We start from the raw sequence: 72,089 nt of genomic DNA, 5'->3' as shown, positions 1-72,089 counted from the left end.
CGAATCTGCTGCTGGAACACCAGAGGAACAAGCAGAGAAATATCAGTGGGCCGTATGTGACAAGATTCGTAGGTCAATCATTCATTTGACCTTTTCTACCGTCGCAGAAGCTGTGAGAGCAGCAAAGAAAGTGGATATGGAAAGACAAGAATATTTGGGGGGTTCTGATGATAGTAGAAAGAAAAACAGAGACGGACACCGCATTCACTCTACCGGTGATTCATCTCAAGGGTCAAACCAGCATGCCAGAGGAACAAGCAGAGAAATATCAGTGGGCCGTATGTGACAGGATTCGTAGGTCAATCATTCATTTGACCTTTTCTACCGTCGCAGAAGCTGTGAGAGCAGCAAAGAAAGTGGATATGGAAAGACAAGAATTTTTGGGGGGTTCTGATGATAGTAGAAAGAAAAACAGAGACGGACGCCGCGTTCACTCTACCGGTGATTCGTCTCAAGGGTCAAACTAGCATGCGAGTGATCGTCACAATTCGGGAAACGGTTCAGCGGGAAAGCAAACTAAACCATGGCAGGGTAAGAATCAAAATCATGGCTAGGTCAAACCATACAAGCAGCCTATCCGTGCTCAACCAATAACCAAAGAGGAAACCCGAATACTACTCAACACCCTCTGTGTACTCAATTCGACTTACCGGAGCTTGTCTTAGTTGTGGAGAGATGGGGCATATGGTTAAAGATTGCCCAAAGGTCAGAAACCAACCTGGAGATACTACTAGGGGTGCTACTGTGCCACCTACTACCGGAGGACGAGTATTCACACTTACTGCTGGAGAAGATTCTAATACTCCAGGTATAGTTTCCAAAACCTTTCTTCTTAATAATCGTGATTGGCATGCTTTCTTGACTATAATTTCATTCAACTATTCGTGTCTTATTAGTTATCGATATGCTAGGTACTGTTTCTGGTATGATTTTTCTAGTTGAGCGTGACTTGTATGTGCTATTTGATACCGGGGCAACCCACTCTGTTGTCTCACAATTATTTGCCAAACATCTTAAAGTTGTACCTTCTCTTTTGGATACCGCATTGGTTATTACTACACCGATGGGAGAAACTACTATTATTAGTCACGTCTACCTCAATTGTCCGCTAGTAGTTGGAAATGTCGTTGGTAAAACAGATCTACTTCCCATGCAAATGGGAGACTTTGATGTTATTTTGGGCATGGATTGGTTGACCATGCATCGAGCAACTATTGATTGCCAACGAAAACGAGTCTTGTTTGGAGATGTTTTACATCCAGAATTCATTTTTCAAGGGACTTAGCCCCGAAATTCTCTTAAAATAATATCTGCTCTTAAAGCTCAAAAACTTATATCACACGGGTGTGAGGGGTTTTTAGCTGCTATAAAAGACACGTCCATTGATACGCCCCATATCGAAGACCTTCCTATTGTTCGTGAATTCTCTGATGTCTTTCCGGAAGAATTGCCAGGGATACCACCTGATCGTGAAGTAGAGTTCACTATCGATCTTATTCCTGGTGCTGAACCCATTTCAAAGGCATCCTATCATATGGCCCCGCTAGAGTTGAAAGAATTGAAAGAGCAACTACAAGAATTGTTGGAACTTGGATTTATATGACCGAGTGTTTCACCATGGGGAGCACCGGTATTATTCGTAAAGAAAAAGGATGGTAGCATGCGTTTATGCATTGACTACCGAGAACTCAATAAAATTATCATTCGTAATCGTTATCCGTTACCTCGTATTGATGATCTCTTCGATCAGCTTCAAGGAGCAAAGTTTTTCTCAAAAATCGATCTTAGGTCAGGTTACCATCAGTTGAGGGGGGTTCGAGACCAAGATGTTCCTAAGACAGCGTTTCGTACCCGGTACGGACATTATGAGTTTTTGGTCATGCCTTTCGGTTTGACGAATGCTCCTGTTGTTTTTATGGATCTTATGAATCGAGTGTTTCATGAGTACTTAGATTGATTCGTGATTGTTTTTATCGACGATATTCTGGTATTCTCTAAAAGTAAAGGAGAACATGAAGACCACCTTCGGACTGTTCTTGGAACCTTACGCCAAAAGATGTTGTATGCCAAATTTTCTAAGTGCGACTTCTGGTTGGAACAAGTGGCATTCCTAGGCCACGTTGTATCCGCCAATGGTATTACCATGGATCCAGCCAAAGTGGAAGCTATTACTAAGTGGCCTAGACCTACCTCTGTTACCGAAGTTCGAAGTTTTCTGGGTTTAGCCGGTTATTACCGACGTTTTGTAGAGGGATATCCATTGTGTTTGGGAAATACTGCTCGATGTTTAGTCAAAGTTCTACATGTGCCTTCACGCTACCAAATAGCGGATATATTTAGGGCTCGTGTGGATCCTTTTTGAAGATTTTCGTTCTAGTCTTAACATTCGTGAACTACCAGTTTTGACTGCGACATGCGGGTATAATAAATATAGACAAAATAGTATTATATCTTGATTATGATTAGGGCCGTCCAAACCGCTCGTCGCTCAAACTCGCTCGCCGCTCGCTCAGAAATTGCTCGAAAAATGCTCGTTCGTTTTTACGCTCGATTGAAAACGAGCCGCTCTGCTCGGTTCAGTTTGTAAACGAGCCAGGCAACGAGCAAAGGTCTGTTCGGTTCGGTTCGGCTCGAATATTTTTAATTTATTTTATATATAATTATATATGAACAAATATATAAATATATAGACAAAACACATAAATATAAGCTTACAATTATTTTTACCCCTTAAAATTTTTCATATTCCGTTAATTTTATAGTTTTATTTGTTCGATTCAAGTTTTTAGAATACTAGAAGTATGTTTAAATGATCATTATATCTCACTTCAAACTTATATTTTAATAAAATTTTACAATATATTACACGTTTGTCTAGAAACTACTAATTTATTTATAAAACATATTATTTACAACCTTCAAATTTGTTTTTTATTGAAAATTTTAAAGTGAAAAAGAAATAAATAATGCTCGAAATCGCTCGAGGTTCGTTCGAAAAATGCTCGATTCGATTTTGGCTCGTTTCGGTTTTCGTTCGGTTCGAATTTCAGCCGCTCGGTTCAGTTCGGTTGTAAACGAGCCAAGCAACGAGCAAGCCTACGCTCGGTTCGGCTCGGCTCGTGAACAGCCTTGATTATGATTTATCCTTTGTTTGTGAAGTATGACTCCTATTGTTAGTTAAGATCTTAGGAGATCTCATCATTATCTTACCCTTGAGAGGTTAATGAAAAGATCAAGCCCTTAATCGATATCTTTCGATTTACTTTTCATGTGTGTGCTTGTGTTGAGTTCGTGTGAGCATTTTAATCCCTAACATTTGAGATTGTCAAAGCTATAAAAGATGTCTTTCACGACACTTTGATACCTAACCAATGGGTTGACGAAAATGAAATGATATTTTATTCCATACGTAACGTAATAAATATATGTTAATCCCACACGCCACTTTTATTTCTTTTTAAGTAATATACGTATACAGGGAGAGGAGCTTAAATTAAAAACAATTTTGAATAGATGACTTTAGAAACCGTGAAAACAACGTGACTTTATATATAAAGCCTTAATAAATAAGCAAGTGTTAATAACTAAGTATTCAATATAAAGTTCGACCCAAGTTGGTGATGAAGTCAGTATAGCGATGACTCTAGTGGCGAAACTTTAACTTAACCATGTTTTGGATAGGAGAACTCAATATGTATAAAAATTTTCGAATGAAAACAAGTAACTTTACGCTACGAAATAAAAAAAATGGAGGCCATGGAACCCCCCGGATCGCTATGAAGCGTCGCCCATGGATGGCTCATTGACGAAAGTGATCGACAAAGCAAGCTTTTGGTGTGTGTAAATTCCCTAAAGTAATTGTAAGAAAGAGAGATAATATGTTCAGAAAAGTTGTGGTTTTACATTTTAACATTTACATAGAAATAAAAGATTAGTGAGAAAAAAATACATTGTAGTTCTCATTTCATATTCATACCATATATAATACATAAGACATTAGCAAATTAACACATCTATTTTTTACGTAATTTACAATTTGTAAAGCACATGTACACTTTCTATAACATGTAAGATAGGGGCAAACCTGTCCATTAGAAAATATGCATTGTGTGGTATAAACAGTAAACCGAACTGTTTGTTATGGTTTGAATATTCAGAAACCAGCTAATCAAAAGTAGTGATTGATTTAAATGTTTTCAATATTTCAAACGAACCTTGAATATTCGTAACTGTTACATGATTACTAGGATTTTTGTTTCTCATCGCATCGCGCGATCACCCGTTTTATATTATATAAATAAATGAAAGAATCATTCCCGCATTTTAATAAAACTTTTAGAGTTGTATTTTATGCGACATGTAACTAGCAGGCTATAGCCATTAAATATCTAGTCAACCCAAGGATACGTGAACCTTATAGCTATGGCCTACGGGTATGACTTCATTCAAGGAGAGAGAATTTAGAGCACCAAAAAAAATATAAGATAATTAACACATCTGATTTATGAAGTTATCCAATCACCTTAAATTTATAATGACATCTATGTAATTAAACATGAAATAGAATATTGAGTTATCCAATCGATCACCTTCAAATTATAATGACATCTATGTAATTAAACATGGAATGGAACATTGGAACATGCATGTAAGGGAACTAACGAAATAAATCATCATAATTCATTAGTCTCGTTTGGTTAGGACATATATAAGATGAAAACCGTTTTAAGTTTAGAAAACACATAAAAATCCTATGTAATTTTTTTTACATATATAAAATATGTTATTACATTTAATACAAAACATAGAGAGGAAAAAAATTTGTTTCGTATTATTTTTACATTTTTTTTAACTTTTAAACATTTTTTTCTAGAGAGAGAACATGTAAGTTTATTTTTACATTTTTTATTAACTTTAATTAAAAACATGTAGTTGAGAATTAGTTTCTACAATTTTCACAACTCAAGTGGGTTTTATTTATCCTAACCCACCTATAAGAATATAATAAATAAGTATTTTATGTTGTTTGGTAGATACAAAAAAAGGCGTGAATGAAATACAAATAACAAAAACACCCCTACTTTAGAATAAAAAAGTGTGACCAAAAAAACAAAATTTGCAATGACGGCAGCGGTGGCAGTGGTAGTGGTGGCGGTGGTTGCAACGACAACGGAGGTGATGGCTGTCAGGTGGTGAAGGAGAGGCGACGGTGGCGGGTGGCGGTGGCGCATATGGTAGGCTGGTGGTTGCGGCTGCTGTTGTGTGGTTTGTAACAGTCAGGTGGTGGCAGTGATGGTGAGGTGGTGGTAGAAGTTAGCCGGTGGTGGCAATAGTGGTGGTGGTGTTAAGAAAATAAAGTGAAACAAGATTGAAATAAAAAACGGATGGGGAATGAATGGTTTTGATAGAATAAAATAAAACCGTCATTTTATTAATGACATGTTTAATGACAAGTTTAATAACAAGCTCCCATATTAATTCATGAGAAGAAATTGTCAAAAACTCTTATTTTATGGCATATGTTTGTTAGCATATAATAAAAAAATGCAACAAATTCATACTAGGTTCACTTGACTCATAAAATATGTTAAGTCAAACGGATTGCTAGAAGTCTTTTCTAACACAATTGTTAGATATAAAATGATAACAAATCTTTTTAAGGACTCAAAAGGTTGAATCGAACCATACGATTTGTAACGGTATTCGGATTTAATATTGTACTCCAATATAAATAAATCGGATATCTTTTGTAATAATCACATTATTTCCCCATATTTATAAGATTTTATAGAAAAAATCCTATTAACATTTTAAACTTTCGTGAACCAAAAATCCTTATCAATAGGTTTTAAGATTGAACCGTCAATCTTCACGAAAGTCTGTTTTAAGATTGTAGGAAAAGTGGTTCATTTTTTAGTTAAAATAATAAAAAATATATAATAACGATACTCTCGTTAATCGTGGGAAATTCACTTAGTACAATACCGTTTACAAAAGTACATAAAAAGAATATAAAATGCAATTTTATATACCGAAATGATTCAATCCATATCTTACTAGGAGTGCTTCCATAAGCTTTCTTCTAGCATCCATGTCACAAGTCTTCATCACTTGAGTCTCCAACAAATATTTCTTCAAAACAACAATTCGTTTATTGAAATTGGGTAACGGTTTTGGTTGAGGATCGTGTTAGACACGCGGCCCTTAAAACAGATTTCGTGCCTACTCTCAAGCGCGTCTGTTTCCCAGGGTACAACAACCGAAACAATATGTGTACTGCCGAAGATGGCCACGAACCCGAGGAAGGTACCGGCTATATTGGTGTTTATCAAGATGTAGGAAAATTTGTTGAAGTTGTTTAACATAAGTATAGAGAGTGCTCCTCTCTAAATTTTGTCATGAGTGTGTGTAAGTGACTCCAAAACTTTTTAAGTCTTATAAGTGTTTATCCAACATGAACCAACAAGTTCATTATATACTTACACAAAATGAGAAATACTTAACCAAATTAATATGTCATAAACAATAAAATTAATTTAGTCATAAACAAGATAATTAATCTTGTAATAAACTTGAAATTAGTTATCGTAATTAACATGGTTAAATACTTTTAATTAGATTTAAGTGGTGAATGAAAACCATCATATTTATTCATGACATGAGTTGAAACAAACTATTTGACCAGGTCCAAACAACTGTTCGCAACAGTCCGTTATGCAGGCGCGACACTCATGCGCTCCTACGTAGCACACGATGTCAAAAATAAATCCAATTTTCTCTTTTTTGGTTATTCCAACCATACAACTTCGAGCATTGATATTCATTCATCTAAGCTCCGTTTTGGACACTCAAATCAATATTTATACAACACATATATAAATATATTATTCATGTCCAAAGTTAGTGAAAAACTCATTTTCACTAATAAATTTTTCCAACATCTTGAAGGTATATTACATAAGCACCCTATGGTTGTTTATATTGGTAAGCATGTAATTTCGTATATGGATCCGGGGCTTGGGTTTTTACTTATAAAATCGGTTTTATATTCATCTAAATAACAAGATTTAAAACAAATTAATTCGCTACATTTTTTATATAAAGGGGTTTAAATGACTTTGATAATCTTGTTAAAACCCAACAATGGCATCAAGAGCCGCTTATACGGATACATGCTTCAATAAATCTAAATAATTTTTGGGTTTTATGGTGTGGTTCACCATATGGCCGAAATTTTTTGGGGCTTTTGGTTACCCCTTGGTTTTTCAAGATTATACTTTACATTCATGTGATAATCTTGAAGAATTAAGTCATTTGGATGATTGGTTGTTTTGTTTGGAACCCGAAACTTTCAGTTTTCTTATCCTTGGCCGAAAGTTTGAAGTTCAAAAGGGGAACCATTTTTAACATGTAATACTTGCATATTTGGATGTGCATTCGGATGTTCATAACCTAGCCATGACCTTGTGTTTGGATGTGTGTTTGTGTTGTGATTTATTCAATATTCAATTTGGTCGTAATATTCTTTTATTTGAGTTTGTAATCTATTTATTCATTTCATAATGGTTTGTAATAATAATTAGATTAGTTGTATTTCTTTTACTAGAGAAAAATGTATTAGGATATATTTTTGTAAAAGAAGATGCAACAAGGTTACGGTTTTGGTTTTGGGCCTTAATGGACCTCATAGTCCAAGATGAGATTTTAGCCCAATAGCCAAAGCCCAAACTTGAAGGCCCAAGAAAGCTAGGAGCTTAAATTGGAGCCCAAAAGGAAGCCCAAATAAAGTGGAGAAGTCACAACACAAAAGTGGACACTTGAGGCATTTGGATGCAGGATCAAGTGAGAGTTCACCAACACATGCCTTTGTTCACTTGGTCATGCCTTTGTTCATTTGGACCCCTAGAAGAGACTTTTGGCACACTTGTTTCGGTTAACAAGTGTGGCCAAGATTAGGAGGCTATGGTTATGAACTTGTGGTTGTTTATTTATGCTTGCATGGTTGATTTATATTTTGTTTTATCTTATTTGGTTAAGGATAATTAACAAACTTAATATCAACAACTTGCATAAAATTGGTTCCTTTATAACATATGGTAATAAAATTGGTTTTATTAAAGGTTAATGATTTCACAATAAAATGGGTTTTATTAAAAGGAACTTTGAAAATTGGTTTTCAAACAAAGAACCATACATTTGAATGCATGAAAATGCATGGTACATAAATAGTTTTCCAATCTAGAATTTAGAAAACTTAAATCCCTTTTAAAACAAGTTTAACACCATCCTTTTATACAACACTCGAATCACTTGAGAACTCGATGTGGGATAAAGTTCACCTAACCACATTGGAGAAAACTTGTGAGTTTGAGGTGGGTTTGCCATATTTGTGGGATAAAGGTCACCTAGCCACTTGTATGTCAAATTCACATGTGTATGTAAGTAGGACGACTTGATTTGGAAACCATGTGAATAGGGTCACCGAAGCATGGCGTACAAAGGTGTTGATGGGATTAAACATGCCAACTAAGCATATGATGTTTAACCAATCCCATAAAACTAGAAATTGCATATGGTTGCAATTGTCAAACGTTGACTACCTTGTTAATTCAATAGTAGGATAAAGGTCACCTAACTACGTGAATGTAGCACTGGTTCTATATTTTAGTCATTAATTGTCTTAAAGACATAAAGGGTATTAAAGATTAAAATTAGTTTAATGATGTCGAAAATACTAAAATTGAGTTTTGTTAAAATTATGTAGATGATCGCAATATACAATCCACCTAACACAATTATCCCACTCGTGCATAACCTATCACTAAGAGCTATAACTGATAAGGATCGTCTTAACTACAAAAATTTTATGGATTGGTATCGAAACTTGAGAATGTTTCTCAAGCAAGAAAAGAAATCCTATATATTAGACAATCCTACTCCCGACGAACCAAACATTGAAGATGTAGATGCCTATTACGATTGGTTGAAACACACCGAGGATTCGGTGCAAGTTTCTTGCCTCATGTTGGGAACTATGATTCCCGAGATTCAAAAGGATTTTGAAAATCATGGGGCATATGAAATGATCACCAAACTTAAGGAAATATTCCTTACTCAAGTTAGGGTGGAACGCTTTGAAAGGGTTCAAGCGCTTCATGCCATGCCATATGGAAGAAACACAATCGGTGAAGAGGCATCACTCGTAACCTAAAGAAATGGTTGCTAGAGGTAAGGGACACGTCAAGGGTAAGGTCAAAGGGAAAGCTAAAGTGGAACCACCCAAACCAAAGGAAAAGAAGCTAAAGGTTAGCTTAGACGATCCATGCTTTGGTTGTGGTGAGATAGGACATTGGAAGAGGGATTGTCCAACCTATCTCAAAGAGTTGAAAGACAAGAGGGATGTGGGGCAAACCTCGGGTACAACTTTCATGATCCATATTGATCTTAATGTTATTTCTTCTAACAATTGGGTATTGGATACCAGATGTAGAACTCATATTTGCAATTTGTTGCAAGAGTTCAAAAGAAATAAACATTTCAAGAAATGAGATACAAGTCTCTTCATGGGCAAAGGAGAAAAGGTTGTTGTCGAAGCCCAAGGAGACTACATTTTTGTAAGGCCCCGTTACCGGTGCCCTACATTTGGTGTTGGATTTACTCATAAACACAGTTCTAAATATCAGAGTTAATTAAAAACATTCGTGGAACATAAAAACTTTCATAAAACATTTCATAACAATCCAAAACTTGTCTTAAACAAACAACTTGTCTTTCAAAAAGTAAGTAATTAAAACATAACACGTCTTGAGTCTCCCAATGCTAGCCTCTTATTCAATGCCACGTGTCCCCTCAAGCGAGCTGCCTCATTCTACTCACCTGCGTGCATACTAAAAGTCAGCTACACTGAGTGAGTTCTAGTTAATCACATAACATACAATACATTCATAACTACGTACTTTCATACTTTCGTTTATAATATACTTACTTACCTTCGCACTTTCTTTCTTTCATATACTTACCTTACGTTTTAAAGAGCATTACGCCCTAAAACCTTCGCATATATTATTAGGGTATGCAACCCTTTATCCTTCGCATATATTATTAGGGTATGCAACCCTTTATCCTTCGCATATATTATTAGGGTATGCAATTCTTTATCCTTCGCATATATTATTAGGGTATGCAACCCTTTATCCTTCGCATATATTATTAGGGTATGCAACCCTTTAACCTTCGCATATATTATTAGGGTATGCAACCCTTTAAGCTTGCCTTACCTTACCTTTCATTATCATATCCGTACAATTAATACCATACACAACATAATCGTACATACTCCCTTATTCACATACACATTTCATACATACTATACTATACTTACCTTAACAATACGTGCAATACCCGAATGTCGTTCACGTATTGTCAAGCATACATACATAACTATCACAATTGTCAATAAGACATACACTTACCATTTAAGGTAAGTGTATTAACATTCACATCGAGTATGCACACAACCCCGAAAACATAACAAGGAAGTGGGGTTAGAAACTCATCTAAACCCTGTTACGCTCTCTGTTAATCGTTATTCCCTTTCTTGAGCTGTGCACGGCTAACTGTATAATATTTACATGTATCAATTAACTACTACTACTCATATCGTATTTCTATCTTTATATAACCCACAACGAACGGGGGTCCGAGGGCAGCGCCCCTGGCAGCGGGGTTCTAAGGGCGGCAGCCCCTATCGGGGTCCAAGGGGCAGAGCCCCTGGCTGGGGTCGAGCTGGGCTTAACATCTTAACACATTTTTCATTAGAGTTTTTAAATTATTATTTTATTCTCTAAGTTGGGCTTAGCATATGGGCTTAATTAAGTCCGTCCAACTGTTCATCTGGGCCAACAGGGTCCAGGCCCAAACCAAAAAGAACCTGGGTGGCCGAGAACCTTGTTCTTGACCGAGAACTAATGGTTCTGGTCGAGAACACACTGGCCGAGAACCCTATGGTCGAGAACCTTTGGTGACCGAAAACTCATGTTGACCGAATACTCGTTTTTGACCGAGAATTCTTTTCTGGCCGAGATCTCTTTTCTAGCCGAGAACACCCAGCTCAGCTCATCTTTCCATTTTTATGTTTCTCCCATGCTCAGTTATTGTTCTAAGGTTCCATTCATGAACTTTTAACAACTTTTCTTTACCATTCATATCCGTTTTACACCCATTATCATCAATGCTTCAAGATCTAACCCGTTTTAGACATAAAGCTTAAACCTTTATAGAGTTAAAACGTTATAGGCTAGATCTAGGGTTTACCTATAAGCCGAATACTACCATAAGTCTATTAACTTCATTTTAAATCATCAAGTTTGCATTTTATGAAGCATTTAGACCCGATCTACTCTAGGATTAAGTTTCATAGCAAACCGTTCATAAAAATGTAACCTTTAAGGTTAAAGAACATACCTTTTGATGTTTCTAAGGTCACGGCTAGCTTGATACGTGATCTTGGTTTGTGTGATCGAAGATTCTATGTTTTGACGCTTGGTTTTGGGGTTTCGGATGGTGGTCGACGGCTAGGGGTATACTAGGCTTAAGTGTGGTGCTTTAGGTGTAGGGAGAATAAGATGAATAATATGGATGGAAATGGAAAAGATTAGGGTTTAAGGGGTATTTATACTCCCTTAAGCCCATGGACCTAAGGCCCATCTTTCCCTTTTGGTCCATAATTATCTCAATCTAATTAGCCTACTTATCTTTCCCTTTTTACCATTTTACTATTTATTTATTAACTCAAGTAAACTTTTCCGCCATAACGAGTCAATATTCATTATTATTATTATTCGAAATTTAGGATGTTACAAGTCTTCCCTCCTTAAAGAGGTTCCGTCCCCGAAACCTAACTATTACTTAAACAGACTAGGGTAAAACTTGCGCATCTCTTCCTCGACTTCCCAAGTGGCATCCGATCCCTTACGGTGCTTCCATATCACCTTCACTAAGGGTATAACCTTGTGGCGAAGCTGCTTCTCCTTGCGATCAACAATTTCTATTGGTTGCTCGATGTAGTTCAGCTGCTCATCAACCTCGATGTCCATCAATGGCACGTGAGACGTGCCATCGGCTAGACACTTCCTCAGATGAGAAACATGGAAGGTTGAATGAATTCCTTCTAACTCCTCGGGTAAATCTAGTTTATAAGCTACTTCACCCACACGATCTAAAATCTTAAACGGTCCAATGTACCTCGGACTCAACTTCCCTCTCTTTCTAAAACGAATGATTCCTTTCCAAGGCGAGAACTTGAGCATCACACTTTCGCCAACGTTAAACTCAATCGGTCATCTCCGTTTATCAGCATACGATTTCTGTCTGTCTTGGGCAGCCTTCATTCTTGCCTTGATCTGATCGAACTTTAAAGACGTCTCTTGGACAACTTCTAAACTTCCCATTTCTTTCTGGCCAACTTATCTTTCCTTTTTTACCATTTTACTATTTATTTATTAACTCAAGTAAACTTTTCCGCCATAACGAGTCAATATTCATTATTATTATTATTCGAAATTTGGGATGTTACAATTTTTAAGCTTCCAAATGGTTTGGAAGTTGTTTTGAAAAACATTTTGTATGCTCCTAGTTTGACTAGGAACATTATCTCCGTTTCTCTTTTAAGACAATATGGTTTGATTTGAAGTTTGTAGACAATGGTATTTGTGTATTCATGAATGATGTCTTTTATTTTAAAGCGATGTAGTCTAATGACATTTATGAATTAGTTCATGATAACACATCTTTTAATAACAAGTTGTACCAATCAAGCAACAAGAAACTAAAAGTGGATTTGAGTAAGACTTATCTTTGGCATTGTCGCCTTGGTCACATAAACAAGGATCGCATACATACACTTCAAAAGAATGGTATTTTGGAATCAAATGATGATTCATTTGATAAGTGTGAATCTTGTTTACAAGAAAAGATGACCAAGGAACCCTATAGTGGAACTAACGAAAGGGCAAAAGACTTATTAGGTATCATACATTCGGATGTATGTGGTCCTTTTAAGGCAATGACAAGGAATGGTGAAAGATACTTCATTACCTTTATCGATGATTATAGTCGTTATGGGTATGTATACTTGTTGAGACACAAAGATGAAGCTTTTAAAATGTTCAAAGTCTTTCAAAATGAAGTAGAAAATCAACTCAATAAAACCATCAAAGTACTTTGTTCGGATAGAGGAGGTGAATACCTTAGTGATGTTTTTCAAGATCATCTTAGGAATTGTGGAATTTTCTCACAACTCACTCCATCCGGAACACCACAACATAATGGTGTGTCCGAAAGGAGGAATCGAACTTTATTGGATATGGTTCGATCTATGATGGCTAGAAGCACATTGCCTCTATCATTTTGGGGTTTCGCATTGCTCTCGGCAGCCCGTATTCTAAATATGGCACCAACCAAGAAAGTGGACAAGACACCTTTTGAAATATGGCATGGAAGGGTTCCATCATTATCATATTTAAAGGTATGGAGTTGTGAGGCCTATGTTAAGCACAACACCCAAAACAAACTTGGAAGCCGATCCACTAAGTGTATCATTGTAGGATATCCCAAAGACTCTATGGGATATTATTTCTACAACCCAACCGAGCAAAAGGTGTTCATTGTTCGAAAGGCCGAGTTCTTGGAAACTAAGTTCCTTATGAAAGGAACTAGTAGAACGGTGGAAGTCGAGGAGGATCCAGCACCACAAGCCGATACAGGTTTGGGTGATACTAGCACTCAACAAGAGGTTGTTGAGAATGATCAAATGGTTGATCAAGACACACAAAACGTTCGAAAATCTGGTAGAATTAGTAATCCACACGAAAGATATGGATTTTTCATGGATGGATGTTATGTGGTAGATTCGGATAAACCCACCACATACCACGATGCAATCCATGCATGACAACCAAGTGTGGGATTTGGTTGTACCACCTCTAAACTCCAAACCGGTTGGAAGTAAGTGGGTTTTCAAGAAGAAAACTGATATGCATGGAAACTTGGATACTTATAAAGCAAGACTTGCAGCAAAAGGTTTTACTCAAACTCAAGGGGTTTATTATGATGAGACCTTTTCGCCCGTGACAATGCTAAAGTCAATTAGGATATTATTTGCCATAGCCGAATATTATGACTATGAGATTTGGCAAATGGATGTCAATACCGCTTTTCTAAATGGACATCTTGAAGAAAATATCTATATGGTTCAGCCAGAAAGTTTTGTCGATCCACAACATACTAATAAAGTATGCAAGTTAAAGAAATCAATCTATGGATTGAAACAAGCATCTAGGAGTTGGAATCACCGTTTTGATGAAGAGGTTAGGAAATTTGGATTCATCAAGAACGTTGATGAGGCTTGTGTGTATAAGAAAGCTAGTGGGAACATCATTACTTTCCTAGTATTGTATGTTGATGACATACTATTGTTTGGGAATGACATTCCAACCATGGAAGGTGTAAAAGCCTGGCTTGGGAGTTGTTTTTCCATTAAAGATCTTGGTGAAGCCACCTATATTTTAGGAATAAAGATCTATAGGGATAGATCAAGGCGGTTGATAGGTTTAAACCAAAATGCATACATTGATTAAATCTTGAAAAGCTTCAAGATGGAGAACTCTAAGAAAGGTTTGGTACATATTCAAAGAGGAACGATATTGAGTGGGACTCAATGTCCAATCTCAAAGGATGAGAAAGAGAAAATGAAAGGAATCCCATACGCTTCAGCTATAGGATCCATCATATATGTCATGATATGCACTAGACCGGATGTGTCATACGCTTTGAGCATGACAAGTTGATACTAACAAAAATCCGGGAAGTAGCCATTGTATGGCGGTTAAGAGCATATTGAAATACCTTAGAAGGACTAAGGATATGTTTCTTATATATGGCTTTGGTGAGGAGGAACACGTTGTAAAGGGTTACACGGATGCGAGTTTCCAAACTGATCGAGATGATTCTCGATCACAATCGGGATATGTTTTCGTTATAAATGGTGGGGGCATTCTCTTGGAAGAGCGCGAAACAAGATTTGGTAGCATTGTCCACCACTAAAGCGGAATACATCGCCGCCTCATTGGCAGCTTAAGAAGCTGCATAGATAAGAAAGTTCATTACCGACCTAGGGGTGGTCCATACTATTCGGGGCCCTCTAGAGATCTTTTGTGACAACGAGGGTGCGATTGCTCAAATCAAGGAACCCCGTGCACATCAAAAGACAAGGCACATTGAGTGGAGACTCAACTACATAAGGGATGAAGATGAAAAAGGAAAGATATGTATTCACAAAGATCACACCGATCAAAACATTGCGGATCCACTCACAAAGCTCCTTGAAAGGCCGAAGCATGAGGGTCATACTTGCACCTTAGGATTTCGATATTCTAGTGATTGGATTTGATCTATTTTGTATTTGGATATCTGAACAATTGTTATTTTGACTCATTCATATGATTATGGTTTACGATTATGACATTTTGAGTTATGTTCCATTTTAGCATGTTTAAATCCGTGAATAAGTTAATTATTCTAAATGTCTGTAGTCATTCATATTTGTGGGAACAAATATGAAGGTAAGACTATTATGAACTTGGATTGGTGGATATTCATAAGGTATGAATATAGAGAAGGGTTTGCTGCCAAGGTTCATAGATATTTAAGGGATATAAATATTGGACTGACCCGCCCTCAAATGTTACTACATGGAATCCTTGTGATTGGTGGTCATAAGTAAATTTGAGTAAAGACGAATATCATAGTATCCTCTAACCTGAGATACATATTGGGTCTTGATATTCACAAAATATTATGCTTTGACTTAGTTCTTCGCTACTCTGAAACATGACGGCACATAAGGCTAAGATTAGGTATGGTACGAGGTGATTGTGACAGACGTATATAGTCAATAGGGGATTTGTCCCTCTTATTCGTTGAGAGTAAAATGTCTAATGCCTGATAAGTTGAATCAACAAAGAATGATCACTCTGTGTCTTTGGATTTGACATGACATTTGTGGCAAAAGGATAAATGATTAGATTCACCTAAATCATTTCAAGTAAGGGACTTGAAGGGTATGATGTTATTGAATGGCACTTCGTCATACGTATTAGGGGTTGTAACCTGTGGTTAGGCGGTATTTGCTACTTGCATCAATCTTCTATGTATCTTGTGCAAGTGGGAGATTGTTGGAATCGGTCAGCCTAAGACACATATTAAAATTGATGTGGCTAGTACGTTATGATCCAAGTCGGGTCATACCCAATAACAAGCTAGACGAACACCATAATATTTATTGTAGATATGATCTAACAAATAAATATTAACACTTATGATATTTAGAAATGAGTTTCTAAATATTTGCACTTGAGGAATCAATAAATTATGTGGATAATTTATTTAGAGAGATTATCTTATGATATTATTTAAGTTGGTTAAATAATATATATATATATATATATATATATATATATATGATAATGATTATGATATATTGCATTAAATTTATGGCATGTTAAAAGTGTTAAATGTCATAAAGTTTTAATAGACCTGCGACTAGTACATGGAGTATTAGTCATATGACTGGTACATGGAGTATTAGTTTATTGCCAGGAAAGAAAGAGAAAATATTGAGTATTAGTCTGTTACCAGAAAAGAAAGAGAAAATATTTACTGGTAGGACCAGCCTTTTTTTTGGGGGGGGGGGGGGGGAGTTTCCACCCTTTTGTTTGAATAAATGTTCTCTTTTATAATTTTCCTTGGGACACAACACAAGTTACACCAATAACTTGGCATGCAATATTGAAGTCTCTCCACCCTCTCTCTCTCTCTCTTTTGATTTTCGGCCAAGAGGAAGAACATAAGAGAAAAGTGTTTTTCCAAGTGCAAGTGTTATCAAATCCTAGAATACAAGGGTGTTTGTTGGATGTTTATGGGTATACAAGCTTGAGACTCTTCTCTCCTTGAAGACTAGCCCCTCAAATCATCATCTCATTCATTTCTTGGAGTCTTGAAGGTATATTACATAAACACCCTATGGTTGTTTATATTGGTAAGCATGTAATTTCATTTATGGATCCGGGGCTTGGGTTTTTACTTATAAAATCGGTTTTATATTCATCTAAATAACAAGATTTAAAACAAATTAATCTGCTGCATTTTTCATATAAATAGGCTTATATGACTTTGATAATCTTGTTAAAACCCAACATTAAAGACCTTTTTTTAACAACTAATTTTTCTCCCCATGTCTCAAATGAGACTAGAACCCACAAACATTTGGTTGTAAGACATACATCTTTGCAGACCAAGTTAGTAGTTAATAACATTAAATTTTTTTATTTTTATTTATATATTTTTTTATATTTATTTTATTTTTTGCTTTTTAGAATGACGACTTTCTTGTACTTAGACTACCGCACAATCCAAATTTAGAGAGTCCCGATGCCCCTACTCTGACCGTACTATATTGTCTTAACACAGTGGGACGAAAACCGGGTAGGCTCAGGGTCTCGCTTGGGTGTTCCCTCAGAAAACCATAACGCCGACTACCCATAATTTAGAGAGTCCCGATGCCCCTACTCTGACCGTACTTTCTTGTACTTAGACTACCCACTTGCTTCAGAGTCTCGCTTGGGTGTTCCCTCAGAAAACCATATCGCCGACTGCCACTTGACAATCGTTGTGCCACCGCAAGAGCAAAACTCTCTGGCGTAACACAGTGGGACGAAAACCGGGTAGGCTCAGGGTTCTAACTGACAACCTTTGCATAAATATCTAAATTGTGTTAAACACTAATGTGAGGGATGATTAATAAATTAATTACTAATTTGAATGTTGAAATAAATAAATAAATATCTAAATTGTTTTAAACAATAATATACAATGATTGTCTCTTAATATGCATGATAAATTTATTTATTTATATGTTTGTACTTGCTTAATTATTAAATATGATTTTTTTATCAATTGTTCGTGTAATACACGGGTCTCAAGCTAGTGTATTTATAAAAAATTGTTTGGATTAGGAATTAAGATTGATCTCTATTTAAAATAAAAAGAAAAATTAATCAATTATGTATATTTTTGATACTCTTTTCTCTAAAGTACATTATTTTCATTTAAATTTTCAAAACTTAAATATGAAAGTACAGTATCTTGATGATAAGGTTGGAGTCTCCTTGTTTTTTAAGATTAATCGTACACTTTCAGTTATTTATCATCATTCCTTATCGTACGCGTCACCTCCACGCACCATCACATCATGCTTTTATATTCTCACATTATTTTAACATTATAATATTTTATTATTTTATTATTTCAATATTTAATCCCATTTATTCTACATGACCTTTCATAAATATATTTCCGTCCACAACTAACAACTACTACCCATTCACCGCCAAAACATTCTTCAAACTATACACACCCATGACACACAATATTATTATTATTATTCTCTCTTTGTTCATCACAACATCTTTGTTCATAAGATCACAATCCACTAGCCGAACCGACTTCCCGGACGGGTTCACATTCGGAACTGCTTCATCGGCTTACCAGGTTCTTGTTTTGTTTTTTTTTTTTTTTTTTTTGGTTTAGTACACTTTTAAGGCATTTGATCATTAGTTGATCAGTTTTCTTTGTTAATGATAGTTTGAAGGAGCAGTTGATGAAGGGAATAAAGGAAATAGTATTTGGGATACTTTTTCAAGGTTACCTGGTAATTAATAAATAATAATTAATATAAGTTTGTTTTTGACTTATTTTAATGTTTATTGAGATGAGATTGTAATTGATGATTGTTTGAATAGGGAGGATATTGGACTTTAGCAATGCGGATCAGGCCGTCGATCAATATCATCGCTTCAAGGTTCGGTTTTGCTTGAATTGTGTGAAAAGTGGAAACTTAATGTTCAAGATTGAGATTAGATTCCTTACTTTGTTGTGTATGCAAGCAACCTAATTTGAAATGGTTGTGATATTGGTAAGCTACCAAAAGTTTATGTATGACATTTTCTCCTGCCATATCATACGGTCCGTATGACAGTCTGAAAAAGGTTATATGAACTAGAAGACTTTTGTCAGTGTTACATTAGTCATCTTTGTAAAGTAAAAAAAAAAGTCATACAACCCATAGGACTTTTTTTCGTCCTATCATATGGCTCGTATGTCTATAGAAACGGCGCATTGAACACTTTTAACCCTATATTATTAGTCACATGATAGGGTGAAAAAGGTCATGACTTTTATCGGTCAAAAAAGTCATACGAGTTGTGTGATTTGGCCCTCATACGCTTGTAGGACCTACGTCTAACAAAAGACCCGTTTGACCACTTTTCGCCCTAAAATATGGCCATATGATAGGGAGAAAAAGGTCGCGGCTTTTGTCGGTGGTCACATCAGTCATTTCTATGTCAGCTAAGAAATCGCACGGGTCTATATGATTGGCCATCATGCGACATGTATGACATTTTTCGACCTATCATACAGCTTGCATGTCTATCAATGCAGTGTGTATGACCATAATGGCCATATGACACGTCGCCGATATCTGCTATCATTGGTATTTGAATAACGACCGCCATTAAAAGTTTTGTCTTTATTATGATCAGACGGATATCGATTTGATGAAGGATTTGGGAATGGATGCTTACAGATTCTCAATATCTTGGTCAAGAATATTTCCAAGTAAAGTTATTAATCACCTTAAAACTTTATGGTATAATGTCGATATCTTTGAAACTTGCATATGAACTAAAATGTGATATTTGATTCTAACAGATGGAACAGGCAAACCGAATCCACAAGGGATCGAATACTACAACCAACTCATTGATTCCTTACTGGAAAAAGGTCAAATCTTGCTTAAATATTAACCATATAACATACAAATACGTAGGTTAATGTATGTATATCTATCAGGAATTGAGCCTTATGCAACTTTGTATCATTGGGATCTTCCACAAACACTTGAAGATGAATATGATGGATGGTTGGACACTCGAGTAATGTAAGTAAATCAAATATTTTTTTATTTACAACTGGTTCTGTAATGATCGTGTTTACAAGATATGTTTTTGTTCTGTAGAGAGGATTTTATGCATTATGCGTTTACATGTTTTGAGGCGTTTGGAGATAGAGTGAAAAACTGGATTACATTTAATGAGCCTCATGGATTTGCAATTCAAGGATATGATTATGGAATTCAAGCACCAGGAAGATGCTCTTTTCTCTTCCATTTGTTATGTAAAAAGGGAAAATCGTCTGATGAACCGTATATTGTGGCTCACAATATTCTCTTGTCTCATGCTGCGGTTTATCGTGGATACCAAAAACATTTCAAGGTATTTCTTCTGCTCTTATGGTTCTAACAATCTTGAAAAAATTCAATACTGGTACATTATTGGTGCCAGCTTCGACCCGTTTACTTAAGAAAACAGATTAATATAAAATATAAGTTAACTAAAAATGAGACAGGTTAAAAGTGGCCCAAATTGTTAACCCAGCTCGACCCATTTTAATCAACTCGCTAAAAAGTGATCTTTTGATTTGAACTCACTTGACCCTTCAGCTGGTCGACGACCTGACTAGTGACCCCGCCCATTTTAATTCAACTCACTAAAAAGTGATATTTTGTCTTGAGTTTCCCATTTTAGTCAACTCACTAAAAAATGATATTTTGACTTTGACTCGTTTGACCCTTTGCCCGGCCTGACTCAACCCATTTTAGTCAACTCATAAAAAGAGCCCATTTGACTTTAACTCGTTTGACCCTTTACCTGGACCGACTCGTTTAAGTCAACTCTCTAAAAGTGATCTTTTTACTTGAACTTGTTTGACCTTTAGCTGACTTGTTATTCGTAAAAAGCACCCACATTTTTCCATATTTGTTAACGGTATGTCGGTATCTTATGAAGCCCAGAATTTTTTTGAGCATTTATGAAATTCCTAACTAATTTATAAATTATTTAGGAACATCAAGGAGGTATAATTGGGATATCATTAGACATAAAATGGTATGAACCGTTCTCCGACTCTGATGAAGATCAAGAAGCTGCAACTCGTGCAATGGATTTCGAACTCGGCTGGTAATATTATTAACAATATTTCAAACACAGTAGAAATGTTACTTTCAGGGTAAAAATACCAATTTCACCGTGTAACGCAGATTAAAGTGAATCAGGTTTCTTGATCCACTTTTACTTGGAAACTATCCTCTTTCTATGCAAACAAACGTAGGCGACCGCCTACCCGAAATCACCCCCGAGGTTTCAAAGTTCATCATGGGCACCTTGGACTTTGTTGGCGTCAATCATTACACCTCATTATACGCTAAAAATGACAAAACGAGTATCAGAAAGTTTATACTGCGAGACGCGTCCACAGATGCTGCTGTCATTACATCAAGTAAAACTTCATAACCAACTCATAAAATGTAAAATAATAATAATAATAATAATGGTATTTTTGGTACTAACTTAATTGTTTTCTTTGTGTAATGTAGCTTCTAGAAATGGAGAATCCATTGGTGAAACTGTAAGTCAGCAGTCTTAAGTAAATTATAGAATCTTGATGAAGAAATTATGCAGAAAAATGATATAAAATTTAATATTATTTGCAGTCGGCTTCGAGTTGGTTACACATAGTGCCATGGGGATTAAGAAAGTTAGTTGTGTACATCAAAGAAAAATACGGGAACCCGCCTGTGATCATCACCGAAAATGGTAACTATTACTTCATTGACTTGTAAACAGGTCAAAATCAGGTCATAATTTATCTCTTAACGGGTCAAATGGGTAAACTAAAAAGAAATCTGGTCAAATTAGATTATATATGATATTTAGCGGGTCAAATGTGTACACTAAATTAAAGCGGGTCAAGTTGTATTATATTTTATCTTTAACGAGTCAAATGTGTTAACTGAAAGGGAAAACGGGTCAAACGTGTAAACTAAAAAGAAAATGGGTCAAATATTTAATCGGAAAAAAACCGGGTCAAATGTATAAACTAAAAGGAAAACGGGTCGAATGTATAAACTAAAAAGAAAGCAGGTCATGTGTGTAAACTAAAGGGAAAACGGGTCAAGTTATATTATATTTTATCCTTAACGTGTCAAATGTGTAAACTGAAAAGAAAACAGGTCAAATGTGTAAACTAAAAGAAAACGGGTCAAAGTGTACACTAAAAAGAAAACGGGTCAAATGTGTAAACTAAAATAAAGCGGGTCGAATCATATTATATTTTATTTTAACGTGTCAAATGTGTAAACCAAAAAGAATGCAGGTCAAATGTTTAGACTAAAAGAAAAACGGATCAAATGTGTAAACTAAAAGGAAAACGGGTCAAATGTGTAAACTAAAAAAAGAAAGGTCAAATGCAGGTATGGATGACCCGAACAAAGCGCGTATAGAATTAGAGGAAGCACTTCAAGATGAAAAGAGGATAAACTTCCACAGGGACTATTTATCAAACCTATCAGCTGCCATTAGGTAGTCAAAGCATTAAATTTCATCTAATTAAATGTAACACATGAATTAAACAGAGTAAAACTATTATTATTGCAGGGAAGACGGGTGTGACGTGCGAGGCTATTTCGTGTGGTCGTTACTTGATAACTGGGAATGGAACTACGGGTATACAGTTCGGTTTGGACTTTATTATGTTGACTACAAGAATAACTTGACAAGGATCCCAAAGTCTTCGGTCAACTGGTTTAAAGATGTTCTGAAATCTGAGGGTTATTTAAATCCAATAGCTGTATAGATAATCTCACAATTTGCTATGTATATGTTGTATGATATCTTTATAGAACATGCTTAGAGAAAAAACTATGTTTGCAGAGGAGCAACATAGAAATGTACACGAAGAACATTAACTGTACTTTTTTTTTATTTTTTTTATTTGTAAATTTGAAAAGAATATGCTAAATGTGGATACAAAAGGCACGACAAGAGGCAGCCGTATCAACCTCACCTCATGCACGCAATCATATCAAGCGCAGTGCCTTGTGCGCCTTGCACACATAGATGCAACTTAGTTGTTACGAAGGCCTAGACGCGCCTGCCTTGCATTCAACCACACAAGCTAAATTTCGACATGATATACTTTCCGGCTACAAACGAAAACGATGATCGGAAACAGAAAATGGATAAGGAACATATAAACCAGTTAAAAACTGGACAAAAACATACCAACATAAAACCAAAAGTTATTCAACTGTCATTACAAGATTCAACCAAATTGAACACAAACAGTCATACGTTATTATTATTCGCTCCATTAGCATAATCGACAAATTAAGAGCGTTTAAGAACCACCACACTGATAACCATGATCGCAAGGCCCATAAGACTGGCCCCGATCACGGTTTGTTCCATGTTTATCCCAGCCGTCCCATCCGGATTCACTGAAACCCCATCTTTCGGTGACCACCCGAAAAACGACTGAAACGTGTCAGCCAAACTGTTCATCATATCAACAACCGTAACACTTATCTTCTGCTTAATCTTCTCCACATAATCCATAAACCCTTTTCCAGATTCAGCTTTAGATTCACCGGTTGCTTCGGTCTTCTCATCATCCGTCGCATCAGATTCATCTGAATCCATTTCTGCGAACGCAACATCTGCAACCACACGATTACTGTAATTGTCGTTTTGATGAAACATAACAAATAAAAGGTTAAAAGCTAGACAGTGGCTAACCAGTTTTGTGGGTCTGCAGAAAGTTAACGAGGTCCGGGTTTTGAAAAACGGCATTCCATACGTTTGGATCAGAAGCAATCGAGGCAACAACAGTCTTGTAAAACCAAAACATTAGATGTTAAGTAGAAAAAAAACAACAAAAAGCGGTTTTTTGTGTAACAAAATGTGTATTTGTTTGCATGGATCAGTTTAGGTCGATTTTGAGCTCAAACCAAACCAAAAACTGAAAATTCAGTTTCCACGTTTTTAAAAACAATTCACTTTCGTTTTTTCAGTTTTCAAATGGATCTGGTTTCATTTTTTCGGTTTTGTCATCTAGGCTTGAAAATTTTATGCGTAAACAAAAAGGCCCATAATAACGTATTTAGCCTTAAAGTTTTGTGCCTAAATTTTTTTGTTAATTAAAAACTAATCGAATATTTACACGACTGGAACTAAAAATTTTGAGCTACACCATTTATAAAAATCTTATAAACTACTAAAATTCAATTTCTCGTTTTTGTGTTTGGTTGATAGCAAAACTAAAACCAAACGAAAGATCGTTTTTTTTATCTCGGTTTTCTAAAATCTAAAAACCAAACCCAAAGATTAGTTATCCAAAGAAATCGATTTTTTCAGTTTAGGTTCGAACCTTTAGTTATTAAGCAAGCATACCTGAGCTTTAGGGTTTTCGTTAAGAAGCCTAAAAGCTTGAATTGCATTCTTTGATGGCAATGGAGCCACCAATGATTCACTAACAAGACAAGGTTTAGACACATATTCTGATTCTGACGTGGCACTTGGATGCAGATAAGTTCTGAACACAAAAACATGATATTATACCACATTAATCAAGTTATAGACCATTAGTTAACTTATAAAACAGAACACTAGACTTTAGTTAACTAACAAATATACACATGAATCAAGAACTATTATTATAAAAAACAAATTTTTCATCAACAAAGATTCAAGATCAACATAACCAAATTTCATATAATTAACAGAACTTTATTCAAATACACACACGAATCAAAAACTATTGTTCCAAAAAAGAAGTCTTTCTTTTAATCAAACCAAGATTCAAGATCAACTTAATCAAATTGGATGTAACTAACAGAATTCTTTTTCAAAAATATACATTAATCAAGAGCTATTATTATAAAAATCAAGTTTTTTTATCAAACAAGATTCAAGATATTCCATATAATAAACCTAAAAATTTTCAAAATATACACATAAATCAAGAACTAATGTTAAAAAAAATCAAGTCTTTTTCACAACCCAAAAACCAAAATCAAGTTAATCAATTTCCATACAACTAACACTCTGTGAACAAATCATTAAAAGTCCATACAAAACCATATAAACATTTGTGGTCCATTTAAAAAACCACAAAATCTTATAATCATGTTAAGACTTCAGTTAAATAACATATATCCAATATACACACATGAATCAAGAGAACTAATATTATAAAAATCAAGACTTTTTTAATCAAACCGAAACCAAAATCACCTTAATCAAATTCCATATAATCAACACTCATCATATGAACAAATCACTTAAAAGTCAAAAAAAATATAAAAAACAATTTGTTGGCCATTAAAAATCACAGAATCCAAATTAAACAAAACGAAAACAGAAAAAACAGAGCATAAAAACATGATATTATACACATGAAACAAGTTAAACTTAAAGTACATCAGTTAAACTTATAAAACAGTAAATCTAGATTATGATCATGTTAATCACTTTAGTTAGCCCACAAATATACAATATATACACATATATCAATAACTATTATCATAACAATCAAAGTCTTTTTGTAACCTAAGAACCAAAATCAACTTAATCAAATACCATATATTCAGATATCATCATATGAACAAATCACTTAAAAGTCAAAAAAAATTATAAAAACAATTTGTGGGTCATTAAAAATCACAAAATCTAAAATAAACAAACCGAAAACAGAAAAAAACAGAACATAAAAACATAATATTATACACATGAAACAAGTTCAAGAACATCAATTAAACACTTCAGTTAACTCACAAAAATTCAAAATATACACATATATCAATAACTATTATCATAAAAATCAAGTCTTTTTGTAAACCAAGAACCAAAATCAACTTAATCAAATACCATATATTCAACAACACTCATCATATGAACAAATCACTTAAAAGTCCAAAAAAAAATTATAAAAAATAAATTGTAGGCCACTAAAAATCACAAACTCTAAATTAAACAAAACAGAAAAAACAGAACATAAAAACATGATAATATACACATGAAACAAGTTAAAGAACATCAGTTAACTTACACATATATTCAAAATGAACACATGAATCAAGAACTATTGTTATAAAAATCAAGTTAACCAAATTCCATATAATTAACAGTTTAACCTTAACACCCCCTGTGAACAAATCACTCAAAAGTCAAAAAAAAATTATAAAAACAATTTGTGGGCCACCAAAACACACAAAACCTAAACAAACTCACTTCTCAAGAGCATAGTTCAAATCAGAAGTAGCCTGTCTGGCTTCCTGAACACTGGGCACACCACCGAACACAAGCCTCGGCATGGGCTCACCGCCTTCCATAAACAACTCATCTTCCTCCACACTCGCAAACTCCCACTCACCCTCACACACCTTCTCCACCACCGGACTCATACACCCACCATTCACACTCAGTTTCAATTCATCAGAATTCGATACAACCGACGCCACCGATCGCCTGGCAGCCGACACAACCGGGTTTTCACCGCCGCGGACGGTCGTGTTAAACACGTTTATTCCGGCCACCTTTGCCGCGGCTCTCATCGCAACTCCACCACCCATGATAATATTATTTACGACGACGGCGTTTGTGATGGATTTCTTAGCTATGAAGGTAGGATGGATAATAAATAAAATGAATTGAATGAATGAATAACTTATAACCATGGCCTAACCGACCTGTGATCCGATTACCCGATTTAATTGATTCATTTAATCATTTCCGAAAATGAAAATATCCGAAGATTTGAAAGATAGAGATAAGTTTGTTATATGATCGGAAGGTTGTTATAGAATATAGAGTTATATTAATATTAAATAAATAATTAATAGTGGTGAAAATATGTTCCGTGATTTTCATTCCCTAATTTTCATTTCTCAACAATATATCTTATCTTACGATAGTAATAAAAGAAAATGTCCGAACTTAGGTGTCAAGTCTACATTTATTCTAATTCTTAATCTCTCTTCTTATTCATACTAGCTATTCATGGGTCATGGGTCAAAACCATTTTGTTAAGTGGGTTATAACATAGTGTGGATTTTATTCATTATTGAATTAAGTTTCATTTTCATACATGAGATTTGACCAATTACGCAACTTTAGTAATTTTTTTTAAATTTCTTGCAAATCAGCACTTAACGTTTCCATTAAAACCATGCTATTTTAGAACTTTTTGTTAACCACCAGTTTGTTTTTTTCATTAAATCTACATTAAATTAATTTATAAGTATTTTGAGAATCACAATTAAAATAACGGATTTAATTTATTTTTATTATTTCAAATCCCATGTAATACACGGGTTCAAAAAGCTAGTATACAAATATGTTAACATAAACTATGCCAATTATTTAGCGTGGCAAAGATCCTATACAATATTTTAAATATTCTAATTGGATGGCATAATTAAATAAACCCTATAATGCTCGAAATGGAAAATGTATGAGAAAATATGGAACGTAATCTAGGTCTAAGATATAACAAATAGTGAATAATATTTTTTAAGGTTCAAATATAGATATGATATTAAACAACTCATGCGAAATTGTACCAAACAATTACTATGTAATATTCAATTTGTTCACTCGTAATAAGAAATTAGTTTTTTTTGGTGTGCAGCTTAAAATTGAGTCAAGGTTAAGGTTAAGCTTAAGCTTAGGCGATGTCAAGCTTACTTAACATTAGCTTCTACATCGTCATGCCTTTAATTTAATTAACATAAACATTCAATTTTAAAATTTGAACATCTTTAAAAAATGTTACATATAACATTCCTTATATGAATCCCCAATTCAATTAAATAATATTTATTGTTTTGGTCAAAAATCAGTTTTAAAGATAATGTAACTAAATCGCTTTTGTATGGTAGAGTACCTAAACAACAATGGTGATTATGTAAACGAAATAAGGATTAACACAAGGATTGTTGCGAGGAAAAGCTCTTGATCAAATGATCATCGCCGGCATAAAAACCCCGGGTGATAACAAATCATCAATCACCACTTTATTAATCAAAAAATGGTGTTGCAATGGTGGAAGCTTTGATCAGTGATTACAATGATTGCTAAGTGTATGTATAATGCTAGAATTGCAGTGAAAGAAAGTGTAAGTCGTATGTGATGTGTGGCCTAGTTGATCAAGCATGATAAATACAACAATATATTAACAAAATGTCCTATAAACTCGTCACTACTCCACTAGAGATGTTGCATGCATTTGACTACGTGCCAACTATCTTGGACTGCAAAATAGTGGTATAGACCAAGTCATCAGCCGTTACACCTGCTAATATAACAATATACTATGAGAACAATGGTAGTTAATAACAAGTACTGAGGATCCTTTATCCTAACATAATCTGGAACATATGCTAAGAATAATTGATCCATCAACTATGCCAAGATAACGTATCCTTAGTGTAAAATATCAGTGCCCTAACAAGTCCCCCCCCCCCCCTCCCCAAATGGTGGTTGTGATAAGATCACAACTGTCATTTTGCTCTTAAATTCAAACTCCCTGCAAAAATAGATGAGATTTGACTAGTTAGATATAATGATAATATATCTATAGAGTATATTGAGAACCCACCCCCTCTCCCCTTCTCCGCCTATATATGTGACGACTCTTGCTACTCTATCTTCACAACTTGGCGGAAAAAATCAGGTATCCTCTTTTCCTTTTCTATTTCCATATATTCTTTTGAACATGTCAACAGTTTCCATCTCCTCTTCCGATCAATCGAAATCTGATAACCTGCACTCCCAAAATCTTCTTACAAATCCTTCCCCCCTGAGATCTGCAAATTTACCGATCCGGAGATTGACGATTTGATTCCACTCTTTCTCCCTGGCACGGTATTTCGTCCTTTCGACTCCTAAAAAAGGAGCGATTGTTTTTCAAAAACATGGGTATGTTTTCCGGCATACCTTCTTCTCATCGGATATCCGTACCCATTCTCAGAGGTCACTCAAAGCTTTATCACTATGACCGGTAAAAGCTATCCAGGCTATGTCGATGCTTTGGAGGGCATTATTCATGTAGAAAAGATTATCGAGAAAGAAGATATTGAGTTCGGGCTTTCAGAACTTGCATACTTGTATACCTTGATAACCCATGGATACACTCGATTCATCTTTAAGTCGAAACCTCGTCAGTCTGTCCCATATATAAGACCACCCAAAATGGTTTCTTCTGGAAAAATCAGTTCTTCTTTGTCAAGAGAGATTCCATTCCTTGTGGGGATAATTTACCCTTCAAGTGGATTAGAAAGGGTAGGATCATGGACCCTGGTGGGGATAATTTACCACCATCAATGTCCGAACTTAGGTGTCAAGCCTACATTTCTCCTAATTCCTAATCTCTCTGCTCATTCATACTAGCTATTCATGGGTCATGGGTCAAAACCATTTTGTCAAGTGGGTTATAACATAGTATGGATTTTATTCATTATTGAATTAAGTTTCATTTTCATACATGAGATTTGACCAATTACGCAACTTTAGTAATTTTTTTTAAATTTCTTGCAAATCAGCATTTAACGTTTCCATTAAAACCATGCTATTCTAGAACTTTTTGTTAACCACCCGTTTGTTTTTTCCATTAAATTTACATTAAATTAATTTATAAGTATTTTGAGAATCACAATTGAAATAACGGATTTAATTTATTTTTATTATTTCAAATCCCGTGTAATACACGGGTTCAAAAGCTAGTATACAAATATGTTAACATAAACTATGCCAATTATTTAGCATGGCAAAGATCCTATACAATATTTTAAATATTCTAATTGGATGGCATAATTAAATAAACCCTATAATGCTCGAAATGGAAAATGTATGAGAAAATATGGAACGTAATCTAGGTCTAAGATATAACAAATAGTGAATAATATTTTTTATTACAATACTAATAAACAACAAATGGAACGTAATCTAGGTCTAAGATAATTTACCACCATCAATGTCCACCGTCGTCGTTACTGTCATCACCACCCACCGTCACCAATCATCGGCATTAGTGCCAGCCGCCCACCACCACCATCAACCATCGCCCCCGCCACTCAACACCACCACCACCCTCCGCCCACGAGCCACTGTCACACCCCGACCAAAGGCGACGGAGCATGCTGAGGTGTAACGATTGCCCATAAACGCATGACACTATTTAAAGTGACAATATTTAACAAACTCATTTCATTTCACAACATCGAAAATGTCACATAACAATATTCATAAGTCGAATACAATAACATATCACATATGTAGCAATTCAAATATTATTCATTGTTACTAATATCCTAAAGGTATTTGCGACGTTTTCTTCAAGCATCCAACATCAACCTAAATGCAAACCTGTAACATTTCATAAAATAAAGTTTGTCAACACAAAGGTTGGTGAGCAATTCATAAGTTTGAGCAACAATAGTATATAGTAAGAAAAGCCACAAAACTAGTATACGAAACAATAAATAAGAGCTATAAACTTGGATAAAATAGTTATCGCTAACAAGTTAGCGACACCCAACTATAAGGGGATGCCAAATAGTTTAGGATTTTATAGTTATCGTTAATTGCATTACGTTAACGACACCTTGCCATGAGGGGTTGCCAAATGGTCTAGGATTTATAGTTACACCATCCAAAAGAGGTAAATACATAGACAAATAAGCATAGAACACCAAACCGAGCAATTATTCAAGTAAAGTATACAACAACGTTTGTAGTTTAAGACCCAAGTATAAAACATTTAGTTTAGATAAGATGAAATGTCACCCCCAAAACAAAAGATAGAAAATGGGGTATGAAGTTACTCACGTTCAAGTAATAAACTTGAAAAATTGATTATTTGGATATTTGCCGGAACGACTAGTTTAATGTATGAAGCCTAAACAAAAGAAAGTCTTGGATTTAGAAAGGTTGTCTTGAAGATCTTTAAATAAAATAATTGTTGCAAAAAGTAAACAATTAAAGTTCAAGGTTTATAATGTAACTATTTAGGAATTTATAATAACAACGTAAGTTTGCTCGAACCCGGGTTAAATTATCTAACCTTAATATTTACTTAACCTATGTTAAGTAATAAGGTGAGAACATGCTAAATGCAAGTTCCTTTGGGACAAAAATACTAAAACGGGTTTTTAACGAGTGTTCGGGTTGTTGGTTCGGGTCTTGATAATTGGTCAAACCCAAAGTCAACTTTCCAAATTAATGAATGTTATGAGATAACTCAATAAAACTTTATAAGACTTAACCAAGTATGTTGATCTATTGATTTAGAACTAACAACGTACATTAAGCGAGTGTTCGGTTTTGTCGGTCCAAACTATGTTATGAGATCAAGTTGGATCCAACAATTCCAAGTACTTAAGAAAATAATTAAAATCAGTTTGTAAACTATTTTTAAAGAAAGATACAAGTCTTGATAGCTAAAAACACACTTGTGTGTTTTAAGCGAGTAAAAATCGGATTGGTTCGGTTTCCATCTCACAATATGTTCCTTGATGGTCTCCACATGCCCAAATATCATAGATCTTGAATAATAATTTATAAATGAGAAATATTTATGTTTTACAACTAAAAAGTTAACAACAAGTCTTTTAAGCAAAAGTTTCGGTTTGGTTCAGTTTCCATCTCCCAACGAGTTCATAGATGGATTCCATATGCTTGATATCAAAGAACTTCTAAAAATGATTTTTGAAACTCAAATCTAACATTAAACATGTTTAAACAACTATTTTAACAAAACTAGTAACAAGTTCGGTTCACGGTTTGGACTATTTACGGTTAAACCAAGGTTAGTCTCTACAAACCCCCACCATAGAACTTCATAAATATGAAAAATAAACTAAAAAAAGAGTAGAAGTTAGTCATGGTTAGTATGTGCAAACAAGTTATGTGTGTGTATATATATCAAAAACACGAAGTCCTCCATGAAGCCTTGCCTTACGAGGTCCGAAACTTAACCAACCGGAGTCGGAGAAGTAACTACCAAAGATAACAAGGGGTGTGTATTATATATATGTTGTACCACCATATTCAAGTGTTAGTAATGTTAGATAAACAAGTTAGAATTAAAGATTAAACTCAGTTTGACTTTTGGAAGTCAAACCTTCAAGAACACAATGAAGAACAACCTTAAGATCTTGATGTTTAAGAGGGTTTTTGGTGTTGTATCAGGTAAGGGTGTGCATAAGGCAATTTGGGGCGGTTTTAGGTCAAACCCATAACCATAACCAATATGTCGGTTAATAGATAACCATAACCATAACCGATCCGTTATGGCGGTTTCGGTTAATCGGTTTTGAAGGTTATAGCGAGTCGGTTATGGGTCGGTTAATCGTGACCAAACCAATATATAATTGAGCCTAAAACTTTGGTACTAAAAACAATAAAAATGGCATGACGTATTTCAACAAAATATATAATTCTTAATATTAATAATATATATTCAATCACACGATAAATGGATTAACTTTTTAGTAAAACTAAATCATATAGTTAAAAAAATGAGAGCGTTATTATTTTATTATCTTCTTTAATTTTCTCCAAATTATCAACTGTGTGTCTAATTATAATCCATAAAGCTGAGAGTCTTGTAAATGGCGCGGTTCGGTTTTGGCGGGTTTGGAATTATCTTTACCCAAACCCAACCCGTGTTTTGCGGTTTTCAAAAATTCATTAAACCAACCCACTGGTCATGTCGGTTATCGGTTAAAATCGGTTCGGTTATGTCGGTTATGGTTCGGTTAATGGTTATGACGGTTAATTTGCACACCCCTAGTAGCAGGGATTAATGGGTGGAAATGGTGGTGTATATATAGGGTAAGTTGAAATGGTCAAGTATAAAGTGTTTTGCATGAAAATGGGATGGTTTAAGTCACATGTTTGGTTAAAAACTTACAAAAAACGAATTATGTGCAGACCTCCCTTAGCGCGGAGCTAAGGTCTTTGCCCCAGGACTTTAGCGCGGCGCTAAGGTCACAAAGGAAAAATCTGAACTTTCAAAATTGGCAGTTTTGACCCTCGGAGTTGTTTTTAAGCGTTTTAAGGCCATTTTAAGGACCGAAAAGGGTGTTTTTGAGACCCGAAAAGTATAAAACAATAATGTAACATATATATATATGTATATATATTAGAAACGAGTAATATAAAATAACCCCGTAATACGAACGAAACATTCAATATCCTACGTGTCGCGCTCTGGTCACTCCCCGCCCCCTCTCAAGCCACCAGATTGCTTCATTTGTAAATAGAGTCTTTTTATGTGTTTGAACCGCTTTGGCGGGTATCGGGGTTCTAATGAAACTCGGATAGCCCACGGGTCATAACAACTCATCTTAACATTTTCCTCTTTCCTCTGCCTGCGAGACCATGCTCACACCTACCTTATCGCTGGTGTGGATTGCAACAGGGAGAAATATGAGCGAAGGTCATAATTGATTATAAGTCTTTCTCTATCTTCACAATTGCAAAACCTTACCTTTCAATCATCGATTCCATGGTGCGATTTCATCGCTTCAGCAACACATTAATTGCGCACTAATTTTGAATCTTTTTTTTTTTTGCATGCGTCCTTTTCTTATTATGCTAATTTCAAATCGAATTCAATAAGTAAGTTGCATCATTGCCCCTAATATATATGTATACCTAAAATTGATTGGCTTTTGTTCTATATATAAGATCGGTCTTTGTTAACTATTAAAGATTCATAGTTCTTTACTAATTAGGTTTTTTCGTTAATTTTTTAAGGTCTTATGATATATATTATTATTATTATTGTATTCAATTTCAAAAGGTTAAGTCCGTTAGTGTTCTGATTAGGGTTATTTTTTGTTATGCCTTTGTTAGTTATTGAAGATCATTTGAGGTTTATGATCCCGATAACAAAATCATGACTGGATAAGTTGCTAGAACTTTACACCCTTCTAAATCATGTACATATGATTGGAGCGGTTTGTTACAATGGAACTCTAATTGATCTAGAAGAAAGACATCGCTGCTATTCATCGATGTTAAAAGATCTTATTGCTACAAGTACTATGTTTTACAACTATTAATCTTTGTTCTATAAGTTTGACGACATCCAGATTTGTCTTGATTTTATGTTAGATGCTTTACTGATAAACTCCAAAATTGTGATCTACAATTTTATGTTTAATTATAATCAGAAGCTTCAAGCTGAAGTGAAATAGGATTTTTTTTACATTCAAAGTTAAAGTATCATATTATTGAATATGGTAGCTTTAATGTTTTGGGCTAAACACCTCAGTAGTGTATTCTGGTGGAGTTTGACTTTAGTGATCAAACAGTTATTTTTAAAATTTAATTTCATGCTTATTGGTTTTAATTTATTTAAGTACTTCAGTGGGGTATTCGGGTAAACATTAAGTTTCATGGTCAAATAATTTCTTTTATGCAGATATAACTTATTTTAAGGATTTGTAATTGTTTTATCTCTAGATTTATTTGTAGATCAGAAATCGCTTTAATTTAGATGCTTATTTAATTTGCAACATTTTTTTTTCACATATGTTTGTTTGACTTTTGGATTTATATGGTTTTGTTTAATAATATATATTTTAGATAACAAAATTATTGGTGTTTGAAACTTCACTTTCAACTCAATATTACTACATGTTTTACTTATTTGTAAGTTTAAGTATCTAAATTGAACGAATGTGTTATCTGCACTTTTACACATAAATAAAGAAATAATATAATTTCGCATATTATAAAAGGAGAATTGTTCTTGCAACTTGACTTGCGTGTTATTTCTTTGAAGTAACAATCTTATGAAAGTGTCTTGGTACTACACTCAAGGTCAGTTGTTTCTACTCTATATGTAATATGTTTTTATAATGTGCTTTTGGGTATGTTTGTGCCTTTGTATGTTTGTAATATGTAGTTTAAAACCTTTTTTTACATTAATCTTTTAATAATTGTAGTGTCAAACGTGGGTTTTATCACTGGCCAAATTCGTAAAAAATGAGCAAAGAATACATTTTTGTGAGACTAGACATGTTTTATGAGACGAGAATGAAGTCTCTATAATTAGGTAAAAAGAAAAGGTATGCAACTTTGTTTTACCTTTGATAATTATTTTTGTTACAACAATAGTATAATCACTACCATAATCTGTTTATTAAAAAACCAAAAATAAATAATCACTTGCAGGTAATACCAACTTTCTATTGCATAAGAATCCCAAATGTTGAAGCATTTGACGTGATTAAAAAATCTTATTTCAAGAACATTGCTGATGTTGTTTTGGGTAACGAGTATCAACTTACTGATAATTTATCATCAGATATCAAACATGTTGAAAACAAGGTCAATGCTGGAATAAATATATTCATGCATCAATACAACAAGTTCAAAAAGTTAAAGTTTAAGGTGTTGGTTTCTTTCTCAATTGATGCGGGTCATAAATCATAAACTGTCCAGTGTTAACAGGAAGCGTATTTGATTGAGATTATGTCATAATGGAGGTTACATATTTTTTTTACATTTAGACCAAAATATTTAGCTTCGTCTTTCAGAAAATGGGAAACACTAGGCCGTTGGCATAATGGAATCCTTGGTATTCCAAGGTACCTTATCATTACTTTGTTCATGTTCATTCATAAAAAATAAGGGCGTGTCCGTGTGCATTCATGTTCGTTCAATTAAAATCTAAATGAACAGTTTGCAATGGAAATGAACAAGTCTAATACATCACAATTTATCTAGAAAACACATCTAAATTAGCCGCTTAAATTTACCTCATTCATTTTAACAAGCCCTTTTTATTTTCATATTTTCATATATGTGTATATATATACCTATATATTTAATATATATAACTACTTAGATGTTTATAAAACATAATCGAACGAAAATACATAAACGTAAATAAACGAACATAACCGGATGCTCACGAACATAAATGAACAAAAAAAATGCATGTTCATGTTTGTTCGTTTTTTAAATAAACGAAGATGAACTTCCGGCCGAACAGTTCGTTAATGTTTGGTTCTTTTATAGGCTTAAAATTAGCATGTACGCTGAATGGAAATACATCTAGAAGTTATAATAAATAGCGTATATTTTTAGAGTAGTAACTATAGATGTATTTATATAAACACTTTTAGAAAACATTCTACATTTACAAGCTCTAATTAACATTACTAGAATAAAGAATAAAACATAATCTTAAAAGAGTCATATGGGTCACACGGGTTAAAAGTCGTCAGAAATTTATTGCATTGTGTTTTTGTAATCATGCTAACGGATTCGCGCAGTCCAACCTAACCTTGACATAATTTTTTGAATACCTTGACAGAATATGAATGCTATTTTAGCTCCATTGTAACCTCAAAATATAATTCTTCTAATAAAGAAGATACAACAAGTATACACAATTTTTTTGTGATCATGCTTTGTAATGGACTGTTTATAAATGAGTCATAATATTAACTTCATATTTGGTAGGAGGAGCCATCAAGGTTAAATCTTGTATTATCATTTGCTTCATTGAAGTACCATGTGAACTTTATAAGTTAAGTGACAAGATTCATATTAATAGTTTATCTTCTTTATAAACTTGTTGGATTGACTTTAAAAGTCAAAATTCACCCTACAAAACATATATAAAAATTTTACTATTTTCAGGAAACTGGGGGTGGTGGCGGTCGTCGTGGTGGTGACTACCATGGTGGCGATGGTGGTGGCAGTGCAATATGTCACATAAGTATGCCACATATATGCCAAATAAGAATGACACATCATGAAAACTAACGACGCTAGAATTTCGTTAGTCGGGGTTCATTGGTAGAACAAAAATTGATAAAAAGTGGGACTGTCATTAGTCATTTCGTTAGTTATGATCGGCAGTGGCCAAAAGGTGATAGTTGCGATTATTTAAAACCAATATATTATTTAGAAGTGGTTGTATATTGTTATTGACACAATGTTTGATTAAATAAACTAATAACAAACACAAATCCCTTCAACAACCTAAAAAACTTCCACTTAACAACAAAATTCGTCCTAATTAAGAGGAATATTAACTTAGGGTTTCTAATTGTTAGATAACACGAAATGTTTGATAAAGAAGGCAAGAAAAGAGTTTCTCAAGACGGTTTGTTATCATTATAGCGTCACTTTCAAATGATGGCTTTGAATTATTACCCATTTTAATTTATAAAAAAGAAATAAATCTACAAACTTCATAATACAAAAATTTATGTATAAAATATTAAAAACGTATACATTATTAATATAAAATATATTTTTAAAAACTTAGTTTTTACGTATGATCGTAAAATTTCGTTAATATAATTCATAAACTAATATAACTTTTATTATATTTGATAAAAATAAAAACAAATTAACAAATTAAACGTTCTTTTAATACACAACAAAAACTAAACTTCAAAATCTATAAATACAACAAATACATATAAAATATTAATAAAATCACAAACTATATATATATATATAGAGAGAGAGAGAGCAAGGTTATAATAAGAGGTAGATTTTTCCTAAGAAGTGTAGGAAGTGTGTTTTCACTATTAAATCTAATAAAACACACCGCACAATAAACACACTTTCAATATCTACCGCCAGATCAACATATCTAACGTACCAGATTACTTCTTACACTTCTTAGACACACTCCACTTATATATATATATATATATATGTGTGTGTGTGTGTGTGTGTGTGTGTGTGTGTAACATCCCAAAATTTCAATAATAATATTTAACATATTATTTCTTATAAAGGCAAGTAACTTGAGTTGATGAAGAAATAATAAAATAAGAAAGATAAAAGGAAGAGTAGGCTAATTAGATGGAAGTAATCATGGACTAAAAAGGAAAGACGGGCCTTAGGTCCATGGGCTTAAGGGAGTATAAATACCCCTTAAACCCTAATCCTTTCCATTTCCATCCATCTTATCCATATTATCCCTTACACTCAAAACACACACACCTCCTTACCACTTACGGCCGAGAGAGAAAAGGGAGTCAAGTGAGATCAAGCGAGCATTTATTTTGATAAATCTTTGATATACAAGCTTAATACAAGATCAAGGTTCATAACCGAAACTAGTCGTAACCTATAAACATCAAAAGATATGCTCTCTACGATTAAAGGTTACGTTTTTATGAACGGTTTGCCATGAAACTTAACCCTAGGGTAGATCGGGTCTAAATGTTTCATAAAAATACAAACTTGATAATTAAAATGGACTTAATGGACTCATGGTTAGATACGTCTCGTTAAAGAAAACCCTAGATCTAGTAAAGAACGTTTTATGGTTAAAGGTTCGAGCTTCATGCTAGAAACGGACTAGATCTTGATGATGGAATGATAACATATGTAAAACGGTTAAGGAGACTGGGAAATAGGAATTTAAAAGTGTGATTTTGGACCGATTAACCGTTATTTGAGCCTGGACTGGGTGTAAGGTTAGGAAAATCTGAGCTGAAACCATCAAACAAGGGTTCTTGGTGACCTGAGCCTCCGTCTGGGGTTCTCGGTCAACGCGAGAACTCGGTCAATTAGATTTCTCGGTGACAAGAGATCTCGGTCACCAAGTGTTTTCGGCACCCATATGGGTTCTCGGTCAAATCAGAGTTCTCGGCCAGAATAGTCATGGTTCTCTGTCTTGAGTTCTTGGCCACCCAGCCCCTGTTTGGTTTGGGCCTGAACCCAGTTCAGGCCCAGATGCCTTACTGGACTGTTGGACCCGACTTAACTAAGTCCACAAGATGCTAAGCCGTAATCAAAGCTAAACAAAACAAGCCCAACTTAGAAAGTGCATTTGGTTAACTAAAATACCGACTTAAATAATTATATGGTTACTTAACGAATATATATTTAACAGTTAGTCGGGCTCTGTTAATGAAGGGAATAACGATTAACGGAGAGCATAACCGCATTCAGGTGAGTTTCTAGCCCCATTTTCTTGTTATGTTTTCGGGGCTGTGTGCATACTCAATGTGAATTAACATTAAATGGTAAGTGTATGTCTTAATGACGAATGTGATAGTTATGAATGTATGCTTGACGGTACGTGAACGACCTTCTGGTATTGCACGTATTGTTAAAGAAAGTATAGTGTAGTATGTGCGATATATGTATGTGAATAAGGAAGTATGTATGACTATGATACGCATGATATTATATGTATGAATGTGGTAATGGAGATGATACTGAAAGGTAAGGCCAAGTTAAAGGGTTGCATACCCTAATAATATATGCGAAGGTTAAAGGGTTGCATACCCTAATAATATATGCGAAGGTTAAAGGGTTGCATACCCTAACAATATATGCGAAGGTTAAAGGGTTGCATACCCTAATAATATATGCGAATGTTATATGGCGTAATGCTCTTTAAAACGTAAGGTATTAAATGAAAGAAAGAAAGTATGAAAGTAAGTAAGTATATTATAAACGAAAGTATGAAAGTATGTAGTTATGAATGTGTGTATGTTGTATGATTAACTAGAACTCACTCAGTGTAGCTGACTTTTAATATGCACGCAGGTGAGTAGAATGAGGCAGCTGGCTTGAGCGGGGACACATGACACAAGAATAAGAGTCTGACATCTGAAGACAGAAGTTGTTTTATATTTAATGTTTTATCTTCGAAAGACAAGAATGTTTTAAGACAAGTTATGGATTATTATGTAATGATTAAGAAAGTTTTAATATTCCGCGAATATTTTAATTAACTATGATATTTAGAACTGTGTTTATGAGTAAATTCAACACCAAATGTTGGGCACCGGTAACGAGCCTTACAATATATATATATATATATATATATATATATATATATGTATATGGTCAAGTTATTCTACAAAGGGGAACAAAAATGAGAGAGATGAGAAGGATTTATAGCCACACAAAAAAACCTCTCAAAAAAAATCATAACTCAAAATTTAAAAAAAAAATAAAAACACAAAAATGTTTCCACCGTCTTTCTCGTTCTAAAAAAACAAAAACAAAAAACACAATTGTGAGTGAAAAAAGTCATTGTGTCTTTTTGTTTATCATTGTGTTTTGGGTTTGTTTTCGTCATTGATTATTTTTTCCTTGACATTATGTCATTTTGTCTTTATATTGTGTTATATTACTCAACATTGTGCTATATTTTGTTTGGCATTGTGTTATATTTTGCGATCTATTGTGTCTTTTTTTAGTTATAAACTTATAATTGCGTCTTTTGTCCATTTTCGTCATTGTGTCTTTGATCTCGGCATTGTGTCTTTTCGCCATTTACTTTTATTTTTTTTTAACGGGAATGATGGCGGAAACATTTTAGTTTTTTAATTTTTTTTCTTTTTATTTATATTTTAAGTTATGATTTTTTTATTATTTTTATGAATTTACTTTTAAAGGGTTTCTGTGTGGTCACAAATTCTTCTCACACTTCTCATTTTTTTCTCTCTTTATATTTTAACTTTACCATATATGTATATATATATATGTGGTAAACTTAAAATACAAAGGAAGACAAAAATGAGAAGTGTGAGAAGGATTTGTGTTTTGTATCGTAATCTATATGTTTGCTAATTTGTTTTTAATTTAGCGTTAGTACCGGTACAAACCTAACCAATATCGACCGTATATGTGGCGCTTTGATCATAAGTTGTACGTTTGCCGACTGCATTTCGAGTGTTCACATACCTATTTTTTTTATTTAGTGTAGATGTCATGATGAACTTAACCGATACTGACCGAATTTGCGTCAAACCATCATAGCGTGGTGAGTTTTAAACCTAGTTTAATTAGAAAACACCTTCACTTCTAAAATTCAAACATCTTTAAAAAAATGTCACACATCTCATTCCTCATATTTATCTTTTAATCAATTAAGTAATATCTATGTATTTTACTTTTCTTACATTTTCTTCTTCTTCCACTCACAACTTATGACAATTATAACATATACTTCTACCAAGAGTGAACGGTTGAACCCTAAATTTAGGGTTTTAATTTTTATTACAAGTTTAAATTATGATTTCATCTAAATTTGGTAGTGTGATGATGACAATGGGGTTTCTGATGAATGCTTCAATCTATACCTGTATATCCATATATCTATATCTATATACTATATAGCGAAACCATCGTGGTGAAACTAAGATGTTTATTTTAAGTAAAATACAACTTTAATCGTTTATGATACACTTTATAAAATATATAAGATGCGGACAAACTTGTCTATTAGAAAATATGCTCCAAGGTTAATCTAGAGATGCACAAAAAACCCAAAGCCGTAACCAGAACCGGAACCGGTTTTTTATGCCCAGGTTTTTGATACCTGACCCTACCCGTAGGGTACAAATAGTGTATGCATTTCAATACCAAAACCGTACCCGATTTGCACCCGGTAATACCTGAAACAGGAACCGGTTCTGTACTCGAAACCAGATTTTTTCAATACCCAAAACCGGGTTATCAAATACCTGATATACACCCAAAATTCCTAAAAAACACCTAAAATGTACCCGAAAAATACCCCAATAACCTGTAGCCCTTAAAATACCCAATTTATACCCGAAAAAAATCCGAAATAGGTTTTTTCAATACATGAAAATACGGTATTCAAATACCCGGTTTATACCCTACCCCCTAACCCAGTGCATAAGGTATGTTTTTAGAGACAATACCCAAACCCAATTCATGTATAACCAATACCCAATTATCCAATACTTATCATACCTATACCTGGTTTCATACCCAAACCCATATTAGAAAAACATGATTTATACACCTTTGTCCTCAAATAGTTACTATAATAAATTTATTTTCGTTGGGCCTAATACCCGCATATTAAAATCCGCCAATTCCAAGCAAAACTCCTCACAAACATCAAACAAACACATTACAAAAATCTCAATCATTTTAACCTAAACCTCTCATTTCATTCGCATTCTTCACAGGTACACTCAGTTACTATCTTCATATGCATGTGCTTTTGCACCTCTATGTAATTGCAGTCAATTTTGTTGTTTTAAGATTCCACAATGCACTATGCAGAATTAAGGAAAATATAATTAGTGTGTTGTTTACTGAGTTATGAGCTCAATTATCTTACATTTCATTTCATTTTAATTTTATGCATTTTGTATACAAGTAAAAGTATTAGGAAAGCCGAATAATGGAATCATTCATTTTGTCACTTTGATTATTAAGATAATGGAATCATGTACCGAGGAGAACAAGATACGGCTGTTGCTTCACGCCGGAGGCCGATGGAAGGATCGGCGAACAATGCGTATGAGTTACTATGGAAAGAATGTAACGACGTACGAGTTTTCGGTCCCTTTGGATTTAAAATCATTTTCGGTGTTGATGGATCATGTGAAGAGGGCATCTGGTGTAATGGATGATGTTGTTGTAACTCTAACTTACAAGTCAGATCTCACCTTTGTAGATTTTGAACAACCTCGTAGAGGCTATTTAGCGAAGGCTATCCGCAAAGACAATCACCTTCTCACCTTTCTAGACAATGGGGCAACGCGACCCCAACCTCTTGAGTTATATGTTGTGAAATCTTAGTTTGAATTTTTATGTTTATGTTTTATGTTAATATACGTTGGTCATGGTTCGTCAGACGCTTTTTATTATTTTGTTGAATTATGTTTTATGTTATATGGCTCTGTCTCGGTTTTGAATTTGATGGTATGTTGCCATGTTTTGATTGGCAATGAATTTGGTGCGTTTTGATTGTTGTTTTCTTTATGTTAGCTTAAAATTTAGGTTGTTTTGGTATTTGTGTTTGGATGATGTTTGGGGCTTCCTTCTGCATTCGATTTCTTTGTCGTTTACGCATTATTATTTGTGTTTTCTAATTTTGGGTATGCTGCTGCGCGTTAGCCATAAGTTTTTAGGGATAAATCTTTGCTGGTCTATTTTGTTGCATTTATGTTATGGTTTATTTGTGATTTATTTTACTGCATCGTCACTTCAATAATATTGTTTAGTGTTTATATTGGTTAACTTTTAATTCTGTGTGTGGTGTAAGTTGGATTGTAAATATGTTTTTTTTGGTTCGTTTATGCGCTCTAAAACGTTTCACTGTTTTCATATAGTTTTCCATGCTTATTAAGTAGGTATCTGTTATGCTTGAGATTCTTTGCTTTTGGAAATTTTGCTGGTTAAGGTAACTACCATGACTGTTATTTTCTTACGTTTATGTTTCGTTTTGTGTTGACCATAGTCGACCAATAGGTTAGATGTACATGATATGTTGGTGGTTTAACATTTGAAAGAAGTGTCTGTAATCATTTGATAGGTTATATGTTAGTTTTAATGTGTTTATTGCTTTTCTGTTTAACCAAGTATACATGGCTTTGTAACTTGTAAGTATAATTAATTGTTGTTTTTCTTATTCTTTCTCTCTTTGGCCAACTATGTATGGGTATTGTAAGTTGTATCATACTGGCAGTGGTATGTGCGGCGTTAACATGCCTAAATGGCAAGAGAACGCCGTGGGCGTTTATCCACAACATTGAGCCTAAATGTGTACAATCAACCCGTTTGACTTGCACCAAATCGAGATATCCCGGCAGCAAGGTTTTGATCCGTTTAACATTTCTGCTAAACAAATTTAAACATAACTTTTCGAAATTACCCCTGGATGCTGTCTGCAATTTAAATTTTAGTTACCCCTTTGTTTACTACATCAATATGTAGTTTCACCTTCCAAGTTGTATGGCTTTGAATTTGTTACCTGGCACTTCAATTTGACTTGTTCACTAAAAATTAAATTCCTAAAATAACCTTTGGATGCAATTTGCACTATGTAATTTAATTTGTCTAAAAATTATTTACAATTCTTAAAGCTCTTGTCAATGCACCAAGTTTTGACTGATATTGACCCAATTTTGACTGATTTTAGAGGTGAGCCTAAACCAGGTAAGACCCGCGAGACTTGAACTGACCAGACTTTGTTAATTATAACAGGGTTGGTTTGCGGGTCATAACAGGGTTGGTTTGCGGGTTCTGAGAATACCATTAATTAAATCCGGGTCCGGGTTGGATATAAACCCGTTTGCTTATCCCTCACAATTTTAACTTTTTTACCCCTTGACTGATTTTGACCCCTAGATCAATTTTTTTTTTGACAGATTAAAAAATAAAAACTCCCACCCATGTTACTTCTTCAAAACTTTGTGGGCCCATTAGTCTTTTTCAGCTCAAACATGATTGCCTAAAACTAAAAGCCTAAAATTGCGGAGAACATTTACTAATTCGTTATTTCTCATGCAAAAAATGGTATGTAAAAGATATATAATTTTATAAAAACATTATTTAACTAGGTTATTGACCTGTGGGCGCCACGGGTTGAAATAATAAAATTTTGTAACATCAACCAATAATATGAAAGTTAAAAACAAAATTCATACATACATATGGCGACGATAATAGAATATACAATTGTTAATAATGTCTATATCAAAATTAAAACTTTATTAAACATAACTTTCAAAGGAAAATAAAAGGAATTTTACAATTATTCGATAGATTAAAAATAACAACTTCATATATTACTAAACAGTTCCTTATAAACCACATTTGTAGTTTTATTTGTAACTTTACTCTCCTTATCTAAGATAAGCATTTTAACTCCGGCTCTACCCTTCACTCGGGATAAAGCCACATATAACTGACCATGTGTAAACACCGGATGTCGAAGATATATTCCAACTCTTGCTAGGGATTGGCCTTGACTTTTGTTAATTGTTATTGCAAAACAAACCGCAACAGGGAACTGTCTTCTTTTCAACTTGAATGGCAATTTTTTATCTGAAGGAGTTAGTGTACTACGAGTTAAGTAAGTGCGATGACCAATGTTTGTACTTAAACTAAGCTTTACTTCGATAAAACGCCTACCCAATTGAGTAACTTGTAATCTTGTTCCGTTGCATAAACCGTTTTTCTGATCAATATTCCTTAGTAACGTTACTGGCACACCAACTTTTAGAACCAATTTATGATTAGGCATACCAGAAAGCTTCAAACCATTTAGAAAATCCGGTGAGTGCAATGCTGGTTCGAAACCAGGCCCAACACTATCAGAGTTGTATACTATCAGAACTTAGATATTCAACTTCTTCTCCCGGAAAGAAAGTTAAAAATCTGTCATTAATATCTTGGACAACCTCGTTTAAAGGTGCAAGTATGGCCCTTTCTTGGAAATATGAAATATCATTAAATTTATCCAATAAAGCTGGATATACGAAATCAATAAGTTCCGAAATTGGATCAGAAGAATCACCAATCAAAAGATCATCTGGTATTTCTATAACGGAATTACCATCATTGTCACCACCAAGTTTACCTTCACCAACTTCCAACAACAAATCTGCAAACTGGGAGGCCTCTTGAAAATCTGATGGGTTACACCCGACGGTTAACCTCATGTTTTTGGTTAACTTAAGAACTTTTCAATTGGACCAAATATGGGACGAACTGAGTGACACATTAACAATGTCACTACGTGATCCGTTTTGTATTACGGGTAGGATTTGACGAAAGTCACCCCCAAAAACAACAACTTTCCCCCAAATGGATGTTGAGAACTGTTACAGTTAACACCTTTTAAAACATCTTTCAGACTCCTATTTTAGCTCTACTTTACCGTGAACCATGAACGCATCAACTTTAAAGTATAATATGTAATGAGGTTTCATAGACAGTCAAGAATGGTGATTAATGTATATGTCAAATCTTCACCAAAGAACATTATTTAACAGAAAAGACAAAGTTAAGTAATGATTGAAATCGGTTATTACTACCGATTTACAGAAATCGGTTCATACATAGGTTTCAATTACAGAAAATTGAGAGGTAAGTAATGTCTCTATGATAAAATAAGAGGAGACTAACAAAATCGTTGAAGATCATTCAAAGACGAAGCCATCAGTTTAGTGAAGAAGATACCTGTTCGTAATGGCTATTCACTTGAGCGATGAAGAAGTTGAAAGGCCTTTTTTAAGTTTGAGGACTTCATATGAGATATTATGTTTATAAATATACTATAATAATATTATAATATTATTATGTCAAGTTTCTAGAGTTTCCTTTGTAAGAAATTGATTAATATGAATTACAAATATAGATTGTATATTTTGTTATACGATCAGATATTTATTTTTGAAATGCCTTTTTTTAACTAAAGAAGTTTGTTTTTAACCTAACATTATAAATGATGGTATTGTTATACGCTTGTTTACCGTTTAAAGTAAAAACGGTTCAAAAAGAGATATCAAATTTATAACTCGTTTGTAAATTTGTAGTTTAGTAATGTTAGGTTTCAACAACAGGAAGTCAGTCAAGAAAAAACACGCGTTTTTGTTGTTTTCACAAATCTAAATGTTTCATAGTTACAATGAAAATACTTTTAGTGAAGCATAGATGATTAAAAATTGATACATTAAAACTTTATTTTTTATAATATTAAATGATTAATAAACTTATACTTATATTAATGTTAATAAGTTATAAAAATACATAAAAAAAATAAATAGTTGTATCCCGTATATAAACGTTCGTGCTACGTATAAGTATGGCATTAAATATTGTTTTGTTTGATTTACTTTTATTTCCTTTCTACCTATCTGGTAACTAATACATACTGGTATAGGAAATATGTAATTTACTTTTTTTTATAACATGAAACTACATATCATTCAAATTGTTTACCAAACTATATATCATTCAAATATTGTTTAATTTACCAAATATAAAACAACACATAACATAAGGAAAACACAAATTCATTGCTATCCATATGAAATTCAAACACGACAAATAAAACCAAATTCGCAATATCAAATAAAGGACAGTAAACACAAACACATCCAAAGTCAAACCAAAAAAAAACAAAGTAAACATGCATGCAAAACATTTCAATGATTCCAAAACTTCCAAATCCGTCCAGTTTATAACTTTTGCATTCCAACGGTATCTCCCTCACCAACATTACCATCAACAGTCGGTTGTTCGTCAACCTTCGTCTTGGTTGCAGACATACCTGTGTCATCATGAACATCATAACCGTCATCCAACTTCCGCTTGAGTTTTGCATCAACTATAGGTAAAGAAATAACCTTTTCGCCAAGCGATGAAAGACGATCAGCAATAACATCTTCCGAATTTGAAGTAGGAGTTAACTGGAAGGACGAAGGCGTACACATATCCTACGAATAGGTTTAAAAAAAAATTTTTAGTGTACACATTTAGATTTCATGAAATATTATATTTAGAGAAACGAATACATAATCCATTATTATTTTTAAGGTCTTACCTTTTCGGTTGACTTCAGGCCAGAGGTTGATCCAAGTGTTAAAGACGGATTGTCAATAGGCTGCATCGGAAGTTAAAGTGAATGAAATAATTATGAAATAAATACAAAAATGGATTATGTAGATTTTCATAATTTTAAAAATTGAAACAGGTCATGATACCTGATCATGAGCGAGCTTCTTATCAAGATCATTAAGAACGTCATCATCATCCGTTAATTTACTGACATCGTATACGTCATATGAGTTTCTTATATTGTAGTCACTTACCTCTACAATGAAAGCAAATTCTCTCTAATATGATATTGAGTTCTTCTGGAAAAGTGTGCATGGGATCAAGCTTCAACCAAATAGTTAAGGAAATGATTGTAAGTAAACATAATCAGAAATCATTTAAGGAATTTAAAAACAGTAACAAAAGAAACGTAAGATATTATATGTAAAACATCGATTGACGTATACTCAAAGATTTGAGAATCATGTTAAATCGGAAAGAAGTATTCGTGTTTACATTTAAATATCTTAAATATGATAAAAGTTGATGTTTTTTAAAAATGAAACAAAAAGGCAATTAATAAACATAAACGACACAAACGACATTTTATCGGAGGATGGTACAAATGTGGAGTTTGGCAAAACATGGATGGTATAACAAAATATAAATTGACTTATTATATAATAAAGTCATACCTCAACATCACTGGTCACAAAATGACCTGCAGCCTTATTGAACAACTGTCTAGCATCACGATCAAACAACGTAAGCGAAACAACACCGGTGGTATCTTGGACACGAATTGCAATACGGAATCTAAAACATAAAGAGGATTATTTAAAAAAGTCTTCTAAAACACCTTTTAACTTTAATATTATTTAATGAAAAAATATTAGTATTATATATTTTAAACCTATAAAATAGTACCTTGTTCTAGCGTTTACGCCTAGAGAATTACAACTTGAACTCTTACATTCATAAACCTTCACTCCATCAACAAAAACAGAAGTAACCTTACGACTACAACGTTTGCAACCATTATAGTACCATTCCTTGTTACCTACTATTTCCTTAACAATACCAATTATGATGACGTTTTTAGCCTACAAACAAAAACATAATGGACTTTTTAGTAAAAATAAAACTGAAGATGCGTTTTTATAAATACGAATGGTTATATACCTCCAAAATGGTACAAAGATCACTGATTGAATAGAACGGAAAGTTCTTCAAAAACTCATCCTTAACAGCTAGCAGCATAGATGAACCAACCGGTTTAGGTACTTTGACATCGACTTGAGAGGATATTTCAAGCAACCTATTATTTAAAAAAAGTAAGTCATAAGGTGTTTAAAATAAATAATAATGTATACATGGAATAAAAATGGATTATAGTTAAATAGTTATAAGAAATTACCTTTTCTTGTAATGTGAAACTATAAATTTAACAAATTTCCATATGTGAAACTATAAATTTAATATTAATTTTCTAAAATATACATATTGAATAAATAAATAAATAAATAAATGATAAATAACTATTTAATTTGAAAACGAAAACTAAAATATGGTTGACATTATTGATTATTAAAGTTTAAAAGTTTAAACTAACATATAGCAATTCCATTAATAACAAAATTATACAGAAAGCAATAAATCATTCACATCTTTTGTTTACTTAATATATGTATATATATGTTAATGGTTAACCAAAATATTGAATAAGTAAATTACATACGTTCATGTTACATAATACTATGTCTTATTTAACATTAGTATTGCCCTAGTTAGTTATGTATGATTTAATTAAGTTTATATGTAGACAATAATTATAAGAGAATATTAAAGTAAGGTAAACGTAATACCAAAAATTACATTTTGCAATCATCATCAAGATAAACCATACAAACTTCAGCATACCATATTATCTAAACATGTTAAATAGTCTAAGACAATGTCATTACGAAAACAATGAAATCCATAAACAGAAGAAATTACCTTTTCTTGTAATTAATCACTTCATACAAGTAATCATTGATCAGCAACCTTGAAACATCGTTACCATAGGAGTTTTGGACATATACATTTTCTGGAAAAATCATATACACGTATGTAAATTTAAAATTATTAACAATAAAGAATTTGAAGGATAAAATATAAAAGATATAATTGTTAATGATACCTCCATAGTACTTGACTCGTGCGAATTGGAGGACGATAATGAGATATTCCTCATTCGGGTTGTCAGCAACATATTTGGTAAGTTGTTTAAGATAGTTATCCCATAAAGTGAGATAAATCTTATTGTCACTGACAAACAAAATTATAAGTTAACAAAACTGAATTATTTGATTATACATGATAATATATATTATTAATAATACCCCAAGTCAGCAAATTCCATGGTTCTTCGATTCTGGTGTTGTGACTCTCGGAAGAATGAGTTTTTGTTGGTAAAAAACTTGCTGACATGACCGATTACATCTGCGAAAAATTTCATAATGAGGAATAAAACATATATTAAACGATCCTATTTAACTGGCGTCATTTAATGTATAGAATTTAAAACTATATTGGTAATAAAGAATTGAGGAAACCTATTGTTCCATTATGAGGTATGTTCTTGGCTTTGATATCATCAAAGGTAGCAAACGACAATCCATAAAGGTGACCTTTAAACTCATCGCAAATCGAAAGACGAGTTTCTGATGTGAAACATAGCTTGTGTGGGCTGTCAACATAACGGTATGTTGACAGATTTGCACCAAGTGAAGGTTTTCGAACAATCAATGACCGATTCTCAGCTAGCCAAACATCATGTTTCGGTATGCAAGCTTTCCTTACATATGTCTGCATTCTATGACCATGTTACATTATTAATAATACAAACATTATAACAATTAATTTTATATAACGAGGAAGAAAAAAAAGGAGATATTAACAATTATAGTTGTATATAATAATACCATCTCATCTTCTAAAATCATTTCTATGGACCAGTCCTCTCTTGGTTTATTGTTGTCCTTCAAACGCCATAGCCTGGTAATGTTTGATGCTTCCATGTTGCTGTGTAACAAATAAAAAATTCAAGCAAAGATTCAAGATTCATTAATTAACTTTTAGATGAGTTAAAAAAAATATTTATCCTATGAAAGAAAATGAAAAACCTTGACAATGATACAAATATGAATCGAAGAGTAAGTAAGTGAGAAGTGTGTAAATCTCTTTATTCTGGTTATAGTATATATAGATAAACAGTATTTGATAGAAAGTTTGAATTGTTTAAAAAAAAAGAAAAGATCTAAATACAGTTAATTTAGGGAATACAATCAGGGATTTCAAAAAATGTAATTGATATAAACTTATTTTGCTACTAATAAATATAGTAAAATTAAAGAACATATTAGGGATGTGTATAATAACCGATAACACTAATATATATAGTAAATTTGCATAATGTAATTAGGGATTTATTTTTAACAAAATCATAATAACTCATAAGTCATAACTGATATAAATTCAATTATATTATAATTAATGTTTACAAAATTAGACCTTAAGTTGACTACGAATTCAAATTGATATAAATTCAATTATATTATAATTAATGTTTACAAAATTAGACATTAAGTTGACTACGAATTCAAATTCCGATTTTGAAAAGTTGTTAGGTATTTTTAATGATATGAATCAATAAAAATCAAAATACTATAATTGTAATTTGGAATCAATTACACATTAAAAATTTAACAAATACCATAATTGAAAATTGGAATCAATGACACATTAAAAATTAAAAATTTAACATTTAACATATAATGTAATTGAAATCAGGAATGAATTATACATTAACTATTAACCATATGAAACATAGGAATTATCAATTAAAAATATCAATTAACATTAACAATTAAGATTAAAAATTAAACATGCTATCCTAACAATATAAAATACTAACCTAGGATAATTAAACATACTATCCTAACAATATAAAATACTAACCAGATAAAATATCGATTGACGGTAAAACAACCATCGAAGTGAAGATCTGATTAACAATCAACATGGATCTACTCATCGATTGACGGAAATCGTTTCCGGGATGTAATTGAGTATTCCGTTTATCTTCGATTGCCCTTATTTAGACGAACAACGGTGTCAATTGAATATTTCGGATCTAATCAAATCATTGTCGGATTGACATAAAATAATAGCCGATTGGATGGAGGATTTCGTTGATTATGTAAGGTTGAGTATGAAGGAAATGGTGCAATGAAGTTGAAAGAATTGAAACTTGGAAACCGGTATTGTTATTATTGACTTAAATGAATACATTAAGTAATTTAATTATTAGGAATAGAATTTATTTTTGATTTATTTAATTGGTAAGAAAAATAGAAAAGTGCAAGATATATATAGAAATAAAGGTAATCTTCCAATAGGAAAGGGGCATGTGGAGGCAAACTAATTTGTTTTAATAGTATAGTAGGATGATTAATATAAAAACAATCATGAGGATTATAAGAAGAATATATCGTTTCTCACAAACTAGCAAGATATATCAATAATGAAGTCTTTTTGTTTTAGTATTTTTAATGCTAATTTCGGTTGAACTTGTAAACTGTTGGGTCATACCGAACCGGATGCAAGAAACTCACTTTAGTAACGTAGGATGATAGATAATTTGCGGTTATCCACGGGATATATATTTGTGTCTCTTAACTTCACGTAGACGTCACATAACTCACTTTATAACTTTTAACTTCATCTCATCTAAAGAAAATGGTTAATGGTTTAAGCTCATTTAACCCCTTCAATTTATTTTAAAATCATTTCATAAATTTAGTGTATAAGTATAGAGGATTTGAAGCCTGATAGAAATCATGATCTGGTATTAGTCTAAATATCATTTGTCTATTGTGGGAGGGGTTAAGTGTAACTTATATTTCTATAAATAGGTATTAATAGCTAATAGGGAGAGGAGAGTATGTTTTAGGTTTAAGATGACATTGCCATGGCTCCCGTGTATGCGATGAGAGAGGGCTAGGCCCAGGAATATCTTGTAATCTTTCTTTACGTTTATAATAATATAACCGTTCTTCCTTTTTATCCCTACTATCTTCTCTAAATTCAATATATAACATATCAAACCCTATCATTGGTCCGACCTGCCTTGACCTGCCCACACCATGGTGAATCAACAAGCTCGTCTGGATATTCATGAACATCAGATTCAGCAACTTCAATTAGATATCACTGAGATTAAGGCTTCTCTCTCCACGTTAATAGCAGATTGGGAGGAGTCACGGGAATTTCGTAGGGTAGTTGTGGCTTGGATGAAGTCCCAAGAGAAGAGAATCGATGATGATTCGTCGAGATCTGGGTTCTCCAGTCACGTTTTCTCATATCCGGGTTCCAAATCTGACTTAGCCTCGACATTAACTTCCAGGTCTCCATCACTTCTTCCAGATACATCTTCAGATCCGAAAATTGACCTAGCGGTGGATCGTTCCTCTGGCTCTATTCCTAATTCTCCATCTCTACTCGCTCAATTGGAGGCAATAATCACCCATTCTGAAGCCAATTCGTTTGGCGTGGGTAATGATCTACCTAGATCTGACAAACAATCAACCGACCATTCCAAATTGGGGTTGGTAGGTGATAATTGGATCGTCTGTTAGTGGGCTTTGGACCCCAGTGAAGAGCAGGAAGTTATTTTGGGCCATGACTCTCCAGATTTAGGCCCGTTAGCCATATTGGGCTTCAATATGGCTGGGAAATCAGTACCGGAGGTGAAGACCGGATCTAGGGATGCCGCTCAGATCCCAGTTACTTCAATTGTGTTTCCCTCTATTGATTCGGGGTTGCAATTGAATTCAATTTCACATGAGGGCGTGACTATCCAATCTGCTGGTCGACTAGGTGGTTCCAAGAATTTCTTCACTGTAATTTTGTTTCAGCAACCTTCACCGATGGCAACAGTGGTGGCTGTGTTCAAAATTAGCGATCGACGTCTGAGTTGGAAGGAGGTATTGTACCCTACATCTTGAATATGGATGCCACATATCACAAACCCCATATAAACATATATGTTGGACTCGTTCTTTCAGTTCGTGTATCACCTCCTATACTATTCGTTTCCCCTGTGAGTGTGTACCAGCTAATAACCCATGGTTCTGTGACTATTTGGTACTCTGTAATTTGATTTTGGGCTTACATCTAACTGTTACAGCCTCCATAGTGCATTATTCTAGATCCTCTATGATTATGGTTGGCTACATTTCACCTTTTGGGGTAGCGTTTCACGGAATAGCACACTGTTTGGGTATTTCAATCGTCATTGCGACCCTTCACTGTTATACCTTGATTTTGGTTAATGTTCGAGTTGGTGCGGGTCTGGTTATACGAATTTCTTCACTTTTCCCATGGTTGAATTGCATGTTCTTGTATACCACATCCCATGTGACTCAACATCATGGCCACGTTCCTCCTAAGTTATTTGCTTTGGATCGTGAGCCGAAATCACAGATCCTTACATGCCTCAGATTTCATATCCTATCCAAACTCTTTGGCTAGTTTCCCTTCTTGAAGTGAACTTGGGAACAAAGGAAACCTCTACTTGGATTTGGAGTCACTTACCGATTCCAGTCTTGAGGACAAGACTGTTTTGAGGGGGGGGGGGGGGGAGTAAGGATAGGAATCATAATCTAGTATTAGTCTGAATATCATTTGTCTATTGTGGGAGGGGTTAAGTGCAATTTATATTTCTATAAATAGGTATTAATAGCTAATAGGGAGAGGAGAGTATGTTTTAGGTTTAAGATGGCATTGCCATGGCTCTCGTGTATACGGTGAGAGAGGGCTAGGCCCGGGAATATCTTGTAATCTTTCTTTACGTTTATAATAATATAATCGTTCTTCCTTTTTATCCCTACTATCTTCTCTAAATTCAATATATAACATATTAAACCCTATCAAAGCCCGTTAACATTTTAATCTACCGTGTCTTTAACGCCTCTTAAACCATGAAGGGAGTGGTGTCCCATTCGTTAACTTTTATTAAATCAGCTTTAACGTCCTGAACTTTAAGGTATATCTCGGGTCTTAGATACAATAGTTATAATTCATAACAATTGTACTACATATAAGCCTTTATATTTAATATGTATTTTATATTAATTGCCTATAAAACGGTAACAATATAATCTACATATTTTAAACTTATAATAATTTTATAAGTTATAAACTAAATCCTAATATATATATATACACACACATATATATATATACTAGAAGAATGCCCGCGCGATGCAGTGGGTGTTTGAACATAGACTATGGTAATCACGTAACAGTTATGGGAGTTCATGGTTCGGTTTGAAACCTTACAACCGTTTAAATCGATCATCGGTTAGGTTAACGATTGTTTTTTTCTTTAACTTTCGGTTTCAATTTTCTACTGTTTAGTTACTATTTTCGATGACAAATAATCGTTACTAATAGTTAGGCTCGCATGTTTAACTTAAACCATCAAAACTGGCCTTGAACACTCATACGTAACATGTTGATTTTTTAACTTAAAAAAACTCCAACAATATCATACTCAAATTAAAGAGAATAAAATGCTCGTTTTTATGGTGCAACATTTTCTAAAAAATATTTACGTACGAAAAAGTTATGTCAATTTAAAAATCGTGGGGGAAAGTTGGTTTAAAATTAAAATAATTGGTAATAAATGGTTAAAGATTAGGGGGGCAAAATTATAAATATTCTTGTATTTAATAAAAGTTTAGGGTAAAAAATTATAAATATATTAGATGAATTGAAAGTTTACGTGTGAATTTATGATTGAAAGTCTATTTTACCCTTATTTATTATGCTTTGTAGTTGTATCATATGTTGATTATGTTGTAAATTACTTAAAACTTAAGCGTCTTAATTTGCTCATCTCTTGTATATTATATATATATATTTATATATATATATATGTTTTTTTATCAATTTTATTAATTTTGTACGCTTTCACTTTCACATGCAACTACTAAGTAACAAAAAAGTGTTAACCTCTTTAGGCCGTTTAAAAATAAAAAAATAATCATTTATTTATCAGACAATGATATTTAATACATACTTTTTTAAATGTGTTATTATAATGCTCACAAGCTGTATTCTATTTTTTTTATAAAGTCATTAACTTAAAAAATGAAATATTTGTAGAAATCCAAAGTTTAGGGTGTATAAGAAGTTTATAATTATAAAAAGTTAATAACTATAGCAACGCTGCTAATAAAAGCATAAGTTAGTATTTTTATTATTGTTTGAAAAACCGAAAATCCCGAAATAGAAATTGATAGTGAAAAATAGAATTAATTTATTATGGCAGTTTATTTTTTATAACAAAACTAAAAAACAGCTAAGTATGCTACTGAATGGTTATAAACGTTTTTAAACGACAATATTATTGTAGAAAATGAAATAACAAGACGTTTGAGCAAAAGAACTTACAATGTTCACGTGAAACTTAACATCCCAACATTCATAATATTTAAAGTATCACAATCCAAGATTGCACCAAGCAATCTTGGTTTGTGCTTTTGTCTTATTTTTTATCCATAAATACGTGTTCTTTTTTAATTTTCTTTTTTACTGTGGACAGGTGTGAATGCGTGATATTCATTATTGAATATCCTATCATTTTGTGCTTTCCACATGAACTAGAGATTCGACAAGATGATTGTATGAAATAGTTTCATTCAGGGGTGAATGTTAATAAGGACCAGGGGTCTCCACCCTCGATTTATGAAAAAATTTATACGTTTTGAGTCCGTTCATTTTTGCATTTTCGTCCAAACTTGCCACTGGTTTTATTTATAATACACCAAAAGAGTAAAGGGATAATGGAGTTGTTCATAAACATTAAATGTTATATGTACGTTAAAGCATATGTCAAAATGTGACGGCAATGAATGGACCGGTCAAGGAATCCCATGAAGTTTTTCCGGACAAGGAGAGAGCGAATGCGAAATAAATCTATAATATTAATATTGCTAATAATAAAAGTTATATATCCATGTCATTTTGTTAGAAAACTAGTGAAAAATCGTTTTTTTAAAATTAAACTAATATGTTTGAATCTCATGTGTCACGCATGAATATATATGATAAAATGTGAAAACAAAATTGCATTGTTTTTGGTGGTGATTTGTTGTAAATAAGATGTAATAATATAAATATAGTTGAGAAATGGACATATTTATAAATTAAGATATAGATGATATAAAACTATAAATACGTTTGAGAGATGGACTTGATTATAAATTTATTTATAATCAAAATCTTTGTCAAGATATATCCTTCATTTATTTCCATTTTTAGTTTTTTCAAATACACTCCGTATTATCTAAATCTAAACAGTTAATAATCTTAAAACAATTTTAAAGTTTGCGTAACACTTCCTAGGCGGAAATTTTTTATGGAAACCTCATAAATATAATTGTAACGTCATTTTTAGTTGATACTCATCAAACTTTACTGTTATGTTTATTTGATAAAGAGCTTGAAAATGTGATCTTGAAATTTCAAGTTTTGAAGCTGAAGATACTGGAATTTCAAGTAGAGAAAGTAGTTTGTTTTAAGTATTGAAGAAGGTTGTCAAGCTCTAAAGATGACTGATTCTGAAACACTAAAGACAACTTTTGACAAATATTGACGTATTTATATAGAGTAATATTCCCATCACATTCTTTTTTCCTTCTTAATTACTTCGTATTGTTCTAGCATAGGCATCAGCCATTAATAATTCATGGTTTGACGCCCTACTTTTACTAACTAATTAGGGTGAATATGACACAATTTTCTTTATTATTGACAGATTATTCATCATCGATCAATTAGTAATGGTATTTTTGTCTTTTTACAATAACTTATCAGAAAAAATAGATAATGTTAAGAGTTACTTTAACTGAATATGAAAGTAATGGATTAAAATAAATAAATAAATAAAATTATCAAATTGAAAAGGTTGTATTGTACCAAGGACTAAAAAGGTTTTTTTACTCTATATAAACTCATTATGATAATCTAGAACACAGTTTGTTCATGTTACTATCTTATTATTTCAATTCATTTTTCTGAACGACTGATGTAAGGATGAAAGAACGTGTTTTAATTTTTTTTTATATTGTGTGTTTTACTTGTTTATATGTATCGAACACAAATACTTTGATAGGTTTTATGTTTACATGTGTGCGGAGCTTAACGAAGCTTAAAGGAGCGAATTTAGAACATTTATGATGGAGTGGAAATGAAAGTAAAGATCTATGATAGGATAGAGAATTGAAATACGAAGACGTGGCCGCAAACGGGGAGGAAAACGGAGTTGAAACGAAAATTTTATGAAGAAAACAGTTTTGGCCTAGCAGTGACCGTAAAGCAGACATCACATACCGTAGCTTACGGTCTAACCGTAAGCTACGGTGGCCAGACCGTAGCTTACGGTCTGGTCTGACGGAAAAAGGGTTTTTGGTGATTTTCTTCTATATTTAAAGGCCTAAAACCTTAAAGTCAAATACATTCAATCATAATCAGTTTTGGGACTTCTTAGAGGCCATCTTACACCACCATAACACATCTTAATCACAAGATTGATCCATGAACACCTTCTCCAATATCATAATCAAGAGCATGAAGATCAAGATGCAAGGCTAAAGGCTTCATAACCATCTCCGGGTGTAGGGTTGAGTTGCTTGTTAGGCTTTGTTTATTCTATACTTTAACTTTGGATTTGTAATTGATTAATCATTCGGTTAATCAATTATTTGTGTTTGCTTTTATGCTTAAACGGTTTTAATTAATTGATTACTTAATCTTTTGTCAGTTATTGTTTTGTGGTCATCAACAATTAGGATTAAGTTCTTTCGTCATTGACCCGTTTATCGTTAACCATATTATTGATTTTGTATTTCAACAAGTAAAACAGATTATCAAATAGATTTTCATTTAACTTTGTAAGTTGTTCGGATTCAGTTCCGACGATCAACACGGTCAATCGTTAAGTCTTTTGGTTTACATATTTTATAAGAAACTGTCTAAAGAAGTTTATCAATTCCTTAATTTGCTGTAAAACCCGAACCCTAGAGTTTGGTTATTTTCATGTCATTGTTTACAACCTACCCATTTAAACTGCTTGACATCGTTTATCCACTTTTAAGTATTTTTATAATACAAATTGAGTTCCACTCGCACTTTCCACTGATTCCCTATGGATTTGACACCTTACTTGCCTTAGCTAGTAAAGGTATTTTATAAGTATTTTTGATTGACCTTTCAACATCGATCAACGACCAACAAAATATATTATTAATAACGGGACACCAAAAGATGCCTAGCAAGATACTAGCCACGAGAAGTTACATATGCCAAATCGTTACCCCGCCGTTACAAACCAAACACCGAATAAAATCATCACCCAATTCTATCACAACAAATTGTAATTAAAATCGTACCACCCTTCCCATGTAAAATCAACCTGTTTCACTTATAGTGAACCCGCAAAATTTAAGGGATTTAATTTCCCAAACACACACTCCAGTCAGGCCGGCTTCGTTTCGAAGATTACTTCATTCGTCGTTCTCTAAATACAACAAAGAGTCGTTAAGCATATAGCATGGAACACCTTAGCTACACCATGAGGAAACACCATGGACATATGCAAATCCAATAAATCACGGACCAAAAAGCAAAGAGAATCTGGAATCTGGCACTAACCCATAACCTTTTCCCAGATCGCTTGTGCAAATCTACGTGAGACGAAGATATGCTCCGCGGTTTCTTCCACATCTCCACCAATCAAACAAAGAATTGAATCTATTATCACATTTTGCCTAACCAAGGATACACTAGATGCTATCATTTACATTAATGCCCTCCACGCAAGAATCCATACCTTCTTAGGGACGTAACTATTCCAGTCCATTTAATAATTCCCCATCGACATTCAACCCCCTTCCTTTTTTACCAAGAAACCGGACCCGCCATCCAGATCCCAAGACAATTGATTCGATCGTGGGTTCAGTATACCACCTTGAAAAGCAATCAACACTCCTAAGCTCCTCAACTTCGTCTCTCGTGTACGAGTTTGTCGTCCAATCCTACTGCCCACATATTTCAGCCAAAATACAGCAATAATCTATCCAACACCGTACACCACTTGTTTGATTCAAATCCGAACGATCACATATATCTCTTCTGGAACGATGTCTCCCCACACCATGTATCAACCCAAAAGAATGTGTTGTTAGTCGTTACCATCCCTTACTTCCATTTTCATCTCCTTCTCAAGATTCTTTACTATGAATTTTTACAATATATTTCCAGGGACCCGTCATTGAGACATTGGTAGGATTACTAGATCAGGACCTATCCGAATGGTGGATAGCACAGACAATATTCCTCCAAGACCCCTTTTTTCGCTCTTAAATCTCCACCACCATTTGGCCAACATTGCGAGATTTGCATCACTTAACGAACCCAATCCATGCCCCCCCCCCCTTCGGCCTCCCTATATCCGTGCTAAAACCTTTTGCCATGCCTCACATTTATTTTTGTCTCGTCTTCTTATCCTCTCCAAAAGAATACTCGTCGTAATTGGTCAAGTTTCTCTAGCATCCCTTAATAAAAACCCAATTTATATTGTCATTTATTGAGAGAAATGAAAAAAACTTACTACTTTATTTTAATAAAAACATTATAAAAAGTTAGCAAAGTTACAAAAATCAATTTGAAAGGTACTGCTTAACCAATATATTAAAGTTGATTAAACATTGCTTTCCGGAGGTTCCAAGTTTTGTTCTCACTGGAACCACTTAACCAAATTTATTAACATTTTAACACAATATAGTATTATTAATCGTAATAATTGCATTTTGAACTTTGAACCAGTGGATAAAGCCCCAAAACCAGTGCATAAAAGTTGCATGTCCCCACACTATGATTCAAAAGACACCCGTGAAGGCTCTGTGTCCCAATCAAATTCTTGCTGGCATCAATCATCAACAGATTAATTTATAATTATAAAAATTTATAATTTTATAAAAATTTATTACTTTATCAATAATTGATTAACTCAAAAACAACAAAATTAGTGCTGATTAGAGATGAAGATTCCAAAATTTACAACCTACCTCAAGAACAACAATTTCTGGAAAACAAAACAAAACCAAGATTAATTAATTAGAGCATCAAAATTAAACAAAAAAGATGAAATCATCATTAAACTGTTGACCAATTCTGCTCCTACAATTGAGCATCAAACCCGATTTCCTTCCTTGATTTCTTCTTCAAATTCAACACATCTGCATCCAAATCATTCACCGGAAACAAAAATTAAGACTAACGTGTTGCGATCAAATACAAACAGTTCTTAAGGTGCAAATCATACAAATAATTAAAGTAATTAAATTAACACTAGAATAATTATTATTATTATTACGCACACTACAGTTTTTGAGCTAGAATAATTCTAATTACATTACTTAATTTTGTCGTAGTGTAATAATAATTACTCTATTGTTAAACTAATCGGGGCGTATTATCGGTATCGGATTTATTTGTAGCGGATCCCATTCCTAAAACACGTCAATTGCCGGGAATTCCAGTGCGAGTTTGATCATAATCTAGCAATATCATTTCAACCAAATGACGATCATAATTCACTACGATTGTCATTCGTCATAACCGGTTTATCAATTTTATTCTAATCACATTTTACAAAATCAACAAACAAAATTATTAAAATTAATTCAATCAAATTACAACAGATCTACCTTCATATTTACAATCAGGAGGATCTTCGAACAACGACAACGAAAGCTGCTTATGCGCGAGTCCGATATCGAATAAAATGAGTCCAGATTTCGGATCAGTCACAATAATATCCTTCACAGGCAACCAAAGAAACAATTCCTCTTGTGATAAACCCTCAACGCCAGTAAGACTTCCATACGTAAGATTAGCTCGTATCGTACTCTCGTAAAACACCATCGTATCAAACTTTGTTAAACAAGGTCCACGTAAGAACACTTCAAGAAGACCTGTGTTGTAAAGAGTGAATGATTCAACTTCTTTTGGAAATAAACCAACCGGTAAGCCTTTGCTTTTGAGGAGGTTGTGGATTGAGGATTCAGTTATTTGTACGCTTCTCACGGTAACGGAGAATTGGAGGAGAGTGAAGAGTAGATAGAAGATTAGGGTTGCCATTGGTGATCGGAGAGAGATTGAATGAGGGTTTAGTTTGAGACTTTAAGGTGAGTTGGAACATGGGTTTTAAAGACAAGTGTAGGGTTTGACTAAATTGTCCTTGGTGTGCATGTCACGTGACAATTAGGTTTTATGGTTGGAGAACAAAGATTTGTTTTGAGGACGGCAAATAGTTTGCAAAAGTGGGTTTAAGAAGTAGAACATGTTATTAATTAGGAGCATAAAATAGTAAAAACACAATGCTATGAGTTAAACTTGATTATTGTTCGGTTTGGTTTCGTGGTCGAGTTATTTTTAATAGTTCGGATTGTGGAATTTGTTTTGAAAATTGTTCAGTATTTAATATGGTTGTAGTGTTCAGTTAATTATAATAATATAATAAAATCAAGTAACATATCATAACATGGTTTCAGTTTGCGTAACAAGTTATGGTATTTTCAGTTTTATTTCACTATCGTTTTGTTTTTATTTAAAAAGAATTAAATTATATATTACTAATCGCTTCCTAAAAGACATAGATTTAAACCGCAATACCCATAATTTGCAACACATCACATAATTTATCTTACTTATTCATTATAATACCTATCAATTTATAATCATAGTTTATATAGTGTGATGATAATACATAGTTGTAAAGCTTTAAGAAAACTTATACAGTAATACATACATTTATAGAATGAAATCCAAAGCAAAAGGATGAGAAAGAAATGTGTATGAAAAGAAGGGTTTTACATGTAAATGTTCTGAGACTAGCCGAGTCAACCCGTAAAAATGTATGGGAGTAAAAGATGGAGAACCAAATGATTGCATGTTAATTATTGATAATAATATATGATGTTTTACAAAATTAAATATGGTTAGCATGCCAAAAGAGGGGTAACATGTTTATGTCCCCATGCAATTTATATTTCAACTACCTTTAACTATTTTTAGAAGAAAAGGCTCATATATTTCCAAGGGTTAAATTAAAATAAAAAGGGGATAAAAAATGAAAAAGATTTATGTTTAACATCTTGTTTTTGAGTTTTTTAACCAAGGAAAGAAAAGGAAAGAAGAGAGAAGGATAAGAAAGGAAAGGTGTAAGGTCTCGTTACCGGTGTCTCACTTTTGACGTTGGATTTACTCATAAACACAGTTCTAAATATCAGAGTTAATTAAAACTTTCGCGGAATAATATAATCTGTCAACCATCCATTACAAACATCCATAACTTGTCTTTCAAAAACATAACATAAAACATAGTATCAAAACATCATGACAAATCTTCAGATGTCAGCCCTTCAGTATTGCCATGTGTCTCTCTCAAGCCAGCTGTCTCAGTCGATTAGCCTGCGTGCATACTAAAAGTCAGCTACACTGAGTGAGTTCTAGTTAATCAGGTAACGTACAATACATTCACATATTTACATATGCACCCGAAGGTACATACCTTCCTATTATCTTACATACTTACATACCTACGTACTTTCATTCTTTCTTTCATATTAACATACATACTTTCATTCATACATGCATTTTAAAGAGCATTCCTCCCTATAACCTTCACCGATATTATTAGGGTCGGTCCACTACATTCGCCGATATTATTAAGGTCGGTTCCCTACATTCGCCGATATTATTAGGGTCGGTTCCCTACATTCGCCGACATTATTAGGGTCGGTTCCCTACATTCGCCGACATTATTAGGGTCGGTTCCCTTATTCTATAAATACCTTTCGTACCTTTCTATACATTCATAATTATAACTTTCATACGTCCATACATCATCTATACATCATATATATGTCAATCATATCTTTATACTATGCAATATCCGAAGATCGTTCATGCCTCGTCAAGCATTCATTCAACATAAATCATATAAGGCATACACTTACCACTTAAGGTAAATGTATTAACTAATCACATCGAGTATGCACATAGCCCCGAAAACATAGCAAGTAAATGGGGCTAGAAACTCACCTGGATCCTGTTGCGTTCACCGTTAACTGTTATTCCTTTCTTGAGCTGTGCGCGACTAACTGCATAACAATTACACGTATCAATTAACTATCGCTACCCATATCGTCTTCCTAGTTTAATTATTACCCTCAACGAACGGGGTCCGGGGGCAGCGGGGTTCTAGGGGCGGCAGCCCCTAGTGGGGTCCAAGGGGCAGATCCCCTTGCTGGGGTTAAGCTGCCAGGTCAGCTTGGAAAAATTTTATTTTCATTAACTGTCTTAGCATATTTTCCATTAACATTTTAAATTATTTCCTGAACTGGGCTTATTTGCTAGGCCTAAGATAATGGCCAGTTTTCTTTATATTAGATATGGGCTTAGCCCAACTGCTCATTATGGTATATGGGTCCAACTGGATGTAAGCCCAAAACCCAACAGAATGGGGTGGCCGAAAACATGACCTTTTGGCAGAGAACTCATGACCGAGAACCATGCTTGACCGAAAACACATGTTTGGCCGAGAACCCGTATCTGACAGAAAACTTTTGGTGACCGAGAACCCCGAGAACCCTCGTTGATCGAGAACCCATTTTGGACGGAAACCCTTAGTCCTGGCCAAGAACCTTCAGGTCATATGCTTTCAGCTCATTTTTCTACCTTGACATTTCTTTCCTTAGCTCAGTTAACCATTTTATGGTTTATACCATGAACTTAACCACTATTCTCCACCATTTTAGCCGTTATACACCTATTATCACCATGGCTACAAGATCTAACCCGTTTTAGATATAAAGCTTAAACCTGTATATAGTTAAAACGTTATAAGCTAGATCTAGGGTTTATCTATGAGCCGTAATTGCCATAGGTCTATTAAGTTCATTCTAATCATCAAGTTTGCATTTTTATGAAGCATTTAGACCCGACCTACTCTAGGGTTAAGTTTCATAGCAAACTGTTCATAAAAACGTAACCTTTAAGGTTAAAGAACATACCTTTAGGTGTTTCTAAGGCCACGGCTAGCTTGGTATGTGATCGAGGACTTGTTAGCTCACTTGTATGATCAAAGATCCTATGTTTTGATGCTTGGTCTTGGGTTCGGATGGTGGCCGACGGCTATGGAGGTGTATTTGGCTTAAGTGTGTGTTTTAAGGTGCAGGCAAATGTGTAGAATGGATGGAAATGGAAAGGATTAGGGTTTAAGGGGGTATTTATACTCCATTAAGCCCATGGACCTAAGGCCCATCTTTCATTTTTAGTCCATGATTGATTCCATTTAATTAGCCTACTTATCTTTCCCTTTTACCATTTTACTATTTGTTTATTAACTCAAGTAAACTTTTCCGTCATAACGAGTTAATATAAATATTATTATTCAAAATTTTGGGATGTTACAGAAGGGAAGGGAAGGAAATTTTTTTTAATATGTGTGTTCTTGAGTTTGAAGGAAATTGGAGGAAAGAAAATGATAACTTATTGGGAAAAAACTTATCCTTAGTAATCATCCCATTTTTGGGAGGATAATTTATTGGGAAAAAATATCAATTTAATCTCTCATAACTCCTTCTACTCTTTTCCTTTCCATAAAAAAAAACTCAAAAACACCCATTTTTTAACTATCCTTAGTTTTCATTTCCTACTTTAAAAAAACTCAAGAACATGGCGTAAAAGTACTTTTTTAAAAATTAATAAAAAAAATCATAACTCAAAATATAAATAGAAAACAAAAAAGTAAAAAAAAAAGCTAAAATGTTTTCTCCGTCCAAAATACACCCACAATGACGATAAAAGTTTATTGTGTTATTTATCATTTTGTTTTTATTTATTTTCATCATTAATTGTACTTTTTTTCCTTGGCATCATGTCTTTTTTCTTCAACATGCTGTTATATTTTGCGAAATAATGTGTCTATTTTTTTAATTTTATCGTTGTGTTTTATGTTTATTTGATTCATTGTGTATTTTTTTTCCTCCACACCATGTCCTTTTATTTGGAATATTGGTTCTAAATAATCTTAATTATGCCCTATTGGTAAATAATAGTCCCAAATTTACACTTGGCTAGTTGTAGTCCCAACTAAATGGGTATTTGTTTTTAACGGACCATGACTAACGGTTGTTAACTCCGTTAGAGATATGTTGAGGTGAACCTTCTTCTCCGTCCACATCACGCCGGAAACCTATAACTCGTCTCCATTATCAATAATGTCATTACATTGTTTCCCTCCCTCTTCAAAACACATCAGGAATTAGAAAATGAAGCAGATTTCATCTTCTACGATGGCCAATCCATAAATACCAAACCCGATCTTATTTTAAAACTTTGAAATCAATTCAACACGATTTACAACATAAACATAGGGCCTTTGTTAAAGAGGATCAAAACGAGTCGAATGATGTGTCAATTACCTCGAATGGTGCACGATTGGAGAGGGTGGACTTCGCAGAGACAATAACGGTGACGCGTCGGTTAGGTTTCAAATGAGGGGAGAATGGAGGCGAGTTACAGGTTTCCGGCGTGATGTGACCGGAGAAGAAGATCCACGTCAGCAAATCACTAAAGAAGTTAACATCCGTTAGTCGCAGGCCATTAAAAACAAATACACCTTTAGTTGTGACTGCGGCCAGCCAAGTTTAAAATTGAGATTGTTATTTGCCAATAGAGCATAGTTTGGATTATCTAAACTAATATTCATTTTTTTAACGAGGATGATGAGGGATATATTTTAGTTTTTTGTTATATTTTTTGTTTTTAATTTATATTTTGAGTTATGATTTTTTTTATTATTTTTATTGAATTTTTTACGAGCTTTTTTAAGCCTCAAATCTTTTTCACACATCTTATTTTTGTCTCCCTTTGTATTATAACATTTACCTTATAATTATTATATTTATTACCATTAATTGAAAGTTTTATATAATACAATATATTTTCTTTATGTTTTAAAATATATTTTTACTTATATATATATATATATATAATATAAACGAAACCATAAAAATTCTACGTGTCGCGATGTGGTCGTTCCCCATTTTTTTGGAGTCACCAAATTTGCTTGATTTTTAAATAGAGGCTTCTCATGCATTTGACCTGAATTCACGGGTATGAGTCTCATCAAACCCAAATATTTCTTAAACGGGTTATAACATCTCATTAAATTAAAAACTAATTTCACAAAATATTTGATATAAAAATCCTATAAAGTAGGAATATATAAAAAATTAATATATGATTTATTTAATCAAAAAGATATATATTATTTATAATTAAAAAACCAATTTTATAGTAAAAAAAATAAACAGGTCTTGGGTCTCATCAAAATCATATAGCTTTTAAACCGGGTTATAGCATCTCATTTATTTATAAAATAATTTATTATCAAACCATAAGTATATTATTAACATTCATACAATAAAAAATTAAAATTTTAAAAAATAAATAAATATGAGAAACAAATAATATAAAACAACCCCCGTAATACGATGGATAAAAACTATATATATATATATATATATATATATATATATATATATAATCAAAATCATACATTGGTCTATTACGTAAGCATTATTACATAAGCATGTTAATCAAATTGTAAAAGAAAATATAAACCTACCAATTAATTTCTCAAATTATTTTTCTTACTTCTACTTCAAATGTATAGATGTGCTAAATTTTCATTTTGGCCTTTAAACTTTATAGGATATTAGATATGAGTTCACAATCTTTAGGATGGATAGCTTGAAGGTCCTTTTATCATGTGGTTTATGAACCAATGGACATTAGGTCAGCACTGATGAACCTGCATTTTCTGCATTTCGTTTGATGGCATTGGTTTCACAAAAAAATATATACAAACAAAGGAATCCTCAAAGCATGCATCTTGTTTAGGTAAAGTAGAATTTTGTTACAAGAAAAAAACGAATTAGATCGATGGTACAAGGCAGAGGACATGTGTAGTTTATTCATATTAACATTGAGAAAACCATCTCTATAGAAACTGAAATAATAGAGAGATATGTTGATCAGTTCTTCATGTAAGTAATATAAAACATGCTAAATATTAAACCTATGAACCTGTTACAGCATGTAGAGTAGTAACCGTAGCAGAGTATGATGTAGTGGACATGTTTGTCATCTTGATCGAGTTCCCCTTTAGGATGTATAGTTAAGGATGGTGTTAGGGTTCTTGAGAGGAACTCGGTTTAGAAGAGAGGAGGCACACAAAATTATAATGTGTGTGTGATTAGGTTATGATGTTAATATTAATCTCTCTATATATACACCCAAGGGGAAACCCTTTATTAGTTAGTAAGAGTAATATGGCCCATCAACAATTACCAAACTAATATATAATAAGGTATAATTAATATTTTAATCTAATATAATATAAATGTTAATGATGGCCATATTAATAAATATATAATATATATTTATTCTAACAAGATAAATTAAGAAGCGATAGGGACATATCTTGATCTCCAATCTACCGGGTATGCTATTTATAGTGGAGGGGCTATAAAATTAAACGACTTGTGCGACGTCAATTAGTAAACTGTGAGTTTTTGTTTTATGTGTGTAATCGTATTGTGGGCCAATACACACACACATGATTAGGATCATTTGAAACTATTTTAAAATTGAGAACTTTAATAACCATTTTTTACAATAAAAAATGCAAAAATCAAAAAAATCAAAAAATCAAAATTCTTATTTACCATCCCAGTTTCATAAAATAAAAAAAACGTCTCGGTTTAGCTAAATTATACATATATGTAGATACATGTTTTTTTATACACATGTGTACAATTTAAGGTAAATGATAATGTACATATGTAAACATTACGTAACTAGAGATTAAATGAAATTATACACATGTGTATAATACGAAGTTTTTTGGTTTTTTTATGAAACCCGAATGAAATATAAGAATTTTGTTCTTTTTTTTTTACTTTTTTAAAATATTTGTTTTTTTATATTTTTTTTAAATATTTTGTTATATACATATAGGGTGAGGATCTTAGGCTATGCGTAGTGGAGGGGCTACAAATGGGGACGAATTGTGACATATGGCGCCCAGTCAGCAAGGAGTGGAAATTTGGTTTTGGGATGTAATGGTGTATGGGCTACAAATTGGGCCCACAATATCTTTTTTTGTTATTTTTTTTATAATTAAAACAAACAAATAAAAACCAATTTATTTAAATAATTAAATAAAAATGCATTAAAATTAAAAAGAAATACAAAAAAAATACATAACTAAAAATTAAAAAAATACATAACTAAAAAAAATACTAATATCCATAATATTCGTGCATTTTTTCAATTCGTTGTCGTTGCAATATTAATGCAGCCTCTTTATGTAACCCGACCGCTTTGAGGGATTCGTGTTCTTTACTCATTTCCCGCAATTTCAACATAGCGGCAATCTTTTTGTGTTGTTTGTTGCTTTCTCTCATGGCATCGTTGAGTTCCTCGACACACTTTTTGTGTCTATTTATGATTTCTCTCAGGGTAGCTGTAACATCCCGTTTTCTAGTTTCGGTTAATAAATGAAAATAAGAGTTATTATGAGCCGGGCTAGTGTAGGGTTAAAGGGATATGGGTTATGGACTTGGGTTATAAGGGAAAGAAGGAAAGACCATGGGCTTAAGCCCATGATCCATAATTATATAAACCTTAAATCACCCATTTAATTCATTTCACACATATTCCATACACCACCAAAACACACACTTAAGCTCTCTCTCTAATTCTCTCCTTATCTTAGCCGAAATCAAGAAGGAAACCGAACACCGACCTGAGGTAATAATAGTATGATGTTGTATGAACTTAAACCCGTTAGATATGGTCACGAAACGACGAGCCGGCATCATTAAACCGTTTAAGTCACGATGTAACATCCCGAAATTTCTAAGAATAATATTATATAAATTATTTACGTATGAAGGGGAACGTTTACTTGAGTTGGTAGAGAAATGGTAAAATAACAAAGATGGTTCAAGTGGGCTAGTTAGATGAAATTAAATATGGACCAAGAAGGAAAGATGGGCCTTAGGTCCATGGGCTTAAGGGAGTATAAATACCCCTTAAACCCTAATCCTTTCCATTATCATCTCTACACCATAGCCTACACCTTGGAAAACACACACAAACCTTATCCTATAACCCGAGCCAAGATCCGAAGACGAGAACCCGAGCTTGTTGGTGCTAGATCGTCGTGACGAACCAAAGCAACATCAAAGACCAGCTCGTGTTCGTAGTTCGACTCGTTTACGTTAGTCGCGCACAGCTCAAGGAGGAATAACCAATAGCAGAAGAAGTAACCGATTCAGGTGAGTTTCTAGCCCCATTCCTTGTTATGTTTTCGGGGCTGTGTGCATACTCGATGTGTTTGTTAATACATTTATCCTAAGTGATAACTGTATGCCATATGTGATATATGTGATAGATATGAATGATTGCTTGTCGGTACGCGAACGATCTTCGGATATTGCGCATACTGTCAGGTTATAAATAAAGATATGAATGTTATATGTAATGTATAGATGATGTATGACCGTGATAGATGAATGCTTGTCGGGGCGTGAACGATCTTCGGATATTGCATGTATCGACAAGGAGTATGATTGTCAAATGAATGATGTGTAGAGCGCCTAGAGTGTTCTTATGCTACGATGTGATTATTGCATATGCAAATAAGTGTATACAGGTACAGGAATGGCAAATGAGTTCTATATCTGACTTAGTAAGTTAGGATGGCAAATCCCTCTAACTTCCGTTGGACATAGACTTGGCATGTGATGGCGTAGTTAAGGACGGCGGGCCTTATACGTGTTATAGATGATAGATGAGAACGTCGTTAAGGACTGTGGACCTTATACGTGTTTACGAAATAGGATTTGGCATGGAAAGGACTGCGGACCTTATACTTGCTGTAATTGTGTTGTGATAGCATAGGGGAGGACTGCGGACCTCTTACGTGCTAATAAATTGGTTGTAACACAGGGAAGGACTGCGGACCTTGCACGTGTTGTCAATATAGGATGGTACAGGGAAGGACTGCGGACTTTGTACGTACCATAAATGGTGAACATAGGTAAGGACGGCGGACCTTTTTCGTGTTCACGACCCTAAGTATAGGTATAGACGGCGGACTATGAACATACTCTCGGTGGATTTAGGCAGGTAGTAGTAAGTATGTATGTAGAATAGAAGATTAACTGGTTAAGTATGAATATGTATCTTCGGATACATAAGTATGTATGATATGCGTATGTATTGTATGTTACCGATTAACTAGAACTCACTCCGCGTAGCTGACTTTTATTATGCACGCAGGTATATATGTTTATCGTGATGGCATGAGGATGGCACGTGGCATGGATTGAACGGCTGGCATCTGAAGATAGAAGAAACGATGTTTTAATTATGATGTTTTATGTTATGGTTTTTAAGAAAAGATTGAATGTTTTGTAACGAATGTTTAATGTTTTATATTCCGCGAAAGTTTTAATAAACTCTGATCTGTAGAACTGTGTTTATGAGTAAATCCAACGTCCAAATGTGAGGCACCGGTAACGGGGCCTTACACACGAGATCCGGATGGAATCGGGTATAAACCCAACCTAAGATGAGCTTAGGGATCACCCTAGCTCAGATCTGGATCCAACGGGGCGAAAAACGGTGAAAAACGAGTCAAAACTCGTTTTTCCGGCGAAACCGCGTTTTTCCGGCGACGGCGCCGAAAAGTGGTACGAGGTTAGAAGAATGTCAGAGAATGTTCTGACATTCTTTGACCTAACCCTAGTTCGTGAACGGAGAATTAACGAGCTAGAGGTAATTCGCTAGAGGATTCGTTAAAGAAAGCATAACGAACTAGCTTTAGTTCGTACCCAATTCGTTAAGGGAAAAAGGATAACGAATTACCCTTGATTCGTTATAATCATTCGTTAAAAGAGATAACGAATTAGATGGACTGATTCGTTACATGGACTTGTTCGCTATGGACTGATTCGTTAAGGGTCCAGTTCGTTAGAGGGTTCAATTCGATGCAAGAACCAGTTCGTTATGTTTGGCCAATTCGTTAAGAACCAAGTAATGAACTAGAAGTTTGATAAATGATAGAAATATGACATGGGTAGTAATAGTTAATTGATACGTGTAATTGTTATACAGTTATTTGTGCGCAACTAAAGAAAGGGATTACCATTAACGGTGAACGTAACCGCATTCAGGTGAGTTCTAGCCCCATTCCTTGTTATGTTTTCGGGGCTGTGTGTATACTTGATGTGAATCGTTAATACGCTTATCCTAAGTGATAAGTGTATGCCTTATGTGAATTATGTGAAAGATATGATTGATTGCTTGTCAGTACGTGAACGATCTTCGGATATTGCACGTATTGTCAAGTTATGATTATGGATATAATGTTGTGTATAATGTATGAATGACATGTACGTATGTTATGAATGAATGTAAGAGATAGTCAGGTACAGAAGAAAGGGATTGAGCCCTAATAATACTCAAGGCAGAAAGGGACTGAGCCCTAATAATACTCAAGGAAGA

The 72,089-nt window shown here is 33.6% G+C and overlaps 6 protein-coding genes across 7 annotated transcripts; 2 read left to right on the top strand and 4 right to left on the bottom strand.

Annotated features, from left to right (window-relative positions):
- The first annotated feature begins 675 nt into the window (after window positions 1–675).
- Window positions 676–1,603, top strand: LOC143537251 (uncharacterized). Its single transcript, XM_077031060.1, has 3 exons — window positions 676–808; window positions 897–1,249; window positions 1,352–1,603. Exons 1-3 carry the CDS (start codon window positions 676–678, stop codon window positions 1,601–1,603), a joined length of 738 nt encoding a protein of 245 aa, XP_076887175.1.
- A 16,797-nt stretch (window positions 1,604–18,400) lies between these two features.
- On the top strand, window positions 18,401–22,924 carry LOC143537269 (putative beta-glucosidase 41). Of its 2 annotated transcripts, XM_077031073.1 has the most exons (13): window positions 18,401–18,606; window positions 18,700–18,766; window positions 18,858–18,916; window positions 19,659–19,734; window positions 19,828–19,899; window positions 19,969–20,056; window positions 20,135–20,390; window positions 21,019–21,134; window positions 21,230–21,453; window positions 21,551–21,582; window positions 21,668–21,770; window positions 22,427–22,535; window positions 22,611–22,923. In XM_077031073.1, exons 1-13 carry the CDS (start codon window positions 18,475–18,477, stop codon window positions 22,807–22,809), a joined length of 1,533 nt encoding a protein of 510 aa, XP_076887188.1. In that variant the 5' UTR covers window positions 18,401–18,474; the 3' UTR covers window positions 22,810–22,923. The 2 variants fall into 2 exon arrangements, with proteins under 2 accessions (XP_076887188.1, XP_076887189.1); XM_077031074.1 differs by lacking the exon at window positions 18,401–18,606 and having other exon boundaries at window positions 18,713–18,766; window positions 19,969–20,051; window positions 22,611–22,924.
- Window positions 22,925–23,200: 276 nt separating this feature from the next.
- LOC143537270 (uncharacterized) lies at window positions 23,201–26,613 on the bottom strand. Its single transcript, XM_077031075.1, has 4 exons — window positions 26,244–26,613; window positions 24,405–24,546; window positions 23,751–23,844; window positions 23,201–23,671 (listed from the first exon to the last, which is right to left on the bottom strand). The coding sequence occupies exons 1-4, from the start codon at window positions 26,582–26,584 to the stop codon at window positions 23,343–23,345; spliced, it is 906 nt and encodes a 301-aa protein (XP_076887190.1). The 5' UTR covers window positions 26,585–26,613; the 3' UTR covers window positions 23,201–23,342.
- An 18,487-nt stretch (window positions 26,614–45,100) lies between these two features.
- LOC143537250 (uncharacterized) lies at window positions 45,101–45,448 on the bottom strand. The gene has a single exon (XM_077031059.1). The coding sequence runs from the start codon at window positions 45,446–45,448 to the stop codon at window positions 45,101–45,103; it is 348 nt and encodes a 115-aa protein (XP_076887174.1).
- Window positions 45,449–46,969: 1,521 nt separating this feature from the next.
- LOC143537249 (uncharacterized) lies at window positions 46,970–50,389 on the bottom strand. The gene is made up of 11 exons (XM_077031057.1): window positions 50,294–50,389; window positions 49,925–50,177; window positions 49,712–49,811; window positions 49,510–49,637; window positions 49,326–49,416; window positions 48,510–48,645; window positions 48,255–48,430; window positions 48,023–48,143; window positions 47,495–47,602; window positions 47,335–47,394; window positions 46,970–47,227 (listed from the first exon to the last, which is right to left on the bottom strand). The coding sequence occupies exons 1-11, from the start codon at window positions 50,387–50,389 to the stop codon at window positions 46,970–46,972; spliced, it is 1,527 nt and encodes a 508-aa protein (XP_076887172.1).
- Window positions 50,390–60,153: 9,764 nt separating this feature from the next.
- Window positions 60,154–61,780, bottom strand: LOC143537246 (uncharacterized). The gene is made up of 2 exons (XM_077031054.1): window positions 61,148–61,780; window positions 60,154–60,676 (listed from the first exon to the last, which is right to left on the bottom strand). The coding sequence occupies exons 1-2, from the start codon at window positions 61,578–61,580 to the stop codon at window positions 60,618–60,620; spliced, it is 492 nt and encodes a 163-aa protein (XP_076887169.1). The 5' UTR covers window positions 61,581–61,780; the 3' UTR covers window positions 60,154–60,617.
- Between the last annotated feature and the right edge of the window lie 10,309 nt (window positions 61,781–72,089).

The sequence above is a fragment of the Bidens hawaiensis genome, unplaced genomic scaffold, assembly GCF_021521415.1.
Source record: "Bidens hawaiensis isolate Kalapana, Puna unplaced genomic scaffold, B.hawaiensis_p1.1 tig00011152_1, whole genome shotgun sequence".
NCBI lineage: Eukaryota > Viridiplantae > Streptophyta > Magnoliopsida > Asterales > Asteraceae > Bidens > Bidens hawaiensis.
The sequence above is the reverse complement of the archived record's forward strand: the minus strand, read 5'-3'. Positions and strand labels throughout refer to the sequence as shown.

What these genes read in the sequence shown, in the direction of transcription:
- LOC143537251 (XM_077031060.1), top strand. Translation starts at nt 676, where the DNA reads ATGGGGCATATGGTTAAAGATTGCCCAAAGGTCAGAAACCAACCTGGA. An exon ending in AGAAGATTCTAATACTCCAG is followed by an intron (nt 809 to 896) that starts GTATAGTTTCCA and finishes GTGTCTTATTAG; the next exon opens with TTATCGATATGCTAGGTACT. An exon ending in AACGAGTCTTGTTTGGAGAT is followed by an intron (nt 1,250 to 1,351) that starts GTTTTACATCCA and finishes CACGGGTGTGAG; the next exon opens with GGGTTTTTAGCTGCTATAAA.
- LOC143537269 (XM_077031073.1), top strand. Translation starts at nt 18,475, where the DNA reads ATGACACACAATATTATTATTATTATTCTCTCTTTGTTCATCACAACA. An exon ending in CTGCTTCATCGGCTTACCAG is followed by an intron (nt 18,607 to 18,699) that starts GTTCTTGTTTTG and finishes TGTTAATGATAG; the next exon opens with TTTGAAGGAGCAGTTGATGA. An exon ending in TGCTGCTGTCATTACATCAA is followed by an intron (nt 21,454 to 21,550) that starts GTAAAACTTCAT and finishes TGTGTAATGTAG; the next exon opens with CTTCTAGAAATGGAGAATCC.
- LOC143537270 (XM_077031075.1), bottom strand. Translation starts at nt 26,584, where the DNA reads ATGGGTGGTGGAGTTGCGATGAGAGCCGCGGCAAAGGTGGCCGGAATA. An exon ending in TTGAACTATGCTCTTGAGAA is followed by an intron (nt 24,547 to 26,243) that starts GTGAGTTTGTTT and finishes TTTTGTGTTCAG; the next exon opens with AACTTATCTGCATCCAAGTG. An exon ending in ACGAAAACCCTAAAGCTCAG is followed by an intron (nt 23,845 to 24,404) that starts GTATGCTTGCTT and finishes TGGTTTTACAAG; the next exon opens with ACTGTTGTTGCCTCGATTGC.
- LOC143537250 (XM_077031059.1), bottom strand. Translation starts at nt 45,448, where the DNA reads ATGAGGTTAACCGTCGGGTGTAACCCATCAGATTTTCAAGAGGCCTCC.
- LOC143537249 (XM_077031057.1), bottom strand. Translation starts at nt 50,389, where the DNA reads ATGGAAGCATCAAACATTACCAGGCTATGGCGTTTGAAGGACAACAAT. An exon ending in ATCTTTGTACCATTTTGGAG is followed by an intron (nt 48,431 to 48,509) that starts GTATATAACCAT and finishes TTTTGTTTGTAG; the next exon opens with GCTAAAAACGTCATCATAAT. An exon ending in TTGTGACCAGTGATGTTGAG is followed by an intron (nt 47,603 to 48,022) that starts GTATGACTTTAT and finishes TTCATTGTAGAG; the next exon opens with GTAAGTGACTACAATATAAG.
- LOC143537246 (XM_077031054.1), bottom strand. Translation starts at nt 61,580, where the DNA reads ATGGCAACCCTAATCTTCTATCTACTCTTCACTCTCCTCCAATTCTCC. An exon ending in TCCTGATTGTAAATATGAAG is followed by an intron (nt 60,677 to 61,147) that starts GTAGATCTGTTG and finishes ATTTGGATGCAG; the next exon opens with ATGTGTTGAATTTGAAGAAG.